The sequence below is a fragment of the Beta vulgaris genome, chromosome 8 (genome assembly GCF_026745355.1).
Source record: "Beta vulgaris subsp. vulgaris cultivar EL10 chromosome 8, EL10.2, whole genome shotgun sequence".
NCBI lineage: Eukaryota > Viridiplantae > Streptophyta > Magnoliopsida > Caryophyllales > Amaranthaceae > Beta > Beta vulgaris.
Genome location: NC_079209.1, coordinates 42,152,169 through 42,224,257, shown reverse-complemented (window position 1 = coordinate 42,224,257; position 72,089 = coordinate 42,152,169). Strand labels below are relative to the sequence as shown.

The following is a 72,089-nucleotide window of genomic DNA, read 5'->3' as shown; positions in this document are numbered from 1 at the left end:
TGTTGCGGTCAAAATTGGGCTTATAGATGCGGTTTTGGTCCCCATCAGATGAGTCCGCATCAGCTAACCAAAAAAATCTGATGCGGTTTTCCACAATGACCGCGTCAGATTGTGAGTGTGGTGGAAAAAAAAATGCGCGACCAAACCTAAAGTCCTAAACCAGAAAACCAACACTAAACCAAAAACCAAAACGAAATCTGAATAACGAAATATGTAGAGAAATCTAAATATAAAAAAATTAGTAGATAACAAAACTATAAATTAGCAGAGTGATTTACATAAATCAATAAAACAAAAATTCACAGAAAGTAACAATTACTTTACATTATAATTACAAAAAAAACAACAAAAATACAAACAAATTTCCAAAACAATTACAAAAACCAACACCAACTAAACGAAACAAAAACTAAAGGAATTAAAAATAAATCTGAATATTCAAATGTTACAAAAATCCAGAAATTAAAAGATGAAAAGACTAACTTTTTTTCTTCGAAATTCAGAAATTAAATCCTCATCTGCTTTTTCTTCGAAATCCTCATATGAGTTTTGACGGCTTCGAGCAACCGAGTCTTGCCGGATTCGAGCAATCGAAATCCTTATCTGCATTGTGTTGGTTGGTGGCTTGCGAGTTTTAACGGCGGCAAATAAACCCTAAATCGCAACGAAGAAGGCGGCGGCTGTCGTGTCTTGGTTGGTGGTTGTTGGTGGTGATTGTGGTGGTGATGTGTGTGTCGGTGAAAGGGCGACGAGAGATAGTGAGGTAGTGAGGTGAGGAGAGAGAAGACGGGTAGATGAGGAGAGAGAAGATGGGGAGGGAAGACGGGGATGTGAGGAGTGAGAAGACGGGGAGGGAAGACAGGGAGGTGAGGAGAGAGAAGATGGGGGCTGGGGAGAGAGAGGGTAATGGTGTGATTTTATATTAGGGTTAGGTTTTATTAGGAAGATGGACCAGCGATTTTTCCACATCAATTGGGCCAGCATGCAGATTTTTTAAAAAGTAAGAAATCTGATGTTGTCCACAAAACTGCATCAGGTTAAGGAAAAATCGCATTAGATTTTAAATCTGATGCGGTTTTTTTGGACCGCGTCAGATTTTGTTTGGCAAATTTTCTTCCCATTTTTTGGTTGATTTTCGGATGCGGCTTTATAAAAACCGCATCTGATACTAAGTGACATATAATGTTTTTTCCACTAGTGAATCAATTCACTGGCTATAAGAGCACCATCGAGAATTTGACGACCCTTGATGAAGGAAGATTGGGAAGCACCATTACTGATTGCAAACGCCTAGCAAGAAGTTTTACGATGATTTTGTGGGCGCACCCCACGATACTAATGCGGAAATAATCTTTAAATTCTTCTGGATTTTCAGATTTTGAGATTAAAGCAATGAACGTAGAATTGCTTCCTTTCGACAGTTTAGAAGTGGTCCAGAATTCAGTCACCATGTTATAAATATCCCCTTTGTTGATTTCCCATGATGATTTGATGAATTTCAAATTTAGATCATTGGGTCACGGCGCCTTATCACTGTCACAAGACTTAACAGTGTCATCAATTTCATCATGAGAAAATCTTGAGGTGAGATAATTGCACTGATTAGAATTCAAGTGTTTGAAATCGAGCCCCGAAAAAGTCGGACGAGATTGCAGTTGCTCTTTGAAAATACCTTTGAAATAGGAAAATGCTTCATTCAAGGATAGAGGATCGTCAATTAAGGAACCATTGATGCAAAGGGATTTAATACAGTTGCACCTTCTTCTTATTGTTGCAATAGTGTGAAAAAAATGTGTATTTTTGTCTCCTTCTTTTAGCCATTTGATTCTTGAGTTTTGCATCCAGTAAGTTTCTTTACGCCTTAACCACCTCTAGAGATCAAGTTGAAGAGATTTTCGGTCAGTTACTTCCAAATCAGAGAGATCGGCAAGATCAATTTCCTAAATTTTTTCTTCACAGGTGGAGATATGAGTATCAATGCTGCCAAAATCCGTCATATTCCAAGATTTGAGAGAAGATTTAACTTCTTTCGTTTTTTCGGATATAGGGAGGTGATTGGCTCGAGCCCATGCATCTTTGATAGCTTTCAAGCACCCGGATGAGATAACCAACAATTTTGGAACCGAAAAGGACGCGGACCCCAGTTTTTGATTGATGATCTCACTAATAACGGACAATGATCAGACACACTTCTTTTGAGGGTGGATACAGTCAAGTTGGGGAATTGAGTGACCCACTCGTTGTTGACAAAACAATCTATCGAGCTTGCTCTTGGAGGAACCGCTATGCCACGTGAACCAACCATTGGAAAGGGGAATTTCTATCAGCTGCAAATCCTGCAAAAACATTTGGAAATCATTCGAACCATTAGTAGAAAAGAACTGACTACCACGATTAATGGGAGAGAGGACTTCGTTGAAGTCTCCTATAAAGAGGCATGGGAGATTAAAGGACTCCCACAGACCTCTAAATCTCTCCACACTAAGGCTCGATCTTTGATAGTGCATGGGATGTAAATATTAAGAAGGATGAAGTTGAAATTGGTGGTGAGAAGAGCTCCCACAAGTGCAATCCAATTTTTTTCCACTCTAGTGCATGCTTTGAAGAGAGAAAGATGATTTATCCTAGAGAGAAATTAAACCCCCAGAATTTCCATTAGAGGGGCTGAGACATCAGTCAATGTCGTTGGAGTTCCAGAAGGATCTTATAAGCTTTGGATTAATGGTTTCAAGCTTAGGCTCTTGAATGAACAAAAAGAGCGGATGATGTTCATTAATCATCTTTTTAAGTCTGGTTCTCTTAATTCGGCCTCCAAGGCCTTTAATATTCCATGAGATATGATGCATAATAACACTGCTTGGTGAAGATGAGAAGGCCCATTCAGAGGGGATTGGAGCCATTCGTCCAATCATGGGCATGAAGATCCAGAATTATGGCTATTTCATTCTGGATCAAAGAAGGGGAGATAGGGAAGGACATGTTAAGAATTGATGCTGTGTGAAGGACATCATCGGGGGAAATTTTAGAGATTTCCAAAGGGGAGTGGCAGGAGGGATTTGGAGGAGGGATTGGAAGAGATTTGAGGGCTTTTTTGGATTTGCTTTTCTTTTTCATAATGCGACGAACACGTTTTTTTTCATGGGTCAGTTTTGTGAGAGGGGATATTTCTTGTTCAAAGCCAGTGGGAAAGAGTGGCCCAAGGAGGGAGGAGGAGGAACTAGAGGTAGATTTGTTGGGCTTTAGAAGAGGCCCAAACCTGTTAGCTATGGGCAAAGGAGAATGCAAAAGGGATGAGGAGTTGGGCTTGGAATGCTGGGAGTGATGGATGAAGTTTTTTTTAGGCCCGTCTTGATTTATTGAGATATTCAGAGGAGGCGAAAAAGTGTCGTCATGTGGGATTTTTTCCCCATAAGGACTGGGTGAGCTTTTAGGAGAAGCGTCACAACTTTCTTGGAAAGGGTTGTTATTAATCATCTCATTGAACAACAAGCATTGCTTTTTTATTGGAATCTATGAAAAGTCTTTCCTCAGAGGGATGTAAAAGGTTTGTTTCTTTGGGACCCAGAATGGCATCATCATTAATGTCGAGGTGATCAGTCTTGGATTTTTCTAGGCTGTCACCATCTTTTTTGATGGCAGAATTGACCTCCGTTGCTTCCGAACCTGACATATTTTTGGGAATGTTGTTTGTGATTGGCTTTGAACCTGGAATGGACAAAATTCTATCTTCTGAAATACTGATTTTAAATTGCTCCCCATCAATATCAAGCAGCATTTTGCAATTTATAGTGAAAAGACAATCAGTAATGACTAAAAGTCTAGCTCGGTCATAGCTCGAATTGTCCACTAATATCTACTCCCCCCGAAAACACATCCTATATTGTAGAAGTTTTCGTATACCCATGCACCCAAAGGGACACCATAGACACTCATCCAAGCTTCTTTCCATACAGAGGCATTGTCATTATCAACTTTTTGAAAGTCCAAGAACCAACGGTCCAACCATTTACTATCAAGCATAGTTTGTTTGTCTTCTTGCGATTCGAAGGTTATTAAATGAAGAATTCCTCCCATTGGCTTTATGAAGAGGTTAATGATACCTTCAGATAGGATATGAGTGAGGATCTGTTATGAGGATAAAGACGAAGTTTCCGTAGCAATAATACTCCGTTTTAATAACTCATCATTCTCTTGACACCTGGTCCCTTTTATGGACCCCACACAATCCCCATCCGCCTCTTCAGTTGAGATAGAATCCCTTATTTTTTCAACATCTTCGCCAAGAGCTCTACAAATCAATCTTCTTTGAACTGATGGTTAATATGCAATGAATTCAATGACAGGGTCATGTTCTTGAAACAATTTCACTGTTGGATGGTTTTGATGATCAGGATTGGGGGTAGAAGGTTTTGGGTGGTTGAGAGGGGGAGTTGGGTCAAGGGGTTCATGAGATGTACTAGAATGATTGGCTTTCGGTGGATTTGATTGGGTGAAGGCTTCTTTGTATGTTTTGTGATCACGAAGAGGCTGCATTGGTTTAGGTGTGATAAGAGGTTGTGAAGGTTTTATATGGTAGCTAGAATTTTGCAGTTGTTTCGGAAAATGAGTGTCATGTTTTGTTGCTAATACTTTCAATCTGAAGCCTTGGAAGATTCTTCCGTTCACATTAGAAATGGCATGCAAAAGAGATCTTGGGGATTCAAACCGGATGAAGTCATAGCGGTGGTTACAATTAGCTCTGATGGCTGCAGGAACGATTATGCTTGAAATTGGTCCATAGATCTTGAAAAGGTTGAATATTGTGGCTCTGTTGATTGATGATGGAAGGAAGTCAACATAGCATGTTTGAGAGGCTGAATGTTTGGGGTGATTGAGGTTTCGGTCTTTTCTTTGAACTTTGATCCATGGATTGGTATCTCTTTCTCTGGTTTCATCATCTCTCTCTCTCTCTCTCTCTCTATAATTCATTCTCTCTCTCACACTTTTTTATGATCTTCCAATGTTAAATACGTGTTGTGAAATCATGTGGGTTAAAGTTTTCCATAGGCACGTCAATAATGAGAATTGAGAAAGTTCTTGTCACTTTAAAATCGTTGGAAACTATTCTTGTGCCTTTGATAACTGAATAGAACAATTCCATCTCTAGATCTCTAAGGACATCTCTGTTTTTGGACATGCTTAGTGATTTAATTATTTAAACCTTAAATAAGATGAACCTTGTATTTTTTATAGGAGGGGGGTTGTTAGGTCTAAAGTCTACACCCATTTATCTTAGTTTTGAGGTTTTAGTGATGAAATGTGAAGAAAGAAAGTAGAATTTGAAATTCACAAATGTGAAAACAATGAGTCTGCTTAGGTTTGAAATTTGAAATAAAAGAATTGAGGATTGGAAGATAAGGAAGTTATTTCCAATTATCATTTTTACTCTCTCTCTTTTTAAGTATTTTAATTTTTTTCTACTTTGTTTGCTTAATCTATCTCAAATAAGTATATCTCTTCATCTAAAACTTCATTTCAATAGAATATTTATATATGTTTATGCAAGATCTTAGTTTTACCCTTGTTATGATTTATGAGTATTTTTATGCTACGGTTAGGTGAAAACCTAATGATTTTATGGGTCTGTAAATGAAAAGATGAATTTTGGTTTGCATGGTTGTTCATTATTGTTATGGGTGTTTAATGTATACTTTAGTTTTTGCGTTGTGCACTATGATTAGCATAATTTATAGCTTAATTAATGAAGAATCAAAAGACGAAGTTAGGAATAAGTCGATCTCTTAGTATTTGACTAACCTTTTTAATCCATGGAAAGAGGATTTAGGGACTCTTATCTAGCTAACGTATATACAATTAATAATACCCATGAGAATAGTTGTTTAATTCATTGATTAATTGATTTCTTTTTAGCTCAAGAAAGTCATTGGCGTATTATTGGTCAGCATCACTTAATTAAGCCTCCCGAATAAAATTGCCCTTATTTATTTACGCTAGTTCAAAATTGTGTTGTGGTCGTAACCCATGTCTTAAGAACCCTTTTATTAATTTAGCTCATAATAACTTCATTATCTGAATTATTTTGATTATTTGTATTTGAAAATTACTTACCGAATCTCGAGAAAATAAATACTTGACTTAAGTGAACACTCTGTGATTGGACTTTACCTCCATCTACTGGATCTGGAAGAAAGTATGAACAAGAAGCAAACATACAAGCTGTTTTGGAATCCATTTTCAAATTCATATACTTGACCCAATTAATTAGTTCTAGGTTTTTTTTTTTTATCATAGTACAAGTTTTCTGTTTTATACATTACCACCTTTTTTTTTTCAAACTTACCACCTTCAAGTTCCTAACTCACTAAAATCAGCATCTTGACTCATCTCAGGTGAAGAATACGGCCAAGTGGGGACCATCTAACTGTTTTACCTTTAGTTTCCCCCTTCTCGCCGGCACTTAGCCCCGATTTCTCATTTTCTCTTCATAAAAACAAAATTTCTAACTTCCAATTCATAGAAAAACCCAAATTTTTTCATAAGTTCTAAATGAAGTTAGGACTTACAATTTCTAAAGTACCCGACTTTAGTCACAGGACAATTGCAAATCCTAAGTTGCGAATGGTATGATTTCATAAAAACCTAAATAAAGTTAGGACTTACGATTTCTCATTTTTCACTTACGAATATCCACTAAACACATTTTCTTCCCTACTTCTCCTAACAAGTCTCTTCTATACTCCCACATACGCCCTCGTACTTTTTAAAGCACATTCAATTCAGCTCTAAGTAATACAATTTTCAAGGCTCATTCAAGTTCTTCCACACCTATTTTACCATAAGACCCAAGCAAAACGTAAATTTTTTTTGTGTTATTCTATAAAACACTATAATCCTATGCATATTATTTACTAATTTATCTGCGGCATGATGTTGATTCTTAATTATTTTATACCTTTAGACATTTTGAACGTTTTATCTTATTGCTTTTCGATGTGGTTTGACCACCCACCATGTGTATTATTATTAGTAATCAAATCGATCTGCAAATATCCAATCATATGCATAATCAAATAATCCTACATTCTTCTCCAAGTTTCACTTCTACCAATTGCACTCATACTGTGGGGACATTCAATACTTAAGATAATGAACATTTTAGGCTTTATGATCAAGAAGCTTTGTATGCCACGCATCACCATAGGGACTAACAAGGAGCATCAATTGAAAGGAACACATGGTTGAAGTCCGTCCAAATTTTACGTCTTTTTAATTTCCTTAAACTTGGGCCATGCAGATAAGAGAATTTTAAAGCAACAAGCTAAAATCATTAATATTATCATACTACTATCTATGTGATAAGATTATTCCTTGCGCGCTTTGTTAATCAATTCATCAGTAAACTAAGCGCCAAGCGAAGTTGCGAAAGAAATAAATACACATCACACAAGAGCCATAGCTATATGCTCTAGCCAAGGCAATAGGACAGATCGTTGATCAATGATTATGAAAACCGTCCAAATCATGTAGCAAAGCCATTAACATAAGCAACTTTGCAGGGTAGCTGATTATATATACCATACTTATGATAGTTAGTCATTTACGCTAGTCATGAAATAATTTAGTAGTACAATAATATAGAAATAATGTAAGCATTGTTTGGTGTAAAGCTTAAGCCCACTAATGATAATGGGACCATGAAAGCAATCAAGACCCTACCAAATTTAACCACAAGTCCACAACAATACAAGTTTGCTTGTTAACAAAATCATATATTTATATCAATTCCTAGATTCCTATAATGTGATGTTTGGGCCATGGGTATTACGGCACACAACTGTCAGCAAAGGTCCTTCGTTAGAATATATCAATGGCCAGGTCTACAGAAAAATACGGGTTGTTTTAGAAAGTTTTTTCTTATATTTTTTTTGGGCCCGTTTCGAGAACTCGTGGTAAGATGAATTTCTTCTAGGCTGCTCTTACCTAGAGTCACTCACCCAGAAGCCCAACAAGCCCCAAGTCCCTTCTCCGTCCAATAATATTGAAATTTTTTTACTTCCAGCACCAAGATTTGAACTTTGGTTTCCCATGTAGCATATAAGAAGTCATACTATTAATTGATGGCGCAATTAAGAGATAGGAAATGAAAGAACATACCCAAGGCGTAATTGATAATTTTTGTAAAACAAATGATATATCATAGTTTTTTAGGGGAGTCTTTCTAGTAAGGTTGTCTGAAATAAGCTAGTTTGTTACTTCTGTCTAGCATTTTTTGTAACAAGGGAGAGGAACGCTAGGCGAACCCCTAGGGGGAGACCTAGTTACTTCTACCTAGTTTATTTTGATTGGTTGATGTATTTACAAATTATTTTGTCTGTTAATGATACTATCTCCGTTTCGTAAAGATCTTCCTTGTTACTGTTTCTACAGATACCAAGGAAGATCCATTGTGTGGGGTGTGGGGTGGGTAAAATAGGAGAGAGAAAGGGGTTAAGATAAATAAATAAATAAAAGGGGTTAAAGTAGGAGAGAGAAATGGAGTAAAATTGAGTTAATAATGTAATGGTGGACCATATGATAGAGACATGAGAGGGTAAAAAGGGGAAAAAAATCCAAATAAGGAATAAAGTAAAATAGGAAAGATCTTTTGGAAACGCACTTAAACAGAAAGAGGGAAGATCTTTAGGAAACGGAGGCAGTATCTTTTAATGATATAATATAATTCATCTACCAATAAAAAGAGAAATTCTAATTATAATCTCAGCGAATTGTGATACTTTATGCATATACAGTATATTCTATTTCTAATATGTATACTTCCTCTGTTTCACAATAAGTGAAACATAGAGAAAGTGGGGAGTTATCAAGGAATTTAGAGAGAGAAAGTTAAGACCACAGTAGAGTAGAGTGAAGACGTATTGAAATTGTGGTCCCCTCTTACTTTTTGGGTGGTATATTTGTAATAAGAGTGAACTTTTTTTTTTTACTATTTAGAGCTGGGTTTCACTTATTGTGATTATTCTAAATAAGGAAAGTCTGTCACTTGTTATGAAACAGAAGAAGTATTCTATATAGTATAGAGTCTTGGTGTAGTGTAGATCCAAATCTCTAGCTAATACTATCTCTATTTCAAATTAATATACACACTTTACTTTGGGGGGGGGGGGGGAAATCAATAAGAAAGTGCAAAAGTATGAGAGATAAACTAAAAATATGGAGAGAAAAACTGAAAAGTGGGAGAAAGAAACTAAAAAGTAAGTTAAAATATTAAAAAGGGGATGACACGGGTGGAAAAATAGGAGAAAGTAGATGTGACATATTATCAAAAATAGAAAAAAAACATAGTGTGTTGATAAAAAAGAAACAGATCAAAATAGAAAATGTGTAGATTAATTTGAAACGAAAGTAGTAGTAAATTTTAACTAACTTGTAAGGGTAATGTTCGTCATTGTTTTTGTTTCCCCTTTTTAGTTTTTTTGAAAACAGAAAAACCTAAAACATGAAAGTAAAAAAAGTGGTTTCTCCTTTTTTATTGTTAATTTTCAAAATTATCATTATTCTAATAGGTGTAAGTAATTCTGATCCTTTATAAAATATATAAAATATGACTATAAAAAACAAAAAAAACAAAAAGTAGAATACTACAGTGTTACCGAACGTGCCATAAGAAAAAATAAAATCACATGAGATGTTATTAAATTAGTTTTAATATACGATTTTAGTTATATTAAATGTTTATAATTTTTATTAAAATATAATTAAAGATATAAATAATAAAAGGAAAAATTGACAATAGAGGTCTGAACTTTGGGATATAATTTTTAAAAGGTTTGAACTATTGATTAACCTATGTAGGTCCCAACTTTAGGGGGTCTTAACTTTTAGCCGGCCTCGGTGACTTGAAACTGACAATTTTTTAAAAAATCTCACCTAGTTCCTACTTCCCTCCCTCAATTAACCCTTTATGTGTGACGCAAGTTTTACAAGTTTTACATGTTATGACCTATTAAGCAGTTTCAAGTCACTAAGGCCCGCTAAAAGTTAATACCCCTTAAAGTTGGGACCTACACAGGTTAATCAATAGTTCAGACCTCTAAAAAATTATCACCCAAAGTTGAGACCTCTATCGTCAATTTTTCATAATAAAAAAAAAATATTATGAAAAGAAGTCTAATTAACCAATTTAATAGAAGTATTACTTTTCAGTATCTATGTATTTAATTAACAATAGTATAATTTGATGACTGACTACTCTAATATCCACACACCTACAAATATTGCCTCCCTTTTTATGGTATTTTGTAGTTTCTTGTTTCCATAAAAATAAAATTAAATTAACTAAAAACAAAGATTTTTACCCTTTTGATTCTTTTATGTTAGACAATCAATGATACAAAAAATTTAAGGGGTAAAATAGTAAAGTAAAAACAAACTAGTATGAACACATTTATTGCTCTTTGAGTTAGTCTATGTTAGACAATTAAATAGGCAAAAGTTTAAGGGGTTAAAAGGTAAAAAAATGACTATTAAATAGTGTGAACACATTTATTGCAACATAAAAGTAACGAAAAATTTAATTTTTAAATTAAATTATTTATGAAAAGATTCAAAATATGAACAAAATATTAAAATTTTCCAATGGGGATTACATGAACAACAAAAGAAAATGAAGGGAGTATTAAGGGCATGTTCTCTTCGGCATAAAACAACTGAATTGAACTGAACTGAACTGAACTGGATTGAACTCAACTCAACTGAATTGAATTGATCAGAACTGAATTGAAGTGAACTGAAATGAATATTGATATGTGAGAGTAAAAGTATTGTCCAAGGCTGAACTAACTGAACTGAATTGAATTGAACTGAATTGAATTGAGCTGAATTGAACTGAACGAACTAAACTGAAAATAAGTTGGGGAGAACAGGCCCTAAAAAGTAGTATGATACATCCACAGGAAATATTATTAGAAATTTTCAAAATGAGCAAAATTTTATTCAGTTTTAATCACTTATCACTAATCATCTTACTCATTTCTTTCCTCTACTTCAACTTCATTGTTTCTCTTACCTCCATTGCTTCTCTAACCTCCAAATTTCTTTCTCCTCTATTGTTTGTCACCTCCAAATTTCTCTTTCCTTAATTGTTTTTACCTCCAAAATTTTCTGCTACATTGTTTTTTCTAGCTCTCTCCTTCAAATTTGCAACCTTTATTGAAATTAATGAACAACAACAACAAATACTAGAACTTTGAATTTCGTCACTGGTGAAATTGTTTCTAGATTTGAGAATCAACATTAAAGTTTCTCAAAATCTTCAAGGGCGCATTAATGATTGATAATGCAAAATATGAATAAAGAATCAACGCTAGTTTTAGTTTTCTCATACATCCATTGTTTCTCTTACATCAAATTAAAGATCCTCTCTCCTCCATTATTTATCACTTTCAAATTTCTCTTTCATTTATGGTTTCGCTTTACATGGTTAATGAAATTGAATGAACTGTAAAATATGATTTGTGAAAGTCGGGCTTCATCAATGGCAAAAACAAATATTGAAGTTTCGGGGTTCATCACTGATGGACATATTTGAGATCACTAATGCAGTTTCAAAATGAGCAAACACTTATGCGCATTTGAGAAAACGAGCGATATTTGCTCATTAGGGCAAAGCATTTGCTCATTTTCTGCTCATATTTTCTCCAAAGAGCAAAAATGTTTGCATATTTGAGAAAGTTTGCTCATTTAGGTGAATGAGAAGAAACAATTAAAAATGATTAGAATTTTGCTCATTTGGAGAATTTCAAATGACCAAAAAATAAGCCCCTTTACATAAATTATTTCACTATATTCGACTTATAAGGTTATTTATTTTTTATTAATAATTGGTTATATCGTTTTCTAAAAGATTGTTCTTCTCCTTTAATTTTATTACGCTAATTTTTTATGATATAGTTTGACATGTAGATGTTCTAATTTTCTCATTATTAATAGTTGTAGCACAAAATACTATTTTTTTCTTTTTATTATAACTGTATAAAGAAGAAAGTTGGAGTACACTTTTCTCAAGGGAAAAGATAAAGGCTTATACTTTAAAATATATTTATGAGTTATTGGAAGGTTTTTGTAGGTAAAAAAACTAATATGAACCCGGTGCACACTAACTTAGTGTGCACCCGATCCATATCACGTGAGTTTATTATACGCTTTTCAGTTTTTGGCGCGTTCGGTTTTTATCTCTCCTAATATTTTCTCTCTCCTCAGATTTGTTCAGATACTGTCTTGTTTCATCTTCTCTCTCGTCATAACCTCCTCCCACTAACTTATGCATTTTTTCTCTCAATTAAAACTTCTTTGCCCTAAGTTCTTCATTTTCTCTCTCTTCAAGTTTAGTTTTGTTTAATCTCTCTCTGCCATAATTTCTTCTTTTTGAGTTCTGGTTAATCTTGAATTTAGCAATGGGAAAGAAGACGATTGGTAACCGAAATGCTCCAAAACGTAGAGGTTTGCGTTCATCGCTTGGTCTTGGTGATCGTGCAAAAGTTCCGGAGGTTACTGGAACTTCTCATACTGATGGTAATTATGTTGTTGATTTTAGTTTTTACTATAATTTCTTATACTTTTTGTAGTTTTGATGTTTTGTAGTTCAATTACTCATCGTTCAATTTTTTGTGCGATTTTTATTGTATGATAAATTTCTGTTGATTTTTGTTCGATTTTTGGAGTTCAGCTTTTTTTTAGGTTTATTTTTGAATCAATATTTTGTAATTGTGTGATTCCTGTGATGATATGATATATGTGTTTTGACATTATAGTGTATTTTCAGATGATATAGTGTATGTTAAATATGACAGTGTATATTGACACCAGATTATGTGTTTTTGATATGATATAGTGTATGTTAAAGTGATATAGTGTATGTTAAAATGATATAGTGTATGTTACAATGATATAGTGTATGTTAAAGTGATGTAGTGTATGTTACAATGATATAGTGTATGTCAAAGTGATATAGTGTATATTAAAGTGATATAGTGTATGTTAAAATGATATAGTGTATATTAAAATGATATAGTGTATGTTACAGTGATATAGTGTATGTTACAGTGATATAGTGTATGTTAAAGTTATATAGTGTATGTTAAAATGATATAGTGTATATGGATATGATATAGTGTATGTTACAGTGATAGAGTGTATAATGATATAATGTATGTTAAAATGATATAGTGTATGTTTAAGTGATATAGTGTATATTGATATGACATAGTGTATGTTATAGTGATATAGTGTATATTGATATGATATAGTGTATGTTATAGTGATATAGTGTATATTGAAATGATATAGTTTATGTTAAAGTGATATAGTGTATATTATAATGATATATAGTGTATGTTAAAATGATATAGTGTATGTTAAAGTGATATAGTGTATATTAAAATGATATAGTGTATGTTACAGTGATATAGTGTATGTTAAAGTGATATAGTGTATGTTTAAGTGATATAGTGTGTGTTAAGATGATATAGTGTATGTTACAGTGATATAATGTATGTTAAAGTGATATAGTGTATGTTACAATGATATAGTGTATGTTACAGTGATATAGTGTATGTTACAATGATATAGTGTATGTTTAAGTGATATAGTGTATGTTATAATGATATAGTGTATGTTACAGTGATATAATGTATATTAAAATGATATAGTGTATGTTACAGTGATATAGTGTATGTTAAAGTGATATAGTGTATGTTAAAGTGATATAGTGTATGTTTAAGTGATATAGTGTGTGTTAAGATGATATAGTGTATGTTACAGTGATATAGTGTATGTTAAAGTGATATAGTGTATGTTTAAGTGATATAGTGTGTGTTAGAATGATATAGTGTATGTTACAATGATATAGTGTATTTTAAAGGGATATAGTGTATGGTAAAATGATATAGTGTATGTTACAGTGATATAGTGTATATTGATATGATATAGTGTTTGTTAAAATGATATAGTGTATATTAATTTGATATAGTGTATGTTATAGTGATATAGTTTATGTTTCAGTGATATAGTGTATGTTAAAGTGATATAGTGTATGTTATAATGATATAGTGTATGTTAAAATGATATAGTGTATGTTATAATGATATAGTGTACGTTAAAATGATATAGTGTATGTTATAGTGATATATTGTATGATACAATTATTTATTGCAGAGCACATTGGACAGCAGGATAGAAGAAGTGATCCTGGTGTTAGTGAAGGAACTAATGTTGGTCAAATTGTAGTAATAAAAGAAGTACCAAAAGACATGAAGAGGGTAAGAGATTCAAGTCTGAATGAAACCTTGCAATCTCTAAAGAAGAAGAAAATATCCAGTGTTGCTCAAGAAAATACAGTAAACCCGTTCAGAACTAATTGTTGTGGTAAAAGGCTTTGTGAGTTGAATGAAGCTTTTACTTCCGAGCAGAAAAAAGCTGTTACTGAAATAGGTTTTGGTTCTTTGTTGCATTTGAAGATTATGAGGACTAACAATGCTTTGAGTGCATGGTTGGTGGATAGGTTCGATGGTGGTTCGGGGATGTTTAAGGTGGGTTATGGGAAAGAGTTCAGAGTGAACCAATATGATGTTTATGATGTCTTTCAGTTCCTGATGGTTGAAAGTCAGGATGTGCTGGATGTCTCTAGGGGACCTAATGCGGATAATCCGCATTTTGATTTAAAAGCAAGTTGGAAGGAGTATTTTAAAGTTGATCGGGAGAAAGGTCAGATTGGTTTGAGTGCTGCATATTCTGAGCTAAAGAAGTTAGTGGATGGTGGGGAGGTGTTTAAAAAGCTTTATGTTTTATTTGCCTTTTCTTCTTTTTTAGCTCCAGTTGCAAATAACATGCTTGATTTGCGACTTGTTCTAGCTGTACATGAGGTTCGGAAAATTCCTCATTACAATTGGTGTAAATATATATTTTGGGTAGATTAATGTATGCAAATGTTCTGTTCAAGAACTCAATGTGGTCTAAAGGTGGTCGGGCGCATTATAGTGGTTGTATAATATTGTTGCAGTTGATTTACTTCCATCACCTACAAATTGGTGATGGGGTGCCTCCAACTCAACTCCCTCTGTTGGCTCTTTGGGATAATGAGTCAATTTGAAGAGAGTTCGTCGTGAAGTACTGTGTGATAAGTTTGGGAGTGGTTTGCTCGATGAAACTTATCCAATAAGTGCCAAGTTTTACTTCACTGAAGATGGGCAAATTGATTTCAACCGGATGAAGCCGGTTCAAAAGAAAATTGAAGTTCAGTATGTACCACGTCCTGTATTGAGTGATGATACAGGAAGTGGTGGAAGTAGTGGTGGTGATGCAACAAACAAGGCTGCGCCCAAGAGGAAGGTGAAGGGCAAGCTTTATATTCAGTTTGAGCTTCCGCCAGGAAGTCAGACTGATGAAGAAATAATTGTTCAAGCTAGAGATGTAAGTTCAATTTTTTGATATAGTAGAGTTTTGACTGATATAGCCTGGTTATATGTGATATAGTGTATATTGGTATGATATAGTGTATGTTAATATCATATAGTGTATGTTAAAATGATATAGTGTATATTGATATGATGTAGTATATGTTAAAATGATATAGTGTGTGTTAAAATAATATAGTGTATGTTAAAATGATATAGTGTATGTTAATATGGCATAGTGTATGTTACAACGATATAGTGTATGTTACAATGATATAGTGTATGTTCAAATGATATAGTGTATGTTCAAATGATATAGCGTATGTTCAAATGATATAGTGTATGTTACAATGATATATATAGTGTATTTTAAAATGATATAGTGTATGTTGAAATGATATAGTGTATATTAAAATGATATAGTGTATATTAAAACGATATAGTGTATGTTACAATAATGTGCGTTTTGATATAGTGTTTTTGGCTATGATTTTAACAGGAGCTTCATGCTATGTGGTTGCTGTGGAAGAGGGATTTGGATGCTGTCTCTCATTGCGATATAGATTCGTTGAAGAGTTGGAAGGCCTCTCATGTGGTTGGCGATCCTCCTTCTGAAAATCCTTCCCAAGATGATCTTGACAAAATTTTGTCAAGTTCAATTTATCAAAAGTACTTTGATGAAATTATATCAATTGCAGAAGCTGTGAAGGATTTGCCAACTGGTTGCGAAGAAGTGTCTAATCCTTCTACTACTAAATTCCCTAGCTTCATAGTGACTCAAGTGACTCAGAGAACCAACGATGTGATCAACAATGTAGTCAATAGCGTTTTTAATGAGGCAGCTGAAAACATAATTATTGAGGAAAATACATGGACTGCTTTCCAGAATGTTATGTCTAGGGGTCCAGCCAAGTCAACTCTAAGGCTGGATGAATATGCAGTTGGGGGTCCATTCACTCATCATTCTAAGATGATGAAAGATTTTGACTATGTGATGCAAGTTCTTCCAATATTTTTAAGGGAGGCTGTTGATTATTGTTATGAAAATCAACATCCTTTAGATGGGAGGTAAATTATTGACTGAAATTTGTTTAATGTATTGTTTTTATTGAAAATATTCTTAAAATTTGTGTTGTTTGTTGTAGTGAAGAGATTTTTCAGCTAGATGAACACTTCTTCTCTATACCTCGGAGTGAGATTTGGACAATTGGTACTGAGACTGAGATGTTTCAATCAGTTTTAGATAATTGGTCAAGAATGTTGAATATGAATGAACTCTGTCCTCGAAAAAAGTTTTATTTTACTTCTTCTCAGAGTGTAAGAACTTTATTGTAATATATTTTTATGTTGTTTATTTCTTTATCTTTGCATGCATTATTCATCATAATATGAGTTCTTATGTTGCAGGCTGCATTATTCAGTGTGTTTGAAGATGAAAATGATGCTAAACACATTGATGATTTGATCACATGCTGGAAGTTTCAAATTGAAGATTTGAATAAAATTTCAAAATTGGATGCTAGTGTTGAATTGGTGAGACAAATTCTGTTTTTGAAATTATGATATAGTGTATGTTACAATGATATAGTGTATATTGATATGATATAGTTTATGTTAAAATGATATAGTGTATATTGATATGATATAGTGTATGTTAAAATGATATAGTTTACATTGATATGATATAGTGTATGTTAAAATGATATAGTGTATATTGATATGATATAGTGTATGTTTAAATGATATAGTGTATATTGATATGATATTGTGTATGTTTAAATGATATAGTGTATGTTCAAATAATTAGTGTATATTGATATGATATAGTGTATATTAAAAAGATATAGTGTATGTTTGTATATGATATAGTGTAGTTTATACTTGTTTTCATTTTGTAGGTTTTTTTCCCTGTTTTGGTGAAAGAAGGTAATTATTTTGTCCTGTTTGTGTTGGACACAAAGAAAAGGACTGTTTTCTATATTGATAATAAGATTTGGGATGATGATGAGGAATATAAGAAAATGATGGAGACTCTCAGTTCAATCATTGCTAATGGAGTTTCAAGTCTTTTCCAATCTTATGAAATCCCACAATCTCAAGGTGATGATATGGGTTTATGGAGAATGACAGAAGTCAAAGGAAGCTGGAAAAAAGGTGCATATGATTTGGATTGTGGTGTGTACATACTTGTCCTTATGCTACTTTTTGAAGGCTCTGAAGAGTTTGAATGCTCATATTTGAATGATGTAAGTTTAATATAATTATTTTTAAGTGAGTTATCTAATCTTTTTCTTATATATAGTTTCTTACTTATTTAATTTATTTTCAGGAGAAGATTAGGAAAGCAGCAAGAGTCTCTTTGTGTGGTTGCATGATTTTTTCTGATCTGAATAAGAAGAGAAGTCAGCTTGTGGAAAACGTGATATCATTCAGATCAAAGAGATCATAGACTATTGCTCTAATTGAAAAAAATAGAAGGAAGAAAGCTGAAGAGAGTGAGAGGATATAACAGGAGTTGAGAAAGGTAATGCAGCAGGAGAAGAAGAAGAAACAACTTGAGGATGCAAAGAAGAAAAAGCCAGCAAAGGAAAAGTTAACTGTCAAATTTGGAAAGTAAAACTATATTGATGTATTTCACTAATTTTACAAACAATGTTACTAATTTAGTACTAGGTTGGTGTTGATATAATAGGTTTCCAAACAATGTAATTATGTAGTCTTGAATGATTTTAAAAATAGTTTTAGTATTCTAACAGTAGTTTGTAGTGATATAGTGTGGTTTTCAATGATATAGTGTTATTCTACATAATATAGTGCATATTTTATATACTGTGTTATTCTATACATATCATTCTATATGATACTGTGTGTGAAAATGATATAGTGTTTGTTAAAATGATATAGTGTATGTTAGAATGATATAGTGTATGTTAAAAGGATATAATGTATGTTGAAATGCTAGTGTATGTTAAAATGATATAATGTATGTTAAAATGATATAGTGTATGTTAAAATGATATAGTGTATGTTACAATGATATAGTGTATGTTATAATTATATTATGTTAGTTGTGTTAGTGTTTTTGGCTATGATAGTTTTAAAAATTGATTAATGTCCGTTTTGATATAGTGTATGTTACAGTAATATAGTGTATATTAAAATGATATAGTTTATGTTACAGTGATATAGTGTATGTTAAAATCATATAGTGTGCTTTAAAATGATATAGTGTAAGTTAAAGTGATATAGTGTATGTTAAAGTGATATAGTGTATGTTAAAATGATATAGTGTATGTTAAAGTGATATAGTGTATGTTAAAATGATATAGTGTATGTTAAAGTGATATAGTGTATATTAAAATGATATAGTGTATATTACAGTGTACTTCATAAATATATCAAATGATTTAAAACATTGTATAGTTCTTTTGGTAAAGTATTTTAGAACAAATGTTCTTTTGGAGTTATACTTCCAAACTCCTTGTGTCTTTTTTCCCTTTTTTTGAGGCCTTCTTGTATAAATCATAGTGTCCCTTTATTCGCTTGTTGTCTTTTCCTTTTGTGACTGCTCTATCTGGATCCAAGACTGTTAGTATTGGTGGTGATTCTTGTGCGTTGTTTTCTTGACTCTCATTAGCTAGCAATGCTGCCGCTGCTTCTCGTAATGCTTTCTCATGAGCTTTAGCTTTTTCTGCTGATGCTTTTGCTTCTTCTATCTTCATTAATTCTTCAACTCTTGAATTTGTTTTCTTGAAACATTCCTCTATCACTGCTCTAGCTGGTTCTATTCTGTGGCTCTTTAATATGAGGTTATAATACCTTATGGAATTAATGTGTTAGTATATAGACAAACACATAATGTATTTCTATGTGATATAGTGTATGTTAATATCATATAGTGTATGTTGAAATGATATAGTGTATATTGATATGATATAGTGTATGTTAAAATGATATAGTGTATATTGATATGATATAGTGTATGTTAAAATGATATAGTGTATATTAAAATGATATAGTGTATACCTCCTTATCATGTGCAGCCTCCATGGTGTGAAGTTGTTTATTTCTCCTTTTTCTCTCAATTGATTATCAAATTTCTCCCAAATTTCTTTTTTTGCAAACTTGTCCACCTTGATGATATGTATTTCTCTGGAATTTTTTGGACAGAATGTAAGTGTAGAACTCTTATGGCATGAAAGCACAACCAACCTGATTCTTGAAAATTTCTGCATCCACACTCAATTGTCATCTCTGGGTAATTGAATGAGACTTGTTGATCGAGAAGAACCATCAATGCCATTGAGGAAAACTCTGTATGTCAGAGTGTTCCCTTGTGTACCAACTAGTTCAATTGCACTTGCCATTGCATGTTTGAATTTATCCTCAAAATCTCTGAAAAGAGTATGTGTGTACACTAAAGCAGCATGTTTTAATAGTGGACTCATGCAGAGATCTGATTTTGGTATTCCTTTTGTACAGTCAAAATCATCCCTTTCTTCCTGTCTTCTCCACCTTATTACTGTCTGTTGGAATATTGAAAAGAAGTCACTTAAGCTAGTGGTTTTGCTTGCCTTAAACCCAATAGCATGGTTTGCGCTTTCACTTCTCTGTGAAGATAGTATTCCAGCAGAGAAGAAGTCTTTGCTAAATGTTGTACACCATTTTTCTTTCAAACTATACAATCTGTTGAACCAGCGATCATCTTCTAGTTTGTATTTTGTTGTCATTGTGCTCCAAGTTTGTTCAAATTCTGTTGTTGTAATGCAACCACTGAGACACTTGTGAAAAATGTTCTTGAATTCCTTATCAGCTTTCATCAATCCAAATTGTTGATTTGCATTTTGACTCAAATGCCATAAACATAGCCTGTGTCTTGAGGTTGGGAAAGCCTGTCAATGAGTTTATTTAGTTAGTTTTTCAAGTAATTATATTGCTCTTTCAATAGTACATAACAGAAGTTGTGCAAATGTCACATAAACATGAGTACCTTTTTTATTGCTCCTGCAATTGCAGCATCTTGGTCGCTGAATATAGTTATTGGACATTTACCTTTCATTGACTTCTTGAATGTTTCAAAAAGCCATTCAAATGATGGTATTGTCTCATCTGCAAGAAATGCACATGCAAACATTGTGTTTTTCCAATGGTTATTAATTCCTACAAATGGGCCAAATAAGATTATACTTGTTTGTCCTATATGTAGTATCAAAAACCATAACATCTCCAAAGATTGTATAGTCCTCAAGCATCATAGAGTCTCTCCAAAACAAGCAGCAAACCTTTCCTTCATCATTCAATCTTACTCTAAAGAAGAAGTTACTATCTGTTTGCATCTGCTCATAAAGGTTATCAAAACTTTTTGTGAATCCTTTCCCTCAATTGGTTTTATTTTGAGTTTATAACAGCAGTTGAAGTGGTCCTTCATGGAATGACCCAATACATCTTCACCACCTGCTTCTGTACTCATATATCTGAATGAATCTATCGGCCTCAGTCACACTCTTGCATAGCTTGTATGGTTTGTTTCTTTGGATCACTCATCTGACGCTCAGATCTATGAAGGTAATTTAATGGTTCTCTAGTAAGTGGATGATTGTGTTTTATAACATGCTGCACAATTTCATAATGTCCTTCATGTTCATCCTTGCTCTAATCAGCGCAGGACATTCAGTTCTTGTGATCATAACTCTTCGTGTCCTTTGTTTCTTTGATTTGTGTCTTGTATATTATATCTGTATTATTCTTACCTGTTTTTCTTTGATTTTGGTATTTCTTTTCCCTTGAGCAGAGCAGACATAGTACTTTTGATGCACAACTGATGTCCCTTCTTTTTTTCTGTTTTTGGATTTTCTAACACTGAATCCTACTATAGAGCATGCTGACAATATAGCTCATGTATATCATCCAATGTTGATCTTACTTGAACGTAAAACTCCTCCAATTTCATGTTTATTCAGTGATTGGCCAATTGAACCTGTTATAAAAGAATGAAGATATTTTTGTCACTTTTATTATAGTGTATGTTAAAGTGATATAGTGTATGTTACATTGATATGGTGTATGTTAAAATAATGTATGTAAATGATATAGTGTATGTTAAAATGATATAGTGTATGTTCAAATTATATAGTAAATGTTCAAATCATATAGTGTATGTTAAAATGATATAGTGTATGTTAAAATGATATAGTGTATGTTAAAATCATATAGTATATATTAAAATGATGCTGTTACCTTCAACACTTGGTGTATTATTGAGATATGTTATCAGTGAATCTTGATGCTCATTTTCGATTAAATTGTGATGATGTTCGTCGTCGAGTGCTTCAATGTTGTTCGTCGTCATCGAGTGATATAGGTTGTCTATATTATATGGTTCAATACTCTGATTGAGATCTATTTGACCAATTAAACCTGAATCTTCCATGAAATTTTCGCAATTGTTCAATTCAATAGGAAATTGTTGAAGAATCAATTTAGTTTGTAGAAATAATTTCAATGGAGAGAAACAATAATTTGCAGAAATTTAATAGCGATATAATCTATGGTTTTTGGAAATATTAAAGAGAGAGAAAGTGGCGGATTTTGGAAGTATTGAAGAGAGAGAAAATCGCGCATTTTTGGTAATTAAAAGTTAGTAATGTTTAACGGGTCACGTGCCTGGGCCTGGTCCACACTATTTTTAGTGTGAACCGGGTCCACGCAAGTCGGATTGTTTTGTAGGAAGATGCAAGATAAGGACATGAGCAACCACCCTACTCCCAATTCACACTACAAGAAATGTTATCAAAGAGGGCAATTTATTTGAATAAAATAGGGCAACTAGTTGATTGCCTTATTTAATAGTATCAAGGAAGACAAAAATATTTCCCCCTTTTTGATATTAACTAAAAGAAGACAATTATATTGTTTTGCCCTCTTTGCTATCACTTAAGAAAACAATTTCAAAATTGCCCTGTTTGATACCAACTAAGAAGACAATTTTTCAATTTCGCCTTCTTTGATATTAACCTAAAACAATAATTTAAAGTTTCGCTCTTTTTAATATTAACCTAAAACAACAATTTAAAGTTTTGCCCTCTTAAATACCTAAAACAACAATTTTAACTCTTTTGCCCTCTTTAATAATGAAGGAAAAAAAAAACAAAAAAGGATTAAAATGACATACTGTTCTATTCGATTCAATTTCCCGCAAACAAACAGTGTTCTTTCGAAAAGAGTGTTCTACAAAATCTTCAATCTCACTAACATGTTCTACAAAATCTGGTGATTTTGGGCAGTAATCTTCGATCATAATCTTCAATGGAACATTGAAAGGACCAGTTCTCCTACCAATTCATCGTTTTAGGGATTGGACGTTTCTCGCCTTCGAATTCAGTTTTTCAAGCCTTCGAATTGACGTTTCTCGCAGATTTTCTTAGCAATTTCCTAATTCGATCGCATCTTCAGGTAAATCATTCAATTTCGCTTTTTAAATTAGATGTATGGATGATTGTTTCAGCATTTTTGTCAATTAGGGTTGCTTAACTTTTTCCACAAAATCAGACGAATTGAATTTAATTAGGTCTAGTGATTTGATAATGATTTTTATGAATTGAGTTCCTTGATTAAGCAATTGAGATGTACAACAATCTTCTACAAACATAGTGTATCGTACTGCAGACGTCTAAGTGATTTGAATTGAGTTCCTTGATAAAGCGATAATTTGATATACTAAGTGATTTGATAATTAGGTCTAGTGATTTGTTCCCTGCAATTTGTTAGAAGCTTTGTTCACCTTTTAGATGCCATAGGAAAGAAATCATAAATATTCATCTTCAAAGAGCAAATGTCTGAACCTCCCTAGACCCTGCAATTTCTTTTTCTTCACTATACATATATTTAAAGACTCAATGACTCAACACTCACAAGTTGCTGGCAGATCTTCATAAAATATTGTCCTATTTTTGGCTTTAACTCAGCTGTTAAATTGCACTTATATGATTGTATCATTCTGTGCAGATGTTGTGTTAAAAGAAGTGTATACCATAATAGGAAAGGTGAACCATACTTCATTTTGCTGGCAACATAAAGCCTGCAAGTCAGTGTTATTATGCAGCTGGAATTCTATCTGATCTGATTGTTAGAATGTTAGTGTGTGTTGGTCATCACAGAAGGTCTTTTAGGTTCAATTTTAATGCAATTTCATCTTGTATGTGGCTAGATGCAAAGGAATGTAGAAAAAATCTCACAACAATTATTAATTAGAGAACTTTCCAGTCCCGTGTAAGTTGAGTTGCCTAATAAGGACAATGCTGACAGTGGCAGGCGATGCGAAACAAATAAAGGCGATATTAGTTAATTTTCATTTTAGCAACTTATAGAAATTTCTAGTTCAGATAGATATTTGTTTAAAGGAGTAATAAGATGATTATAATTTGTGTTAGATTCAATTTGATTAATCCATGTATAGCTTAGATCCAAGTTTCTTTTTATTCAGTTTGGTTCTTTAGAATCTGGAGAAATTCAAGATTATGGGGTGGACTGTTAACTTGTTTACTGGCTTAGTGGCTTAACACATATTACTTACAAACTAGTGCTAATTATGCTCTATTTTAATAGGTTGATGAGCCATGATTCTCAATCAGAACCTAGATTTGTCATTAAAAGTTCTGTACAACTTCTACTTATGCCTGGTTTTTTATTTTCGTTAACCGAAGTTGTAAACAGAAGACAAGAATATTGATTAGGAGTTAGGACTAAAAGCAGCCCAATGGACCGCTTTGTAGCCCATACTTCTATAGGCTTGGGCCACTAAGTAGAAGCACAATAACAGTCACATGAACTAGAAAATGTCATATTACAGTAAGCCCGTAGACTAGTTTTACCATAGAACGATCCATTATGTGAGTCAGTGATTTACAACAATATCCTAGATATAGATTAACAAAATTAGCAAAAGATAATAAGATGTGAGTTGTTACAAAAAGATATTAACAGAATAAATGTAACTAATTATCATAAACTAAGGAGATGTATCTTTATCCTTATCACTAAACATCCCTTATTCTTAGAATCAGGTAATATCAAAGCTCAAAGATTTATGTTCCCACCCCCTCTTGGTGATGAAAGTTGACGATGCGAAACAATAAAGGCGATATTAGCTAATTTTCATTTTAGCAACTTATAGAAATTTCTAGTTCAGATAGATATTTGTTTAAAGGAGTAATAAGATGAATAGCTATGCATGAGTTTGGATCATATGTTCTTTCATGTTTAGACTATTTGTTAACTGTTTCTTTTTATATTTCTCTTTTTTACGCTGTATGTTTTTAATATTTTTGTTTGTTAAGTTATTTCAGTTATTTTTCGGGAATTATCATGGATAATGATAGAAGTTGGATGCACATCCAAGGGTTTAATGGAAGGAAACAAGGAGATTACAAGAAAGGTGTTAAAGAGTTTTTGGACTTTGCATTTAGGGACACCGCTCCTAATTCTGGGGTAAAGTTAAGGTGTCCTTGCTTGAATTGTCGAAATTATTTTGATCAAGATCGAGATACTATGCGGGCTCATATTTTTCGAGTCGGAATAGATCCTGATTACAATCCATGGATTTTTCGTGGAGAGGAACAATCCTTTGAAGTCACGGATGAAGAGATGTTCGAAGAGGAAGGTGATGACTTTGAGGATGAAGATCCCCTTGTGTCTGATGACTTAGCTTCTTTGGTGCGTGAGGCCACAAATGTAGTTATAGAACCTCAAGTTTCAGATGATAGGGATAGGGGTGATGATGAACTCCCTGACATGTTTCACAAATTGATGAAAGATGCACAAGAAGAGCTTTATCCAGGGTGTAAGACATTCTCAAGATTAGAGTTCATTGTAACTCTTTTGCAACTTAAGGTGAGTGGTCGTTGGAGTGATAAGTCATTTAATGGGCTGCTTAATGCATTGCACAAGGCCTTTAATTATGATGTGAGCTTCCCTAAGAGTTCATATGAAGCAAAAAAGTACACAAAAGATCTTGGATTGAACTATGTGAAGATTCATGCTTGTGTGAACCATTGTATTCTTTATAGAAAAGACTATGCTAACATTAATGCATGTCCTATTTGTGGGGAGTCTCGATGGAAAGAAAGCAGTGGTGAGTTAGATGATAGCGTCTCTTTAACAGAATCTCAAGGGATCTCACAACTTAAGCCTAGAATTCCTCGCTTGGTTCTTCGCCATTTTCCTTTGGTGCCAAGGCTTCAAAGGCTTTTTATGTCATCAAGAATTGCAAAACACATGAGATGGTATAACGAGAGGCGCGTTGATGAGGACATACTAAGGCACCCGGCTGATTCAATGGCATGGAAGCACCTTAATGATCTATATCCCGAGTTTAAGGCTGATGCACGTAACGTAAGATTAGGTCTATCATGCGATGGTTTCAATCCTAGTGCACATTTGGGGACCAAACATAGTATATGGCCCTTTTTTTGGTGCCATACAATCTCCCGCCTTGGATGTGCATGGCAAGCCCGTACATCATGTTATCACTCTTGATCCCTGGTCCGAAGTCCCCTGGAAATGATATTGATGTGTTCTTGGAACCATTGGTCGAAGAACTTGAAGACTTGTGGGAAGTTGGGGTGGAAACTTATGATTCATATAGTTGCCAGAAGTTTAATATGAAGGCGGTGTTATTGTGGACAATGAGTGATTTTCCGGCTTACGGGAATCTGTCCGGTTGTAGTACTTGTGGTAAACTTGCTTGTCCATCATGTCATAAGGATACTTGGCACAAGCGACTTAAGAAGAGTAATAAGGAATGCTTCTTAGGTGATCGCAGATTCTTGGATGCTGATCACAGATGGAGAAATGATAAGAAATCTTTTGGTGGCGAGAGGGAAAGACGACCACCTCCTGTTCCTTTATCAGGGGATGAAATTTTGGAGGCATTTGAGGGAGTGCCAAATGTGATTTTTGGGAAGAAGCGAAAGAGGAACCAGAGATACTTGTTTAACCAATGGAAGAAGCTAAGTGTCTTTTATAGACTTCCTTATTGGAGTAAGCTTTTGATTCGTCACAACTTAGATGTGATGCATATTGAGAAAAACATATGTGACAGTATAATAGGAACTGTCCTTGATATTCCTGGTAAAAATAATAAGGATCACTTGAATGCTCGAAGGGTTTTTGAAGATGATGAAAATGCATGAGAAATTGCTTCCTGAAAAGGTGGATCGTGGTAAATATATCGTCCCTAGAGCACCTTATCAGTTGACACCACAAGAGAGGTGACGAGTATTAGAGTTCTTATCCAAGGTCAAAGTACCCGATGGTTATTCTTCAAACATAGCTCGATGTGCAAGTTTAAATGATGGCAAAATTTCAAATATGAAGAGCCATGATTGTCATGTATTTATGCAAGACTTGCTTATACCTGCTTTCCAAGGCATCTTGCCTAAGGAGGTTCTAGAACCTTTAGCGGAGCTTAGCTTATTTTTTAAGCAGTTATGTTCCAAAACTTTAAGAATTGATGTTTTGGAAAAGATGGAAAAGAGCATTGCGGTTACTCTTTGCAAGCTTGAAAAGCTATTTGTTCCTTCCTTTTTTGATATAATGGTCCACCTCCCAATCCACTTACCTCGTGAAGCCATGCTTGGAGGTCCAGTACAATGTCGTTGACAAATATCGATTTGAAAGGTAATATTAACTTTAAAAAGTGTTCCTTATAGCGACATGTAGTGCCTAACCATGGTTCTTTGTAGGGAAATGCATACAATGAAACCAACTGTCCAAAACAAAGCTCACCCGGAAGCCTCTATTGCCGAGGCTCGCATTGTCGATGAATGCTTTGCCTTTTGCTCTAGATATATAAGTGGAATTGAGACAAAGTTCAACTGTATGGGTAGGAATGACCAGGATAAGAACCAATCTTCAGAGTTTATGCTATCAATATTCCAAAATAAGGGAAATGCAATGGGCAAAAGAACTTTCAAGCAGTTGAGTTTTGTGGATTGGAAGCAAGCCCAATTATATGCTCTTATGAATTGTCCAGAAGTGCAACCGTTTATAAGGTAAGATATCAATCTTCTATTTGTTGTTCATTTTCTCAGTTAATATACCTAAAATAATCTAATGCTTATATGATGGCAGAGAGTATGACATCATACATGAGCCTAAACAAAGTTTAGTTGAGTGGTTCCAATCTCGGGTTAGTGCTAGAGTTAAGGTCAATAATACTCCTACTATAAGTTTGATAAATAGGCTTATTAATTTCATTTTTCTTTATCTTTTGGTTTTCGTGATCGCATAGATATGGAAGCTTCATGTGGAGAAGGATCCAAGAGTAACCACCGAGTTATTGTCATTTTCACGAGGACCAAGTAAGAGTGCTGGAAGCTTTCAAGGTTACTATGTGAATGGGTATCGCTTTCACACTAAAAAGCGTCAACGTAGGAGAAAGACGCAAAATAGTGGAGTTGTAGTTAAAGGAGATGAAGCGAGTGACCAAAGAGATTTTTATGGAGTTTTGAAAGAAGTTTTAGAGCTTGAATACGATGCTCCAAATGGTGGGGAAAAACAACCTATTGTGGTGTTATTTAGATGTGTGTGGTTTGATGTTTATAGTGATGGTCGTGCGATCAAAATAGATAAGTTTGGCACTACTAGTGTCAACATCAGGAGATTTTTAGGGACTAATGAGCCATTTGCTTTGGCATCTCAAGTAGGACAAGTTTATTATGTTAAGGCACATAATGAACCGGATTGGAGAATTGCAATTAAAACTATCCCTCGAAATTTCTATAATTTTCCCATTGTTGAGGATGATATTGGTGATTATGAGCATGATGATAATGGAATGGATGTCGAAATGCCTAACATGGTTGTGGATGATGGAGAGGATGATGAACTCTTACCGAGATTAGATGTCCCCCCCGGAAATAGTGAGTGATGATGACGATGACAATGATGATGATGATAATGATGAGGAGGAGGAGGAGGAAGAGGAAAGCGAGCAAGATGAAGAAAGCGTTCAAGAAGATGGTGACGAAGAAGAAGATATAATTACTAGTGTATATGATTTAGACTCATGTAGTGATTGATATGTAAAGTTCCTGTTACAGTTTCTCATGTAGTGATTGATATTTGTGTTTTCAGTGAACCAATATTTGCTATTATCATATTTGTTTATGTTTATTTGTAATTTATAAATGTTTTTGAGTTTATTTCTTTGTTTCTTTAAGACTCTTGTTGAAGGCAGATGGATTCAGAGGCTGAAGTATCTTTATCTTAACCATCGCTACAGAGGAAAAGAAAAGGTAATGATTGTGAGGCATTTTAGTGTTTTCATATTAGTGTTATATTCTTAATTATTTTTGTTTTCCTCTTTACAGGTCCTTTTCGTGGTCCCAGTAGAGCATTGAAGTACAAGAAGTTGCGACAAGTTCAGCCTCGAAAGATTAGTGTTGATATTCCATCATCCTTAGGAGCCGCTGTGGGTGAGCATGCATTACTGTTCATAGGAGAATGCTCTGATTGGGTGAAGGAAATGTGTCCGCTTAATGTTGAGAAGTGGTCTGACATGCCTGAAGACGTTATAGATCGCTTATATGGAAAAATTAAGGTATACTTGCTTGAAAAATATTCATCGAAGCTTCAAAGTGTTAATATAGGCATTGAGATTTTATCCTACTTTTGTTGTTCTAAATTATGGGATTATGATGAGTTTAGAGAGTTGCAGGGAAATGAGGCAAGAAAAGGGTATGTTTTTCTGGAAATTCACATGTAACAGCAAAAGAAAAATCTCTCTGGGATCTGTTATCTGTATGTTCTGTCTGCTGGCTTTCTCAAAGAAAGGCAGCTATTATATGCTTACTGCATGCCATCTGAATCAGACTGACTGTCCCTCACATTATTATTTTATCAAAAGTCTTTGTGAAGATGACCTCGGGAATTGTTTTTATTTTATTTTATTTTATTAGTTAATGAATGTGCTTACTATCATTTCCTTACTGGTATTTGCTACATACATGTAAGCACTGTATGAATACATGTCATTATATGTTTATTGTTTTTATAATATACTTGAGTACTTTAAAGTAGTTTCTTCTTTTGGAAGTTTTAGGTTACTTGTAATGGTAATTTATTTGTGGAGGGTTTTCTTTTGTCTCTTTGATCATCATCACATGGACTCTTAAGAACTCGGGCACTTTTATGATACGAGTATTATAGATCAGTTCATTTCTAACAGGGTACATATTTTCCATCTTTCAGCATATTTTTGACAGGTAATAGAACATTTTGCTATGTGTTATCTTGTAACACTACAATTTTGCTATGTGTTTGTTTAGTATTAAAATGAGAAGGAAACTAATCTTATAGATTGTTTTACAAACTGTCAGTTATGTACTGGTGACTGGAGCTCACAGCTGGAGTAGATTGTAGCAGTGGCATGTGTGCACATATATTTATGTGTGCTATTGTTGTGTATAGGCAAAATTTGCGTTGGGTGAAGGTGCACACATTACCGATGCTTTAAAGACACAATGTTCAAGCCTCTATAGGCATTGGAGAGAGAGATTGAAGAGTGATCATTTTTCAAAATGCAAATCTCTAAAGGAGGCGGAACATGCTTGCCCACAACGTATTGATCTTAACCAATGGAAGTGGCTGGTTTATAACTACTGGAGCACTCGCAAACAGATGGTAAGCCTCATGAAGTGCAAATTATGAATATTTGATATATTAACAAGGTGGAAATTTAATTGTCTTATGATATTTAGGAAAGAAGTGAAAAGAATCGTGCAAATGCACTTTCAAAGAAGATACAATCAGCTTGCGGGGCTAAATCCACAGCTAGGATTATATACGAGTTGGTATGTTAAACCCATTTTTTCAGCTTGAAATGGTTATAGTCTTAATCTTTTTAAGCTGGGGTGGAGCCACATTTTATAGTGCTGAAATGAGCTAACATTGTTTCATCTTTCATGTACTTTTCATTACTTAGGAGGTTGAGGCAGAGAAAGAGTCTAGTGCTGAGGCCGAGAATGGGGATGACTCTGAAGCAAATACATCTACTTCTACTACCGTAACACAAACAGAAGCTGATAATGACCCAATGTATTTGAAATTGTGGAGAAAAACAAAACAGTAAGTTATTTCAGCATAATTATTCATGTCCTATTGAGCAAATGATATGTCAATTCTATTATATCAAGTAGATATATACCCAAGTATTCACATTTCTACAAAGAATGACGGTGGGATTGACGCAATTATGCCAGGGGAAATCAAAGAGTCAGAACAGGGATATAGTAAATGTACAAAGTAGTCAATTTAAGATTCAAGGGCATTGCTTTGGCATATTACATCTCCCTCCAACAAGTATGAGTTCTATAGTGAACTTAAATAAACAATGTAAGCTTCTCAATGGAAAATAATTAAAGGTCAAAAGAGAAAAGAGCACTACAAACAATTCCTAATCTGTGCAAGTTAATTGCAGTAATTTACAGCAACAAGATGCCAAACTACTACAAATTTTATATTACATTTCGTAAGCATTAGACCATTAGTAATACCATGGCCCTTGGGCTGCTTGCAACCTAAACATCCACCAGACAAGAGGTTGGTTTGATTCATTGAATTCTAATTTGTCTTTAATCATCATCTATAAATATCAGAATAGTTTTGACGGTATACCCAAGAGTTAAATCGTCTTCTTCTCATGTGTTTTTCGTTGTGTCAGAGGCTCATCTTTATGGCTTCAGCATATCTGATATTTTTCTTTAGCTTTTACTAATCTGGTAATTGGTAAACAACTAATGCATCATGCTTGGCTTTGGTGGAAATTGATGTAGTAAGATTTTTCAGTTTAGCGAAGTTAGCAGATATTTGATTAGGAGAGGAAGTGGCTTAAGAAAAGTCTCTGGACTCTGGCAGTGTGCACTGTGCAGTTGGTTTTTTAAAACTACTTAGTTACTGTGCACTGTGCAGTTGGTTTTTTGAGTTCCCTAGACGTATCAAATCAAGTTTTCAACTTCAGGGAAGTAAAGGGGTTATGCATGGGAAGGGAAGTATGATTGATAAAAGAATTTCTGTCATAAATTGGTGAATTGCAGATTGCTAATATAAATACATATTTGCATGTATGTATTTTTGGTGGTTTAAAACTTGTTAAATAGTGAATTCAGTTTGAGTTAGCACTTAGAGGCCAGTTTTCTCGTGCTCTATTGTCTCTTGAGGATGTTATGCAGTTTTAGAAGAATAGGCTGCAGTTGTTTCTTTGACAGTTGCAGATTCTTATAAACAAAAATATGACTAATATAAATGACTTGTCCTGTAATGTTTCTTTGATGGATTACCGAAGGCATAAAGATGGTAGTTTTGATGAAGAGGGTGAAGCAAAGTTCAACGAATTTAAAACGTTACACGAGAAAGAAATTCAAGAGAATGGCATTGATAATATTTCCATAGACGAGGCTTACATGAAGGTGCTTGGCCATTGTTCGGGGTATGCTCGGGGCCTTGGTAAAGGACATCCGGTGGTGGACAAGGGTGGGAAGAAAGGCAAAGCAGAATTGGAGGCTGAGATTCAACAACTAAGAGGTAATAACAATGCAATGCAAGCTGAAATAGATTTCCTAAAAGCTGAAAGTCAGAGAAAGGAAAAGGAGGCTAAAGAAAGAGAGGAAAGACTGGAAAAGAAGATTGAGGTCATTATGACTTCACTTGGGCTTTGATCAGGTAATGTCTCCAATTCATGAACTCTATTCTTTTTGTTGCTTTTGCAAGATGCTTTTGAAGTCTGCAATATAAGAGACTTAGAAGTAGATAAGTAAAGTAAACCTACCGAAAATAAAGCCATCCAAACTCTTATTAGGTATGTATTCATAGAGCAACATTTTCTCTTCCCCATGTACACAGATCCTAGAATTCTAACAAGATTTCTGTGTTGTAATGTGGCAATAAGCATAATCTCAATCAACATCGCTATTAATAGTTCAACTTCATAAGTCGCATAAAGGTCACTCATCTACCATGAAAATAGCAGAAGTCTGCAGAGCTGAATTGTCAGGAGGTTTATTGCACACCCTGAAAAGGTGCACCACTTCTGGACAATAGTTAAGGAAGTCAAATCTTAGGAGCGCCAACAGGTCTGTAGAGCTTGCCCAGGTCAACAGTGCTACTTACATATTCTAGAATGAAGAACAGAGAGAAAGCCAGTGGGGGACACCCATAACAGAAGTAGTTAGAAGATGTCGGAGGAAATGAGGCAAAAGGAATCTAGTTTGTTACTGGGTAGAGTAAGCAACCAGGCTCTATTAATAAATCTAGGGAGAGTAAATGGAGATCATCAAATCAACATTAGCGAAACCAATTCTATTCCTGAAGGAGTACAGATGGTGGAAGGATGTTCTAAGAGAAAGGACAGAAGAATAGGAAAGAAGGTAACAGAAGTGGAGCAAAAACAACTATAGTAATAGTAGTAGTAGTTGCATAGTAATAGTACTAGTAACAGTCATATAATCATTATTATTATTAAATCTTGCTAAATTCTACAGTAAGGCATCCTAAACAGGGAGAGTGGAAACAGCTCAGACTCGAAATGTACAATCCATCATAACTCGAAATGTACAGTAATAGCAGATGCAACAAAATTGTAATAAGAGCTTTTAGGCTTTAGCTGTACCGAATATGGACTTGGACTTGAACTTGAACTTGTTGTTGTATTATGGACTATTGAGAACTGCATATATATTGATATGCTGTATGAAATTGTTTATTGTCAGGATCAGGTGGCAGAGTTGAAGTTACTACAGTTTTATAGAGCAGATGAAGAGATCTTGTTTTATGTGGTATCTAATTTGTACATTGAACATTTTAGTTGAGAGTGTAAAGATTTAGCCGCTGCAGAGCTTAGTTGGTGCAGAAAATGTCAAATAGTGATATGGTAGTGTAGATACATCATACTGTGTTCTTATTATTGAGACATGTGGTATTTCAGAAATTGCAAGGTGCATTACGTGATATCTGGTGTTAACGTTACGCGCTTCCCTACACTTTTAGCAATTGCAAATTTTCCCAACTTCTATCATGTTAATGGATGACTAGCAGGGCTTGACAAAGTAAAAAGAGGGCAATTCTTATTTTTGCCCTGCTTGATAAAGTACAAAGAAGGTAATATCTAATCTTTGCCCCGCTTGATGAAGTACAAACAGGGCAATATCTTATTTTTGCCCTGTTTGTTGTAGACCAAATAAGACAATTGTGTTTGTCTTCCTTGTTTTTGAGCAAAGAGGGCAAAAGTATTGCCCTTTCTGATGATCATAGAGGGCAACTTTATTTGCCTTAGTTGATGAATCAAAGAGGGCAAAATTTTTTGCCCTTTTATTATTGTATCAAAGAGGGCAAAAATATGAGATTTTCCCTTTAAACCTAATACAACGGGGCTACAAGGGCAACGGAAGGGCAATTTTAAAATTACCCTCGTAACCTATGAAGGCAAATTTTGTATCAAAGAAGGCAATTTTAATTGCCCTCCTTGAAGCTATTTGTTGTAGTGTCAGTTACTTCTTTCCAGCGTCCATCATTATCACATTGTTCCCTCATGAAAAGGGTCTTCTCAAATTATATTAAGGTTACTAAACGCAACTGCACTTAATCAAACGCGATTCTAAAAATATTTATCATATTTTCTAAAAAATACCTTTTCTTTAGAAATATATTCTCTCCTCCTTCTACATCTCTACAAAATAATAAAACTATGAGATTTATCTTTTTCTGGACTAAAGTATGATGAATATTTGAAAAAAAACTGTATTGGAACTTCAATAGATCAATAATTATCTAGACAAATGTGACCTCAATTTGGATAAAAATGTTTCGCTATGTTTCCGAGAACTTTCCAAATTTCATGCAATATACGTGAAAATTGATACCCTCCTTCTTGCAATATATATGTAATATCAGATACTATTTTAGCGCAGTCATATGAAACAGCAAAGGCTATTTCATGCAAGTTGTATGAAGCAGAAAGGTATTTCGACCACCAGCAGGAAATAGCACCAAGTGAATTATGAATGAAACTTGCTTTCTAGAATCTAGATCGTCCGGCAAACTTGTGTCTTAGAAAATGCATCAATTAATCCTCCAACAATTATGAATCATCCCATGATCTCATAAACACAAAAAGAAAAAAAATACTAATGAAACTTGATGTGAAGAAAAATTAATGTCAGTTAATCCTCCAACATTCTCGCCGATCATGATTCATGAATCATCACATGCATCAATTAAATCATAGTAAAGAACAGCTTCATAAGGCTTTCCGAAGACATTTTGTTTTTCAATTTACTTAATGCAAAATTAAGGCCCAATATTCATTATTGTTGATTTCAATATCTAGGAGTGGTTCCAATTGCTTGGTATTTACAACTGTACTATCGCAATTGATTTTAATAGTTAAAAAATTCAATTTTTATTACGTTGGGTGTTATACCTTTGAAATTGAATTGCTTCCATAGGTGGTATCAATCATATCTTAGTTTGTTTTCAATTACTAGGTTCAATTGATGTGGGTGGTTTCAGGGAGAAGGAAAAGGCTATAGGAAAGAGGGAAATAGGAATATAAAATGTTAAGGGTAATTTAGGTATCCTAGGAGGGTACATTTAGTAATTTAAGGTTGTATTTAGCAATTATATTAATGTATCTTTATATAAATTTAAAGATTAGATTACTTTCTTTAATTAGTTAATTAGTTATTAGTCCTGGAAAATTTCTCAACTTATCAAATAAGATAAAGACGTAATTCTATTTATTGAGTTGGCAATGAACATTTTATCCCAAGTACAAGGTATAATATGGTGGTCGGATAATGATTTGTGCACTGAGTAGTCAAGATTTTGACACCTCTTATATACATTCTCCTTATTTTTTTTAAAGTAGTAGTTGAAGATGTTGGAGTTAAGGCTTGAAAAGCCTTAGCTTCTTTTATTCTATTGTCCCACATTGCTTGTGGGAGGGAATGCCTCCTTGTTTTCATATTCTCTCCCTCTTTCCTATTATTGAATTGGTACTTGAGATGCTTTTGTGGTTGGATGTCATGTTTGGTTTGGGCTTGCTATCACACGCGCGCCGCCTGGCCGGACCGGGCTTGGGCCTTGGGCTTTGGGCTTTGGGGAATAAACTTAACTTAACTAACTTTTTGGACCCGGGCTAAGCGCGTGTGTGACCGTTGGAGATTTGTAATGTTTTGACCGTTATAGGATTGATGGCAACCCCTTAATATCCTCCCATTTATTGCCTTCCGTGTTTTGGTCTGATTCTCTCCTATAAAATCAGTGCTTCTAATCAGTTTAAGATACACAAAAAAAAACATTCTCTTCCCTTCCTTCTTCTCTCTCTTTCCTGGATTTCGTGCTTTTCTCCAAAGTCTATTCTGCTAGTGGTGTCAGTTTAGGCTGCTGTGTAAACCTTAGAGAGCTTTCCGGCCAGATCGATTACCATCGTTGTTGGGCCGTAATTGCTTTCAAGTCAGTGGTCTCCTACCACGGCACAGCCTTGAAATCTTTGTTCTTTTGCCATTGCATTCTGTCAGTTTCTAACAATTTGAAAGCAACTAATTTACTTCGCAATGGCTGAAAGTTCAACAAAATCCATGGCTCATCTGTCCAAACTTGAGTCCCTTGACGGAAATAATTATAAATGCTGGGCTCAAAAACTGCTCATGTTCTTTGAACAGTTGGACATCGATTATGTTCTGTTTAAGGATTGTCCAGTTGTTATTACTGCTTCAGGTGATTCATCTTCTTCTCCTTCTACTACTGTTATTAAGCAGAATGAGGACCAAATATCAAAATATGAAAAAGATAATAAAACTTTCGTTTCCATCTCCTTAATCTGATGACAAATGATCTGTTTGATTTATTCATGGTGTATAAGTCATCTAAACGGATTTGGGAGGCCGTTGAGAAAAAAAAAGGGGCTGATGATGCTGGTAAACAAAAATATGTTGTCGAAAAGTGGCTGGATTTCCAGATGGTTGATGACAAACCTGTCATGGACCAAGTTCATGTCTACGAAAATCTATGTGCTAATGTTATAAATGAAGACATGAAAATTTGTGAAGTTTTTCAGGCTAATGTATTGCTGGAAAAATTTCCTTCTTCCTGGAGGGAGTTCCATAACAATCTTAATATGAAAGAGTTCTTGTCTCTTCAGGAACTAATCAGTCATATGATGATTGAAGAGGCAAACGGGATCAAGGATAATCAGAACTCGGTTCTTGTCAATGTTACCAAAGCTAATCTGGTGGAATCTGCTGTTGCTCCTTTAGGTTCTGATAAGTTTAAAGGTAAAAGTAAGAAGGTTATCAATAAAGGTAAGAATCAAGGGAAATTCAACAAACCGAATAGTAAGATTCAGAAGAGGATTGTCCTTTGCTATGTATGCGGCAAGCCTAATCATAAGGCTTATCAATATCCTCAATGCCAAGGGTCTGTCTAAAAGGAAACACCTCAGGCTAACCTTGTTGTATCTGATGATGTTGTTGCTGTTGTGGTCATTGAAGCAAACCTGATGGAGAATAGTTCTGATTGGATTCTGGACACCGGAGCTTCAAGACATTTCTGTTCAAAGAAGAAGCTTCTCCATGATTTCTTGGATGCAACGGAAGGTGAGTGCGTCTACATAGGCAATGCAACAACTGCTGGAGTGCTTGGACAAGGAAAGGTCACTCTAAAACTTACCTCTGGAAAAACCCTCTCCCTTTCAAATGTCTTGTATGTACCTACTATGCGTCGCAACTTAGTGTTTGGTGCCTTGTTAAACAAATCTGGTTTGAAAATTATTTTTGAGGCTGACAAGGTTGTAATGACTCGTGGTGGGGAATTTGTGGGGAAAGGGTATTTAAGTGGGGGTTTTTTATTTTAATGTTGCTTCTTCTGTGTTCTGCTATTAATAAAACTGTTTGTGGTTCTGCTTAATTGCGAGTCTTTAAATTTATGGTATGGTAGATTAGGACATGTGAATGTTGCTTCTATTAAGAGACTAAGGACCTTAGCTTTAATTCCTAATCTGTCCTCAACAGAATTCTCTAAGTGTCCAGTTTGTGTTGAAGTAAAAATTACTAAGAAACCTTGCAAAATCGTAACTCAAAGGACCACCCAACTTCTAGAATTGGCTCATACGACTTAGCTGTTTCAGAACACTAGAAGTAGAGGAGGAAAATTCTGGTACATTTCCTTTGTTGATGATTACTTGAGGTTCACTAAGTTGTACCTTCTTAAGGCAAAAGTGAGGCAGGGAAGCTTTTATAAAGTAAGGCCGAGGTAGAAAACCAACTTCATAGGAAAATCAAGAGGGTAAGGTCTAATAGGGGTAGAAAGTATGAGAAATTCTCTTTGAATGACCATTGTGAGAAATTGGGTATCATTCATGAACTTAGTGCTCCTTATGTACCTCAACAAAATGGTATAGCTGAACGGAAAAATAGGTCCTTGAAAAACATGATGAATGCTATGCTTGTAAGTTCTGGGTTGCCTGATGAAATGTGGGGGGAAGCGTTCTTTCAGCTTGTCATGTTAACCGTGTACCTCACAAAAGTTAGATAAGACCCCTTATGAGCTATGGAAGGGTTATCCTCCGAACTTGAGTTTCTAGAGTGTGGGGGTGTCTAGCAAAGTTGGGCTTCCTGACTATAAAAGTCAAACATTGGACCAAGACTTTTGATGATGTGTTTATTGGTTATGCTCATGCTGCTTATAGATTCATGTCTTTAGTGATAGGTCTATTTGTGATACAGAGATGCTGAGTTTTTTGAACATGTTTTTCCTTTGAAAAAGGTGATTGCATCTGTGCCTTCTTGCTCTTCTCCAGCTGTTGATTTATCTACTTGTTCTACGCATGATGTTGTTCTACCTACTAGTGATACTCCTGCTGATTTGACTTTGAGTAGTAGTTCAGTTGACATGCATGCTAGTAGTTCTTCTGTTGTAGATGAGCCTAGAGAAGTAACAGACCTAAAGTAGCAAAAGACTTTGGTTCTGACTTTGTTACTACTTTTCTGTCTGAAAGTTCTTGTGTTGACTTGTTGAGTGATGAACAAGTTTATGCTTTCATGATAGAAGAGGATCCAAAGACCTTTGAGAGGCAATGAGATTGTGATGCTAGTTTTTGGAAAGAGGCCATTAAGAGCGAGTTAGATTCCATAGTGTCTAACTCTACTTGGGAGTTAACTGACTTACCTAAGGGATCAAAGACCATAGATAGTAAATGGATCTTTAAAAAGAAGTTGAGACCTGATGGAACTATTGAGAGGTTTAAAGCTAGGCTTGTCATTAAGGGCATCACTCAGAGGAAAGGATAGGATTACTTTGACACTTACTCTCCTGTGACTAAGATAGCCACCATTAGGACTCTACTAGCTCTTACTGCTATTCATGACTTAGTTATATATCAGATGGATGTTAAAACTGCTTTCCTGAATGGTGAGGTAGAGGAGGAGATTTACATGTCTCAACCTGAGGGTTTCGTGGTGCTAGGTCAAGAAGATAATTGTGTAAGTTGAGGAAGTCCTTATATGATCTCAAACAAGCCCAAACAATGGTATGAAAAATTTGATAGTACTATATTGTTCAAATGGCTTCATTGTAAACAACTTTGATTCCAGTGTGTATTCAAAATTGATATGATCAGATTGTGTTATTATATGTCTTTATGTAGATGACATGCTAATTTTTGGTAACAACTTAAAGGTGGTTAATGATACCAAACTTTTCTTGTCTTCAAAGTTTGAGATGAAAGATTTGGGAGAAGCTAATGTGATATTAGGAGTAAGACTTAAGAAAATCTCCGGTCACATTTTCCTTAGTCAGTCTCATTATATGGAAAAGGTGTTTAAAAAGTTTAATTCCTTTGATATTGTTCCAGTGAGTTCTCCTTATGATTCTAGTATTCATTTGACCAAGAATTTAGGTGAAAGTGTCTCTCAAGGTGAATATGCGAAAATCATAGGTAGTTTGATGTCCCTCATAAACTGTACTCGACCTGACATAGCTTTTGCAGTGAGTAGACTCAGTAGATATACCCATAACCCTAGTAATGAACACTGGAGTGTCTTCATGTCTTCTCAGATACCTAAAAGGAACTGTTGATTTTTGTTCTGCATTACTCTAATTTTCTGCTGTTCTTGAAGGATTTTGTGATGCAAATTGGGTATCTGGTAATGATGAAATTAATTCAACTAGTGGCTATGTGTTTACCCTTGGTGGTGGTGCTATATCGTGGAAGTCTTCGAAGCAGACTTGTATAGCACGTTCCACCATGGAGTCTGAGTTCATTGCCCTTGAGTTGGCAAGGCAAGAAGCTGAATGGTTGAGAAATCTGTTGTCTGATGTTCCGTTATGAGGAGGACAGGGTGCGCCTGCCTCTCTTCATTGTGATTCTCAAGCAGCCATTGGTGTTGCTAAGAACAGTGTCTACAATGGTAAGAAGAGACACATACGGATCAGACATGAAGTCGTCAAACAACTCCTGAAAATGGGGTAATTTCTTTGGACTATGTGAGGTCTGAAAGAAATCTTAAAGACCCCTTTAAGGGTTGTAATTGCTTTAAGTCAGTGGTCTCCTACCACGGCACAACCTTGAAATCTTTGTTCTTTTGCCGTTGCGTTCTGTCATTTTCTAACAGAAGAAATTCCAAATAATTGTCATATGACATGGTACATGACATTGTGTAAGCAATGGAGAGGGGGGGGGGTTTGTGTGTGTGTGTGAAATGAGGCAATACCTTGAGGCTTTGTTGTGAATATTTTAGCAAAAACATGCATGCAAAAATATCATAGCTTAATTCAATAGATTACTTTCTTTTATTTTGAGGCAATTCTCTTTGGTAGCCTCAGGGACGGAGCAAACATAATGCGAGTCCTATACACTTTCTTAAAATTTGGCCTTTCATATGTAGTTCATAAAAGATATAAGATTCTCAATCTTAAAAAATTACTTATATACTGAAAATAATATCTAATTACATCATATTAAGATAATCTAAACATATCTACTTAAAAGGTGTTGCTCAGTTCAAGTTTAAGAGTAAATATTATTGGGGAAATTGCAAAAAAAAATGTGGAAGGATGAATAGAAATTAATGAGAGAGAGTTGGAAAAAAGAGTATGATGATAGTTAATGGGGAAATTGGGAATAGGAATCTAGAGTTGAAAAAAAAAGTAAATGAATTTTGCTTCTATCTAGAATTGAACTCGCGTCCTTATTTTCGTTCCCTTACCACTCTATCATTGACCCAAAGCTTTTATCATTCTTTCAAACATTTGATATAAATATATTTTTGGGCCCCTGTATATGGGGGTCCTATTCCGTTCCCTATACTGCATAGGACAAGAACCGCCCATGGTTAGCATCCAACTTTTAATTTTTCTCTTTGGTAACTTTTTGTTTGTTTTTTTGTTTTGTTTTTGGTAGCCCCAACTATTCTATATGCTAATTCCATAGGCTTATTTAATCTTTTTCATTAAATGTCCATTAGATAAGTAACCTATATTAGTTACTATTTGGCCACGCGTTTCAATACGATCTTAAACTGGCGATTTTGACCTTCAATACGACCATTTTTTAAGAAACGAGCACCATTAAGCACCTTTTATGTGCATGAATTTCGAAAAGTGGGTCAAAATGACTAGCAATACGTTAATTTGTTGAACATGACTTTTAAGACGATATTAAAATGACAATTTTGACCTTCAAAACGAATTTTTTTGAAAACCGAACGCCATAAGGCACCCATTATCAGCACGAACTCCTACAAGCTGATCAAAATGAGTACTAATACGATATATTCTAAGCATGACTTTTGCTGAGATCTTAAACGCGTGATTTTGACAATCAAAACAACCTTTTTTTTTTTTGGAAAAAATTAATGCCACCGAGCCCCCTTTAAGATTTTGAATCTTGAAAAGTCGGTCAAATAAAATGACTACCAATATGGTAATTTTTTGAATTCGAATTTTGAGCCAATATTAAACTAGTGATTTTGACCTTCAAAATGATTTTTTTAATAAAGGACGCCACTAATATGACTGTTTAAGAAAATGTTGGTTTGAAGGTCCAAATTACCCGTTTGATATATTGTATCGAGATTCATGTTATGAAAGTTACCGTTTTGGTAGTCGTGTTGACGGGCTTGTCAAATTTGTGCACATGAAGGGCGTTTGGTGGCGCCCGTTTTTTTCAAGAAAAGTCATTTTCAAAGTCAAAATCATCTATTTAAGATCTCCTCGAACCTTGTGCCTAAAAATTAAATTAGGTTACACAACTAACGAATATTTAACGAAAAGACTAATTAATTAAGCCTACAAAAGCAATATATACAATAACTATAGGCAACTAAAGAGAAAAAAAAAATCAAGAAAAGCTACCATATGGAAAAGTTAAAAGTTGGGGGCTACTAAAGGGAATTTTCCTTTATTTTGTAATATAAAAACTTGATAAATTCCCCCTCAAAAAAAAAAAAAAAAAAAACTTGATAAATTCAATAATATATTAGTAGTAAATTAGTATCATTGACAGGTTGATTAGCTCATTGGTAAGAGTTTAATATTTTGCTACCCAAGGTTGTGAGTTCAAATCCTATTACAAATTTATAAGAATTTTTCTTAAAATGTATGTGGCTTTTCATAATCTATAATTTTTCTTTCGAACTAAAGAAGTAAGTCTTCGGTTTCAAAAATATACAACACTTCGTCTTGTACACTTCACGAGGCACAACTTGAACAATAAGTATCTTAAATACTCTCTCTCTTTCTTTTTAATCTACACACTTTTATTTTTGGTACATTTCTTTTTAATCTATATAATGTTGTTTTTTATTTCTATTCTTGGTAACATGTCCTATCTACTTTATTCTTTTTTTCCACCTACGTCATCCACTTTTTAAAATTTAACCCACTTTATAGTTTCTCTCCGTTACTTTTAAGGTTTTTCTCTCTACCTTTTCAATTTCTCTCTCATAATTTTGTACTTCATACCTTGGTTCTCCCTAATAGTGAAGTGAGTAAACTAAAAGGAAATAAAAGGAGTATATATTAGTTAAAATTTGAAAAAGGAAAATATTTTATAATTATACATTGACAGTAGTCCAACAAATACAACACTTTACTTAAACACATAATCACCAATCATATAGTAGTAAATATTATGGCCTTGGTTAATGGATAAATGGGTGTCAAAGTAAGAATATTGCAAGAAAATATTTATTGTCACATTTGGGCTATGTTCTTTTCGTCTCGTCTGGTCTGATTTGATCTGATCTGTTCTGATCTGAACTTTTTTGTTCGATTATTCTTATTATTAACGTCTAAGAATTTATTATTATTATTATTATTATTATTATTATTATTATTATTATTATTATTATTATTATTATTATTATTATATTATTATTATTATTATTATTATTATTATTATTATTATTATTATTATTATTATTATTATTATTATTTTTATTATTATTATTATATTATTATTATTATTGTTATTATTATTATTATTATATTATTATTATTATTATTATTATTATTATTATTATTATTATTATTATTATTATTATTAAGCGATTGCAGACTTTTTGTCAATATCATTATAATTTAGAACTCCAGCACTTATAATTTACAAATCAAGCACATATATAATAAATGAGTCGTGCCATGTCATGTTGACCCATTTACTTAAAACGTGTCACAAACTTTGACCCGAATCCATTTATTTCGTGTTAAGTTCTGGTCGTATTGCCATATCATGTCATTTTGTTACATAACAATAATAATAATAATAATGATAATAATAATAATAATAATAATAATAATAATAATAATAATAATAATAATAATTCAAAAAAGAATTAAGGATAAGACCTAAATTATTCTGAACTAATCTGATATGAACTTTTCTGATTTGATGTGAACTTTTATGATTTGATCTAATAAAATTCGAAATAAGCACTAAAATACATAAATTAGTTGAAAACAACATAGCTTCGAAACCCTCAACCATCCGGTACCGCTGAATGCACCAGTAGAACTTGACCTCCAAAATTACAATCTTTCTTAGCCATTGAAGTTAAGTGAAAGCTGAAGGTGACCTGTAGTTGAAAACCACCAATCAGAAAGTCGTTTCTACATCATTACCGTTATCTCTAATGGTCACTTTATCAAAATTTTGGTGAATTGCCAAAGAGAGAAACCTTTTTCGTGATAATGTTTCAAAGCACTAACTTTACTGACAAGCAAAATGCATCCATTTTCCACTAACCTAATAATATTAGTTATTACCTATTACCTCCTTTCTTCCAATAATTATGAATATGACAATGCTAGATCAGGTCGCGTGCAATACAAAGATGTAACTAAATTTATCTACTTCCTGGGTTTCATAATTATTGCAAAATATCCAATTGACACATTATCAAAGAAACACCCGTGAAAAAAGAGAGATAGAGATACATCTCGAGTTAAGTACATAGGAGGGTACTCAACTTTGATGAAAGTTCCAATTAAGGTACTGAACTTTCAAAAGTTCCAGTTAAGGTACTGAAATTGGACGGCCGTTAGTCTAAGGGACTAAACTTTGCTTGTTGCCGTTAACAGACCCTAAATTAAAAGTAAAATGTGACATGGCAATAAATACATGGTGACGTGGCACTAAAATACAAAATGACAGTTAATTAAGTACCCTTTAATTCAAAAAAGCCAGCGAAATTCTTCAACGGTAACAAATGAACATATGTATTTAAAACTGAACCATATTAACAGATATATTAACATTCAAAAAATCATCTCTCTCAAGAAATCAGGAGCAGCAAAAAATAAGAACTTCCACAACACGAAAAATTTCTGATATTGGTGTTCTTCCATCAGCAGCAAAAAAAAATCAACTTCATCACCTTCCATTAATCAGGTACAAAGCAACTGCATTAATGAAAATTAAACCTAATGTTAATTTTTTGCCCTTTTTTACCAATATTTATTTTAATTCATAGTATTTTGTTCACCTAGGCAGCATAATGTCAAGAAATAGCTATGGTGGTTCCATGCCCCCGATTCCCAAAAGATGTCATTGTGGGTTTGTTGTAACCAAAATCAGAGCCTGGACAAGGGACAACCCTGGTAGAAGGTTTGTAGCATGCCTTGACTACGATGCTGAGACTGATACAAGGGGGTGCAAGTTATTCAAATGGTGTGATGTTGAAGAGCCTATAGAGTGGCAAAAAAATGTGATTTTGGGGTTAATGGAGGAGAAGCAGGAGCTTAGAAGGGAAGTGAAGTTGCTGAGGCACAATTTGAAGACAGCAAATGAGAAGGCAAGGAAGAGTGAATCAAAATATATCATGTTGAAAATGAAGAAGGGTGGATTTATGTGTGTTAGGGCTTGGATTTGTGTACTCCTTGTTGTTCTTGTTTGTTTATGGTACAATATATAACTATGTAAGGGGTTTATTTAGGACTCTAATTACTATATCAAGGCATGTAGTAGCATATTATTAATTAAATATAAGTTACCTTTCAACTATTTTCTCCTTTGCATCCTTCTAGCCATTGCTAGGTCCTGAATATATATAAAAAACTAATTCAGAATACATGTGCAGATTATAAGTTAAGAAAATGTTAGCTAATTCAATCAAATCACATACCTGTAAGGCTTGGCTAGTTATTGTTTGTGAAGCTTGTGAACCCCTGGTTGTGACTGGCTAAATGAGTATTCTTGGCTGAATGAATATATGGTCTGCTCCCCCTCATAATCTGAATAACATGCTACTCTTCTTTGTGGGATTGTGTGATTGAGGGGTTGAGTAGGTGGCTGCTGTGGTGGCTGCTGTTGCTGTGGTGGCTGCTGTGGTGGCTGCTGTGGTTGGAGAGTAGCAACTCTTTGGTAGCCACTTGGGTAGGTGTATACACCTACACCTCTATGGTGCATGGGAGGTACATTCTGTGCACGGCTACTAGTTGACTCACTTGCACCCATGCGCACAGACTCTGTAGGTACATTCTTGCAACCTCTCTTGTTATGCCCTTGAACACCACATAGGCTGCATGTCATTACTGAGCCTGTTTTTTTCAATTTCCCTGAACTTGTAACTTCTCCAGCTGCCTTCCTTCCTTCACTTGGCGCCTATTGTGCACTTTCTTGAGTTTTGGTGCATTTACCAAAGTTTCTGAACTAGGCCACTCTTCTGCTCCATTTATAGGCTCCAACAAGTAGTCATATGCCTTCAAATACACTGATTTGGTGAAGAATGTGTTAACATAATGTTCTGGTTGATCAACTTTGTTCCAAATTGCAACCACTGCATGTTTGCATGGAATCCCACTTATTTGCCATGCATTACAGCTGCAGTTCTAGCTTCAAATTCACAACATATTTTGTTTGTGTTGCCCCTTCCCTCACCCCATAAGAGAACCCCCCATCCCAGAATGCATTCCATCCCCTAGCACCAATCTTGTGCTTCTCAACTTGCTGTTGTATTCTTGGACACAACAGCATCTCTTTCTTCCCTATTTGATCCCTCTTCTTGTGTAGCCTCTCCATTATCCCCTCCCTGATGTCTTCCAACATAGTAATTATAGGTTTATGCCTTGAGTTCAATATGTAGGCATTGAAAACCTCACTCATGTTGTTATCCACACTATCACAACAAGATAGAGGAGTGTAGAAGGCTCTACACCATTTCTTGTAGTTCCTATTTAGGAGATCATCAGCAGCTGCATTAGATATTATCCTCATCTGCTCTAAGTTAAGGAAAAATTCATTTTCTGTGGTGCTCTTAGCCATGATCCAGAACTGCTTCCTATACTCTAAGCCACCACCAAACACCCCTCTGAAGTTACAATAAACATGCCTTGCACATACCCTACTCTCAGCTTGGGGAAACACATCTGACACAGCCTTCAATAAACCTTTCTGCTGATCAGACATGAAAGTGTAACCAGCACCTTCATTTGATAATAAATCCTCCCCTAAAAATGTCAAAAACCATGTCCAACTAGAAGTTGATTCAACCTCTACTACTGCCCATGCAATTGGGAACATTTGGTTGTTCCCATCTCTCCCAACAGCAACTAAAAGTTGTCCACCATAGGGTCCTTTTAAGAAACATCCATCAAGAGATATAAAAGGCCTACATCCAGCTATGAACCCCTTTTTCAGTGCCTCAAAACAAATGTACATTCTTTCAAAAATATTTCCATCCATCTTAATTATCACTGTATTACCTGGGTTACTTTTTTTTATCTCTGCAGCATACCTTGGCAGCAAGGTATATTGCTCCATATACTCCCCTACAATCAAACTTTGCCCCCTCCTCCGAGCTCTGTAAGCTACACCTCTGCTGACCCTAATCCCCCACTCTAGCCAGACTGTCTCTATTATATCTTGTAGCCTCAGATAAGGATTTATTTTGAACTTGCTCTTGTAATTTTGAGCAATCCAAGTAGCTGTCATGTTTCTGTTTTTAGGGGCTCTTCCACAAGTGTGCTTGGGCACCAATGTTTTCACCATAAAGTTTCTCTTAAACTTCTCCAATTGAAGCCCAAATTCTCCAAGGACATCCTTTTTCCTTGTTCATGCATCTAGCACCTACCCTGTTGGGGTCATTCCTAGTGAATGGTAGTTCTCTCCCAATCTCAATTGAGTAGTCAATTAATGCTTTTCTGAAAGTCTTTGCATTCTCAAACTGTTGTCCTACAAAAAACTTACACTCAACTCCAACATCCCCTCCATCTACCCCTTTGCTGCAACTGGCTGTTATTTTTTTTGAAGGTGCAGCTTCTAAGTACCCATACTCCTCATCTTCATCTTCACTATGACTGTCAAGATCAGTATCACCTTCAAAGTCACCATCAAACAGATTTTCTCCTAATCCCTTAGTTGCAGATACTCTTTTTAACATCTCTATTTCTTCATCATAAGACTGTTGTTTTTTCTTTTCATCACTGACTTTGGTCCTGGCACTAACTAATTCATCATCATCCTCATCTGTGCCTTCTGTATCATAGTCTATATCTACATGGGGTTCGGGTCTAGTATGGTCAGTATTTTGAGGAGGGACCAATGCCTCATCTCCATCACATAACAATTGCACAAAGGACCCTTCACCACCTAAGGACCCTTCACCACAATGATTGACCCAACTCCACTCCATCCATTACCCACCCCAAATGGCCTAACTATTGCATGTTCTGTGTACACATGTACAAGCTTGTATTGTAAAAGTAGTGCTAAAAATGGATCAAATAATTGCTTAGCATAGCCCAAGAATCTAATACCAGTACTAAAGTCTTTCCTAGGATCAACAAAATGCAGCTTAATGATGTTATTATAACCCAAGTTGTCTATGATTTGTTTTACATATGAAGATCAACATTATCAGGTAAGTTTTCAAACACACTTACTTGACCACCTTCGTATCTAATGTCACCATGTACAAACCACTCTCCACCATGGTGCACACTTATGCAAGGTTTTATTTCCATAAAATCTGTCATACAAAAATTTATATACTAAAGTAAGTGCAAGGAATGGAAGAACACCAATGATATTGTAGGATCCATAAAACCATTCATATATATTTATTATACTAACAGTACAAAAATTGGCAAGCTCCAACCAATTACAAACATATTAAAGTTTTTTTGGAGCTTGCATTCATAAACAACAAAACAAATCTGTCATAGCAGTGACAACCACCCTAAATAAAGCCAGTGGCTGTCACATTCTACCCCTCCTACTGCTATGACAGAGGCAAAACAAACTTAACCCAACCCAAAAAAAAAAAACACCAACATCCTTCATCTTCAATCCTCTTTGAACAACCATGGAAACCCATCAAAGTACTGAGTCATGTCCTTGTTGATCCAAGCATGGAGGTCCCTCCCATTGTTGTAGATAATATCATCTATTATCCACTTCTCAATGTGCCTACGATCATTAAGCCAGAAATAATGACTACTCCCATAAGTTCTGAGTCTCCACCAAAGCCTCCATTTCTTACAAGTCAGCTCAAGCTTGTACTGATCCTCCCACCTTACCCTAGAGAAAATGTGGGTCACTAGGATATCTTGATTCGAACAAAGAGGGTGTGCATGGGTAAAAGCTTCCATACCTAGTCATTAACAGAAACATAAAAAATTAATAAAATTTCACTTAACCCTAATCTGTATAAATTATACTTTAAGTTTAACAACTAAACTTCATAAACAATTACATCACACAATCTGCAAAACCCAAATCCCAATTACAAAAAAAAATTATTTTACTAAACATCAAACCCTAAGCGTCATCAACATGCAACAAACAAATCCAACAAAAACAACTTAAACTAGTTCCAAAAATCGCCTTTTTAAACAAGAAAACAACCAAAAATACCTTTTTGCTCCAGTTACACACACAACCAAAAAGGTAACCAAAAAGTACTAAAAAGGAAAACAAAAGAAATAAATGAAGTTCTGTAAAAAAAAAAAGGAGTAAATGAAGTTCTGTACAAAAAAGGAGTAAATGAAGAAGAATATACCTTCTTCTGAAGTCTCTGTAATTCTTGGGAATTTTGGAGGTTTTGGTGTTGGCCACATACTATGATTATAAATGGCGTAAATGAAGAGGACAAAGAGTTGCAGTGATTTAAATAAGGAGAGTGAAAGAAGGAAAGTAAATATGAACAGTGAGAGAAGGAAAGTAAATAAAGACAAAGAATACAGAGAGTTGAGATAAATACCCGCGAAATAAACCGCCTCATTAAAAGTAATCATTAGGTGGCATTTCGTGTTGCACACGCGCCTAGAAAATGTACCAAACGGTGCATTTGACAGAAATTCACCCAAAAGTAACGGCCATCCAATTTCAGTACCTTAACTGGAACTTTTGAAAGTTCAGTACCTTAACTGGAACTTTTAGTAAAGTTGAGTACCCTCCTATGTACTTAACTCATACATCTCTATTATATAAGGGAAGAGAGGAGCAATGATGTCCTCTTTTGAAATGTCTATTTTGCCTCCCTTCCCTTTCTAAATTACAAAAGGAATATCAAATCAAAATCAGCACTCAAAGAAAACTACCGAAAATTAATTTACAACACTCACAAATCACTTAAAAGAAGAAACTTTACAAATAACTCATACAATTGAGAAAATCACGCAAATCACTCAAATAATCGGGAAACTTTATTAAAACTTAAAATTAACATACAAACTAAAACTAATATCCTAGAACATCAATATATACAAAAACATTTACAAAAATTTACTTACAAATCACTATTCTCAAGAACCATTCACAATTAATGGCGGGTCATGATAAAAATAGAGGTGTATTTGTAGTGAAATCAGAATTTAGAAGTTAGACAAGGAAAAAAATTATTTACTTTTTTATAGTATTTAGAATTTAGAAGTTAGTACTTTATTTAATTCAAAAATCAACTAAAAAATTATAATATTAGAAATCATAAATAAATTCAATAAAATTCCTATTTTGTTCATAGAATTTAACTTTGAAAAGTAAAAAAAAGACAAAAATAATGGTGAGAGACTTAAGTGACAGAAACTAAACCAATCAAATTTTGCAACTAAAAACAGTTATACTTCATATGTATACTGTTCAAATTTTGACTCTTATGCCGAAGAAAATCGAGTTTCTGTTTCGAAAAAAATTCAAGCACGCATCGCGTGCAAAAATTCTAGTAAATAAAAAGTGAGGGCCATGTGGTAAATGATAAGAGAGATAAAGAGAAAATATTACCGAATAGAGAAGCATTACAATTAATATGAAACTTTTAAATAAGGAAAACGTTGCAATTAAAAAGGAACGGAGGAAGTATAAGTTCATCGTCAATATGAACAAAAAAAAAATTACACTTGAGCTTGTCCAATTTTTTTTTAATAAGGTGAAAGGGCTCTTCTTAAATAGGGAAATTAGGGAATTTTTATATGTAAAAAAAAAAGCCCCGATGAGAGAGAAAAAAGTAGAGAGAGAAAGAGAAAAGAAAGGAGAAAAAAGCACCAATTCCAAGTATCAAAACCCTAGCCATGAAAAAAATTCCCAATTCAATTTTGAGAAATCTTCAATCATCAAGCATGATAACTTACTCTTAGTTACTGTTTCTAGCCTTCTGTTATCATTTTTCATTGCAATTAACAAAATCCTTTGCTCAAAAAAACCAGTAAGCAGTAAAAAAGAAAACCTCCAGAAGAGGTTGTTTTCTTCGGGAAAAAAAAAAATTCTGGCTATGAGAGGTATTCCCATCTCCTCTTGTTAGTGCTCTTAATAGCTTCTTTGTCATTCATGGGATTCAGAGTTCAATCAATTGATTGGATTAAAGGATTCATCTTCCTTCCATTCAAATTCAAAGTTCGATTCATGGCTAGAGTTTTTCGGGGCAATCTGTGTTGGGTTCCTCTTTTAATTCTTGGTGTGGGTCTTTATTTGGTGCTGTTGGTGCTCGGTTTCTTGATTTCGGCTGAAGGGTTGGTGTCCAAAGCTTCGTCCAAGCCTTCTGCTAGGCGGGTTTTGTCTGCGGCGATGTGCTGCAGGTGGCTCTGCCACTGTGTAGCAGCTGCTATGGGTGTGGGTTCTAGAGTAGTTGTTGAAGTCTTCAAATCCTCATTTTCAAGATGGAGATGCTGTGAGCATCTCCTTTTGTCTGCTCGTAATGGTCGATTCATAAGGTTGTCAATATCAAGCCATTTCCCCTATTGTGTTCAATTCCCTCAGTTAGATTCATGTAAGATGAATCATAAGGTATGGTTTTTACCTTTTTTAGGAAAAAAGTTAGTAGTTAATTCTGCTGTTTTAGTTTTTGTTGAGATGTTTATCATCTTTCCAGTTAATATGAAGTTTTATCTTCTTTGTTTGTTTTTTAGAATTTCACGTTATAATGTTTTATTCATAATCTTGCAAGCTAAGAAGATTTTACCATTGCTTCAAATGACTACTCTTAGTGTCTTCGTGTGGATTCTTATACTGTTTGTATATTTTTTTTCATATGTCGTTTAAAGTCAAATTCCATAACCATGGGTGATATTGATCTCAACTCTTCTCAGCTTGTTCTGGTTACTCTCGAATTTGGAGTGACCACTCCTTTATTGTCTAAAGTAACGAAATTTAAGCTAGACAGTAAAAATTATTGGATTGGATTTCTTTGGTTGGTTCTTAAAAGATTTTTCTTTTATAAAAACTCCGATTTAGGCTACAGAAGCTATTGGATCGGAATTTTTCACTCCATTCTAGGCCCCAGAAGCTATTGGAATGGAGGTAAATGTTTTTGTCATCAAGTGCCAATAGAAGGCCTTGGCTGTTTTGGGCCTCAGAACGTTGTTAAAGAAATATTCGCTATCTGTTTGGAGCCTATTATTCATTTTTTGATGAATAAATTCAGTTTGTCTGCTAGTCATGGTGTAATGCTATCAGTTAGAATCTTGAGGAGGTTTTTCAATGTCAAAAAGCCTGCAAATCAGAATTATTTAGCATGTTATGATTGTTTTGAGAAAGTCATTGTTAGTAGGACTAGCACGGGGCAGAATTTAGTTAAGTCTAGCCCTTCTAATGTCTATGTTTTATGATTATTAGTAGTTAGAATATAAGAGGTTCGAGGAGGCCTTTCGCTATGGAAGAAGTGAAAGTTTTTTGCCAATATAATAAAGTTAATATTATAATGTTATGTGAGACTAAAGTGCCAACTCCTCCTTCTGAGGGATGTGTAAGGTACTGTGGATTTTCTCATTCTGACTTCCTTCCATCTATGGGGTTAGCGGGGGGTATGTGGATCATGTGGAAGAATGATCATTGTAACCCTTTTGTTCTATCATCCATTAGTAAGGCTTCTCGGTTTTGGGCTTGCAAAATTCAGCTATTAGCCATTAACTTTAGCTTTATTGCCATCTTTATATATGCTCCTCCTAATTATAATTTGAAGTATGAGTTTTGGGATGAATTAATCAATTTTATAAGAACGCTCGAAAGACCTTTCATAATATTAGGGGACTTTAATGAGTTAAGTTCCCATTTAGATAAATTAGGTGGGGCTGAATTTAGATTTTCCAGATTAGCTATTATGAATTATTTCTACGCTGCCATCGAATGCATAGAACTCCCTTTTGAGGGTAACCCATATACTTGGCAAAAATCAAGTGGTCCAAATAATATTTTGGAAAGATTAGGTAAGGGGGTTGCGAGTATAAATTGGCTAAGTGCCTTCCCAAATGCAAAAATTATGCATCATCTTTTCACTTCTTCTGATCACTGTCCTATATCATTGGCCATCAAAACCTATAGTAATGTAAAAGCTCCTACTTTTAAATTTGATAAAGTCTGGACATTCCGAAAGGATTTTGATGTTTTAATAAAGAAAACTTGGTGTCAAAGGTTTCAAGGTTCGAATATGTATTGCTTAACAAGGAAGTGCAAACTATTAAAGGAAAAGGCTAAAAATTGGGTCACTACCAGATTTGGCAATATAGCTAGACAATTAAGTGCCGTTGAAGGAAAGCTAGTTCGCATTCAAAATCGATTATTAGAGCAAAATGATTGCCCACAATTAATTAGACAACAAAATTTGTTTTTGGCTAAGCAAACAAAATTGCTAGAATTTCAAGACTCGTATTGGAAGATCAAGGCTAAAGCAAATAATTTAAAATTTGGGGATGCAAATACAAAGTATGATCATGCGTGTGCTTCGATTAGACGAAATCGTAATTTAATCAAAGCTATTAAGGATCCGTCTGATCGTTTAGTTACTCAACCAAAATTAGTAGAAGAATGTATTACTATTGCGTTTAAGAAAAGATTTTCTAAGAATATGGATTGTTGTTTTAACTACGACTCTGAGCTTTCTTTATTAGAGTGTATAATTTCTGAAAATGATAATATAGACTTATGCGCTGAAGTGTCGATAGAAGAAGTCAAATCTGCTCTGTTTGACTTAGCACCGGATAAATCCCCGGGTCCAGATGGTTTTACTCCCTTCTTCTTTCAGAAGTATTGGACTCTTGTGGGGAACTCACTGTATAGGGCTATTAAAGCCTTTTTTCACTCAGGAAAAATTTTAAAAGAAATTAATCATACTTTTATCACTCTAATTCCTAAAATTGAAGCTCCTTCTAACCCAAATCATTTTCGACCTATAAGTCTTTGCTCAACTATTTATAAAATTATTTCAAAAATTATGGCAAATAGATTGAAAGTAGTGTTGGGTCGGATTATTCATCCTTTACAAGGAGCTTTTGTCCCTGAAAGACAAATTGAAGATAATATTTTATTAGCTCATGAAGTGTTCCACTCCTTTAAGAAAAAAAAAGGAAGAGAAGGGTGGTTAGCTATTAAATTAGATATGGAAAAAGCTTATGATAGACTAGAGTGGAGCTTTATTTTTGCAACTTTTGAAAGATTGGGCTTTTGTGAGAAATGGATTAATTGGCTCCGCCAATGCATTACAACAGTGTCCTTTTCAGTATTAGTAAATGGTATTCCTGGAGATATGTTCTTCCCTTCTAGAGGGCTTCGTCAAGGTGATCCTCTTTCTCCGTATATTTTCATTCTATGTGCAGAAATCTTAGCTCGCCAATTGTTTCAAGCTAGTTCTATAGATTCTAGATTGATAGGAGTCACTCTTGGTCATTCTAGAGTTAGTATTCCTTTCTTAACTTTTGCGGATGACACAATGATATTTGCAAAAGCTAAAGTTGAAAGTTGTCATGCTATAAAATCTATACTTAACAAGTACTGCTCAATGTCAGGCCAACTTGTCAATTTCCATAAATCTGCCTTTCAATGTACTTCTAATACCCCAACAGAATTATTAAGTGTGTTTCAGAATATTCTCCAGATGGAGAATTCTCTATCACTAGCTAACTATTTGGGTTGCCCAATCATTAGTAGCAAGGTCGCAAATGCAACTTTTAGTTCAATTCAAGAAAAAGTCTCCTCTCAACTTTCAAAGTGGAGAGCCAATTCTCTTTCGCAAGCGGGTAGAACGATTTTAATTCAGTCTAATCTAGCTTCTAAAGCTAGCTTTCAAATGCAAAGTTTTACCCTCCCTCCTTACATCCTTTCTTCTCTAGATAAAAACTATTGGAACTTTCTTTGGAATAAAGATCTGAATTCTAAAGCTCCCAATTTGATAGGTTGGGATAAGATTTGTACTCTTAAAAAATTTGGAGGATTGGGGTTGAGAAAAGCTAAAATTAATAACTTATCTCTTCAATTTAAACTTCTTTGGAAAATTATTAGGATGCCTAATAACCTATGGGTCAAACTTGTTAAGCAAAAATATTTAAAACAAGACACCTTATTCACTTATAAAACTAAAGCTAATGTATCATGGCAGTGGCGTAAACTTATGACGCTTCGTTCGCCTTTCAAACAAGGTCTTAGATGGATGGTGGGAAATGGGGAGGTAATTTCGTTTTGGAATGATAATTGGGTGTTTAATTACCCTATTAAAACTAAGTTCTCCCCTGTTATTGGGTCAGAGGAGTTGATGGTTAGCTTCTTCATTACAGATGCTGCTCAATGGAATAAAGATCTTCTGTTAAATTATGTTCCGATTAATGTAGTGGAGGACATCCTAAAAATTTTCCTTCCTTATAATAGAATGGCAGATAGAATATTTTGGGGTCTTACTGCAGATGGAGAATATTCGGTTAAATCAGGTGCTGCTCTGCTTCAAGGGTATGGATTAGATCCCCCCAATCAGGTTAGTTTTGCTTGGATTTGGGATTTGTCCATTCCACCCAAGATTAAATTCTTTTTGTGGAAAATTTGTCAGAAGGGTCTCCCTACAAAAAAGAGGTTAGAAATGAGCCATGTTTTCCTTCCTTTAGAATGTGTATTTTGTAACTTTCACTCTGAAGATGACCATCACTTATTCCTTGATTGTCCTTTTTTGCATGATGTTTTAGAAGTAGTTAATGGCAATGGGGTTTTTTCTCCTCTTCCTACTAATAGTAATGATCTCTCTTTTACTGAGTACTTTGTTAATCTTAAGTCTTGTTTGTCTCTTAAGAGCCTCAATTTCTATGCTGTTGTTTGGTGGTTTATTTGGTATGCTAGAAATTGTATCACTTTTCGTCAGGAAAGTTTCACTACAAGAATGAATGGCAATTGCGACCAACTTTAACGATCGTGCGGAAATCCGGTCGTAAAAAGGTACCAATTACGTCGAGTTTTGAAAACTGTCGTAGATATTAAGGTTATTTTGCGACGAGTCTTAAATGTGGTGGTAAACGTTAAATCCTGGTCGTAAAAAGTATGAAATTGTGCGAAAAAACTTGAGCGGGAGCTTTCCCGGTTTCATAATTCTTTTACGTCCATATAATTAGTAACTACAACGGAAGCAACGGTTGCAAAAGACTATTAAGGTCAAAAAATATCATTAGTTTATTAATCCCCAAAAATTAAAAAAACCCTACGACACTGTTACATTGCGGTTCTTCTGAGCTTCTTCACTCGCGAACTCCTCTGTTCGTCCCAATTCCTCCAATTGGTGATCGTTTGTTCAGATTATCTGGTAAGTTTCTCCATCCTTCATGCTATAAAGCCAAAATCAGATGTTCTCTTTTGTTTTTGTTCGCCTGAATTGACGGTCTTCATGTTTTTATTGTTCTCGAATTGGATTCCTCCCTTGGCGAGAAGAACGAGCGTTTCTTGGACTGGATTCAGGGCATCAGTTTCAGGGGAATTAGGTATTATTCTTCCAGTTTCAAGGCATAATTTTGATTTAAATATTTTCATAATCTTGGCTGGTATTATGTTCGTTTAAGATTTTATTAGAATTTGGCTGGTATTATGTACGTTTGGTTTTATTAGAATTTCATTAAACGAGCATAATGTTAATCATAATTTTAAATCTTAAACTGGAAGAACGTACAATTGTCGAATTTGGCTGGTTTTATGTTCGTTTGGTTTGATTTTATTAGAATTTGAGTATGATTAATATAACGCAAGATGATAATCTGTTAAATCATTTACTCTTCGTCGGTTACTGATTTTGATGAATCTGTTAAATCATCAAGAGTAATCAGCAGCTTCTGTTAAATGATTACCTTTTAACAGATTATCAAGATTCTTCTGTGATCATTTCCAAGCTTATGTTTTACTCTTCTTCTGGTACTGATTCACGCCAGCCTTTGTTAGAGCCTTCTTAGTTTCTGCGATTATTTTACTTTCTCCAAGAGCAATGCGTATAGCAACATCATTTTAATTTCTATTACAAGATTCTTTAATGATGGAACCTAAGCTATTAAATTGTGGGAGTGAAATGGGATCTGTGATAGCTAATAATCATGATCATAGGACTAGGGGAATTTAGTTGTAGAATTAGGATCAATTTCATGGTTCTGATTGTGGATTCTTAAAGATTAAGCTGAAAAATCTGTCTCTAGTTAGTTGTAAAATGTAAACTAATAATTTGGTAAACCGAGATTGTCCTGCTCATTGTCCAGCTCGTAGAGTGATGCACTATTCTGAATTTTATATGACATATATAGGTAAGTGCAGGGATATTTTAAAAGGGAAGGTGTTTACAAAAGCTACTAAATTATATTTCCATTTGTGTTGTGTCTCTTTTCTAGTTGGCAATATTTAATATCTTATATACCAAGCTATACTAGTAATGAGAGGCAATACTTATGTCCTTGTTGTCTTTTACTTTCCTTTCTACTTTAACTTGGTCATGCAGGTACAAAAGTGCATAAAGAAATAACCCACCTGATATAAGTATATTCTTAGGGTTTCTAGGTTCTAACTGACATTTTATTCGAGGTTAATTATTTGCTAACACTTGGATTTGGATTTTGTCGTAGGTAGTATACCAACAATTGGGGTTTGTGTCGTGATCTTTCGTGTTGTCTCCTCTTTTGCGTGTTTGATAACAATCTTGCACACTACACATAGTCCTGACATATTGGGAAGGTAAATTATTAGATTCTTTTTAATATTCATGCTTCGTTTATAATTTTAAACCATAGATATTCTCCATTTATGAAATTAGATACTTTATTATCTTATTATAAAAAAACGTTACATGTGTTTGTTCAGAATACAATGGCACCTTGTAAGGAGTGGATGAAACTTTCCCGAAATGATCGTTTGAATGTTGCATATGAAATAGGTGTTGAAAACTTTTTAAAATATGCATTTGAAAAGTCGGGAGAAATAGAAAAGATTAAATGTCCTTGTGTAAAATGCTCGAATGCATCATTTCAATCTCTAAATATGGTCAAAGATCACTTATTAACTTATGGAATCATCGAGGGTTATACATTTTGGTATCACCATGGGGAAAGAGTTGGGGAGGATACCTTTGAATCACAATCTAGTGAAGAAGTAGGAGATGATGAGTTACTAGATGCTGATAACGAAAATGAGATGGATACAATACTTAGGGATTTTTTTCCAAATTGTAGTGGTTTTGCTGAAAATGACTCCTCTAGTGAATTATGGGTTGAAGATCCGAATGATGACGCTAAGAAATTCTTTAGATTGTTTGATGATATGCAAAAGCCATTATTTCAAGGTGCTAAGTCCTCAAGATTGTCAACAATTGTTAACTTGCTTCATATTAAAACTCTTGGGAGGTGGAGTAATGACTCATTTACTATGTTATTGCAATACTTGAAAGATCATTTGTTACCAAAAGACTCAACTCTTCCTACTTCCTATTATGATGCAAAGAAGACCACTAAAGATTTAGGGCTTTCATATAAAAAGATTGATGCTTGTGTTAACGATTGTATGTTGTTTTGGAAAGATGATGAACAATTAGAATATTGCAAAATTTGCAATGCTTCTAGGTGAAAGCAAGGTAAGAATAGTGGGGAAATTAGAATGAAGGAAAATGGTAAAAGAATACCTGAAAAGGTCCTCCGATATTTTCCGCTTAAGCCAAGACTTCAACGTTTGTTCATGTGCTCTAAGACAGCTCATCATATGAGATGGCATCATGAAAGGTCTGTCAAAGATGGGGTTATTGAGCACCCCGCAGATGGGAAAGCATGGCAACATTTTGATGAGAAATATGCACCTTTTTCTTCTGAATCTCGTAATGTTAGGTTAGGGCTTATAAGTGATGGATTTAATCCCTTTTCTAATGTTGCAAAACCGTATAGTATTTGGCATGTGATGCTAGTTCCATACAATTTGCCTCCTTCGATGTGTATGAAACCTTCTACTATGCTATTATCAATGCTTATACCTGGTCCAAAGGGTCCTGGCGATGCTATTGATGTATATTTGCAGCCTTTGATAGAAGAGCTAAAAGAGTTGTGGGAAGTTGGTGTTGAAACTTATGATGCATCAAAAAAAGAAAATTTCAAAATGCGTGCGGCTTTGCTGTCAACTATCAATGATTTTCCTGCTTATGGAATGTTATCTGGATGGAGTACTAAGGGGAAAAGAGCATGTCCTTGTTGTCATAAAGAAACTTCTTATATGTGGTTACCTAACTGTTTTAAGCATGACTATATGCGTCATCGACGTTTTCTTCCTATTAATCACCCATGGCGAAGGAAGAAAGATGTGTTTGGAAAGAAAGAAAAAGGAGAGATACTTAAGCCATTATCAGGGGAGGAAGTTCTTGAACAAGTCAGAGATCTTGAAGGTATATGTTTGTCCAAAGATCCCACTAAGAAGACGAAAGTGTCACATAAGATCAGAGGCAATAATTGGAATAAGAAAAGTATTTTCTTTGAATTGCCTTATTGGAAAACACTTTTATTACGACATAATTTAGATGTAATGCACATTGAAAAGAACATATGTGATATTATTCTGGAAACCATCATGAACATTAAAGGACAAACTAAAGACAGCTAATTCTCGTTTTGATATGGAGGGATTAGGTATAATGCCAAAGCTACATCCTATTTCAAAGGGTGACAAAACTGAATTACCCCCCGCATCATACACACTATCTAAGAGTCAAAAAGAGATACTATGTCGTTTTCTAAAAGAGTTGAAAGTTCCCGATGGGTATTCTTCTAATATTTCTCGATGTGTAAATGTACAAGATTGTAAGATTTCAGGATTGAAGAGTCATGATTGCCACGTCCTGCTACAAAGCATACTTCCTCTTGTGATTCGCGGCCTTTTGGTGAAAGATGTATCTGAGCCTTTAGTTGAGCTATGTCAGTTTTTTGGTGTGCTCTGTGCTAGATCTGTGCAAGTTGAACATCTAGAGAAAATCAAAGCCCAAATTCCTTTAACGCTTTCTAAGTTGGAAGCATGGATGCCTCCTTCTTGTTTTGATGTCATGCTTCATTTAAGTGTCCACCTAGCTGATGAGGTAATTATTGGCGGTCCTGTCCATTTTCGTTGGATGTATCTTGGGGAACGATATCTCCATAAACTCAAGTTATATGTGCGTAATAAAGCACGTCCAGAGGGCTCAATAGCGGAGGGTTATATTGTTGATGAGTGTATGACTCTATGCTCAAGGTACTTAGATGACGTTGAAACAAAATTTAATCGTCTTGAGCGTAACTGTGATGGTGATGATGATACCGCCAGGAAACTATCTATATTTTCTCACCCTGGAAGGCCCTTAGGGGGCGGAAAAGCCAACAATTTGGACGTGTATGAAAGAGAGCAGGCTCACATCTATGCTTTAAAGAATTGCAGTGAAGTTGACCCATTCTATAAGTGAGTAGTTAGAACATTTGTTTGATGTTTCAGATGTTTTTATTTATTTATTTATTTATAGCTAATTTACTGTCCAACATAGAGAATATGCTGAAATGATAGCACATGAAGGAGTTGAACTTTCCCAACATCAACGAGATGTGAACTTTGTGAATTGGTTTAGAAAAAAAAGTTTGTTTTCATTTCCGGACAAGATTTATCTTTGACTTTGATAATTTGAGATTGCATTTTGATCATATGTGTATTTTCCAGGTTGAAAAGTTGGACGAACAAAAAGCATGTCCTTATGGGGAAGAATTTCTATCTTTAGCACGCGGTCCTATATACAGCTCTAGGTCTTTTAGTGGTTATGTCACTAAGGGATTTAGGTTTCATACATTACACCGTGATAGAAACTTGAGAACACAAAATAGTGGAGTAGTGGTGTTGGGTGATACTGGTGAGGAAAAAAAGGCCTTAGACTTTTATGGGGCATTGACAGAAGTAATTAAACTAGAGTATTTGGGGCGTAATTACGTTGTATTTTTCCGGTATGATTGGTATGATGTGCTTGGTTCTAAGAAAGGAATTAATGTGGACAAATTTGGGTATGTTAGTGTTGATACACAACGGATTCTCAAAACAGATGAACCCTTTGTGCTAGCTAGCCAAGTGTCACAAGTGTTCTATGCAACAGATATTGTAAAAAAAGGTAACTGACGTGTTGCAGTTAAGACAAAACCTCAAGTTACATATGAGTTGGCAGTGGAGAAAGACAACGATTCTCAAAGCATGGAAATCTTAGATGATGCCGAGGATGCGTATCAAGAACGTGAATCTTTTGGCTTTGTTGCATCTGCATCGGCATACACGCATAACGAGATGAATGATGAAAACAGGGTTGACATGGACCTGAGATTGTTGAGATCGTTGATGCTGTGGTAGTGAAGAAACGAAAGAGAAAAACTTAGAGATCCTTAAAATATTCTGCTTTTAAGATGGATTATTATTAGATTGCAATATTTCTTTATTTTTCTTTTCGGAACAAAATAATATCTAAATAGTGTTTCGGAAGGTTATGCTGCTTAGAAATAGTTGACAAGAGCTAATGTTGAAATAATTTATTAGTTCTTGCCTATATATTGGTGCTTACAGTACTACTTGCTAAAATAAAATGGCACAACTTTGAGATTTTTAGTATTCATCATCTGGTAAATCAATGGAATTTCATAAGTACTTGCACTTGCATTTATAATTTGATATTTGCATCGTAATAATATGTATCTAAGTGTTATTGGCCATATTCATTAGGCTCGTGTACCGTCTAGGGGAATTGCACACTCAATTTATGTTGCTGGTAGCCTGGTAAGTGATTTAACGTGTTTGATGTGGCTTATTATTTCAGCGTCACGACTGAGGTAGAGGTTTCATAATGTTTCTAACAAGTTCAACACTTAATCAGGCCTCTCTTAGCTTCTCTAACGGCTTATTCTTCTGATCCGAGTTCCACGCTGTCATTGACCAAGAGTTCCATCCCTCTGGTTTCAGTCATCCAGGTTAGATTTTCCGCCCTTCTCTCCTGGTGGTTGTCCATGTTTCAATTGCACAAGTACTCAATGTTTCATTCTATGGGTTTAGTATTATTCGAAAACAATACTAATATGAGATTTATAATTGGATTTTTTATTGTGATCAACTATTATGAAGGGCCTTCAACTGAACTTATATTATATTCTTTATTTGGAAAGAGGGTGAGGGTCATGAGTAATATTTTTTCACAATTATTGATTATTTTTGGGATTTTGGTTAAGTTTGGTGCTTTGAGGTACACTTGACTGTAAAATGAGGATTTTTGGGGCTGTGGGAAAGGGGTGTGTGTGTGCAGGGGTTGTAAGAGGGGGTGGGTGTGCAGGGCTCTAAGAGGGGGTGGGTGTGCAGGGCTAGTAGGGGGGTGTGCAGGGTTGTAGAAGAGTGTGTGGCTGTAGGAGGGGGGTGTACAGGGCTGTAGGAGGGGGGTGTGCAGGGGTTGTAGAGGGGGTGTGTGTGTATGCAGGGCTGTAGGAGGGGGGGTGCAGGGTTGTAGAAGAGTGTGTGGCTGTAGGAGGGGGGTATACAGGGCTGTATGAGGGGAGGTGTGCAGGGGCTGTAGAGGGAGTGTGTATGCAGGGCTGTAGGAGGGGGTGGGTGTGCAGGGCTGTAGGAGGGGGGTGTGCAGGGTTGTAGGAGAGTGTGTGGCTGTAGGAGGGGGGTGTGCAGGGGCTATGTTAACTAAGTTGTTAACTAAGCATCATTACTCTTTACATGTATATAGAAACTAGACCATAAAAGAAGAAACCAAAAAAAAGAACTTGTTCGAATAATAATGGAATTAAGATAAGAAGAGAGAGGTGAGTATAATTTCCTGATGAGGCACTTAATTAGTGTTTTGTTAGAAATTAAATTAACCTCTTATTTTAAGTAAGAGATGAATTACAACACCCTTATTGAATGTATATAATTTAAGTAAGAGATGAATTACTCGTAATGAATTACTGCAACAATGAAATATTTTACTTCTCAAAAATAATATCAGATATTGCTGTAGAGGGGGTGTGTGCGCAGGGCTATAGGAGGGGTGTGTGTGTGCAGGGATGTAGGAGAGGGTGTGCAGGGCTGTAGGAGAGTGTGTGACTGTAGGAGGGGGGTGTGCAGGGCTGTAGGAGAGTGTGCATATTCATTATCTTGAAGTAACTTTGAAGAATTGAGACAAACACAAAACTAAAAAAAATATGAGATTCAAACCCATGTCCTGACACAGTTAGAATTTTCTCAAGCCACAAGAGTAAAATATATCAAAGTTTCTCCGTGCCTGTACAAATTCATTAGTAGAATTTTCTCTGGCATTTTTAGAAAATATTCAGACACAGTTATATCTCAAGTCACTGAATTAAGCATTCTCCTTCAAACAGCCAAAAAGACAATACATCAGAGATTAAAGAACACTCATGTTACGAAAGCAATATTCTCATATCATACGTAGATACCTCCTATAAAGAACACTCATGCTAGATCTGATGTGTTAGATAATAAAAGGAATTATGTACTCAGGTCCATCAGACCACGGGTTTCTTGGCTGTTGCACTCCATGCCTGCAAAAGGAACAGCTATCATGTCCTTTTACTTCTCTTGTCCTGCTATCATAGTAATTATAAATAAACTAATAGAAACAGATTAATATAAAAACTATCTTACCAGTGAATTGTGATGTTATATTTGCTTATGTTGATAACTTTGACTATAACTATGTCTCCTTTGCGTGCATAGATCGTTGGTCCTGGAAATTGTCCATTTACTGTCAGAATAGACTTTGTTCCGCAGAATCTAGTGTAGGTTGCTTCTTTCACCTATATCTAAAATGCAAGAATCATAGAGTTTTTAATTTTGTTTTGCTGATTGTTTATTGGGAAATTCTATATGGTGACCCTCAACTTTTTTTAATTCTATTTGGTAGACAATTTTTATCTTTCCTCTATTTGGTAACCCTCTATTCTATTTTTTTTGTTTTCTTTGACCTTACTGCATTTTAAAATTATTTTTTAATTAAAAATTTGATTTTACAATTACAAAAAACTGATTTTGAAATTTTTTTAAAAAAAAAACCTGTCTCCCCCCCAACCTGCCTAACCACCCCCACCCCTGAAACCCCCATCCCCGAACCCCCCACCTCCGACCACCCCATCTCCGACCCCCAAAGCCACCACCGAACCCCTCAACCCTTCGAACCCCGACGACCCCACCTCATCACCACCTTCATCAATCACCATCTACAAATCACTCATCATCATCAACACCTTCATCATCAATCATACCTTCAACACCTTCATCATCATCAACGCCTTCATCAATCACGATTTGGGGGGCAAGGGTGGTGTGCCGTGAGAGGGTTCGATTGAGGGGGGAGGTTCGAATTGGGGTACAGAGGTGGTTGGGCAAGCCCGCAAGGGAGTGCGGCAGTGGTTCGAATGGAGGAGGGGGTTTCGTTGGCTGGGTTAGGTGCTATGGGTGGGGGTGGTTGGGCAAGCCCTCAATGGAGTGCGGCAGTGGTTCGAATGGAGGAGGGGGTTTCGGTGGCTGGGTTGGGTGCTACGGGTGGGGGTGGTTTCGGTAGGCTGGGTGGGTGGTGTCGGTGGGCCGGTGGGTGGTTTCCGATGTGGCTGGCAGTGAAGGGGGAAGTGGGTGATGGTGGCTAGGGGAGGAGAGGGGGTGGTAGGATGGGTGGTTATGGTGGGGGGAGGGTTTGAGTTTTTCTTTTTCATTTTAAAATTAGTTTTTTGTAATTAAAAATCAATTTTTATTTAAAAAAGGTCAAAAAAAATACAAAAAATAAAATAGAGGGTTACAAATAGAGGAAAGATAAAAATTGTCTACCAAATAGAATTTAAAAAAATTAAGGGTCACCATATAGAATTTCCCTTGTTTATTCTATAGGAACTGCATTTTATTACTTATTATTGTAGCAGACATGTACATACAGAAATCGAAAAAGAGTAACTGCAGAACAGTGAACTTTGAGTTTCAGAAAACTAACCAAAATCATTGCTAAATAGTTTTTCCAGATTACAACTACAATGACTACACCAAAAGTTTCATATTTACATAGTTTTCCAGATTACAACTACGCCACTAACCAAAAGTAATACATGGACAGGTTAAGTTTTCGTGAAAGTCATAATGACATAGGTGGGAAGAAGAACATATTTCTGGCACCTGGAATACTTGGTAAAAACCGTGGCAAAGGACTAAAAGCTACATTATTTCGAGTGTGAATGCAAAACTCCCTTCTTCGTCCACTGTAGGTGAAACAATTACTTCCCCTTGGGTCACAAACCATGTACATGCTACTTCCTTACCTTCAAATTTAAATGTAACTAATGCAAGCCAAATGAACCAACGGCCTACTAATGAGGAAAATTAAAAGGAGCCTACTTCTTTTCCTTCAACTTTATCTCTTGATGAGGAGATAGACCATGATGATTTCTTACAAAGATCCATCAATAATGATGCAATTAGTAAGTTTCTTGATCAAAGTTCTTCACAAGATGCCTCGAGGATCCAGGAGGAAGGTATGAAATTAACTTTGAACATCAAATTGTTATAATTCAAGCTTTAATTCTTTATATCCCATTAATGATTTTTTGTTGCTTTATGGAAGTATCCACCCTACGGTTAGGAAGAGAAATAGGATACCGGATGCAAAGCCAAGGGGTGTTAACAAGTGCAAGAAAGTGGGAAATCTTAAAGAAGGTGAGAAATTAGAGGTGAATTTTTATAACAGTGGTCCAGTTGGAGATAATCATAAGGAAATGACAAGGCACATGGGCAAAATTGTTCGAAATCGCTTAATTTGTCTAGTTAGAGTGCATTCATGGAACGAGATAAATGATAGTGCAAAGGAGCATATGTGGCAATTAGTTGTGGTAATGCTAACTTTGACCTTTATATCGCATATACCGTAATTGCATACACAACTTTGTTTTCATTAATTTGTGTTCCAAATTTGTTCTTTTGCAGAACAAATTTGCAGGAAATGGCTTTGAGTTGGACCGTACAATAACCCTCTGCCATTTGAAAAGATTGTGGCAAAATTGGAGAGGGATCTTGATGCAGAATTCAATAATCAAAAAAGGTGGTGCGGAAAATGCATTAAAAGAAACGCCAAATGATCTAACAAAGGAGGATTGGGAGTGGTTGGTGAAAGAGCATTTTACAAGTTCTAATTTCAAAGTATGTCATTTTCTTAATGTTTAGCATTTTAGTATGTCATTTTTGTAATGATTCACAACTCTTTTCCTTAATAAAGGTTTAATTACTAACATATACTTTGTGGTTGTAGAAAGTTAGTTCTAGAAATTCCGGAAACAGAGGACATTTAACAATGCCTCATCGCACTGGTAGCATGCCATTCAGACAAGTAATTTGGGATGATATGGTAAGATTTTTAATTTATAGTCTTTTCTTAATATAATGCTCCTTTGATGGTTTGATTATTTTATATGAAGGGAGGTAAAGAAGGGAAGGAACCGCCGCCAATATCAGTTGTTTTTAAGAGGACAAGGAAAAGGAAATCTGGAAATTTAGATGAAGACGAGGATGGCAAATATGTATGTAATATTTTCACAAATGTTCTAAAATGTTCAAAATAATGTTTATGTGAGCTTACAATAAATTTTCTTTTTGTGTTTTATTATTTTAGAATGAGATAGTTGACGTTGAGAAAGAGAATCCATCTCTATCACACTTTGAAGTTGTCGAAAAATGCTTTGGGGAACAAGATCGTGGTAGCGTTGTCTGCTTTGATTTTGGTGTAACACCTAAAGATGTAAGAGGGTCTTTACCTAGTAGAGCTGAACTTATGGCACGTATCCAAGAGAAGGAACGAAAATGTTGATCTTAACAAAAAAATAGATGAAATAAAGGGGACTACGGCAAAAAGATGAATGATATGGCCTCACAATTAAGCATGTTAATGGAAGCTCATATTCAACGAACTAGTGGTCAGGACCAAGCTATGCATAACGTTTCAGGTTACTACGCTTTCTAACCTTTGAATTTAAATGTTTCTGATTTGCTTCAACATATGGTTTGTGAAATATTACTGAGTGATACAAAATGTTTGCATCATTTCAAAGAAGGGTGTTGCTCTTGTGGGGATTATTGGTATTGTAAATAAGAGTAACTTGGCGACCCATTTGATTTGTGGATTAGCTGACAATCTGAATATATGTTAGTGAACTCGATGCTATTTGGCTGGACAAATATTTCCACAATGTGAAGTATTTGAGGCTATGGCAGTAAGTAATATTTGAATGGTCTTTACATTTAATTTGTATCTTTTTTTTTCCTAAAAGTTGGTTGATAATTTAGAGTAAGTAATATATACATTCAGTGGATTTTGGGGTTTATGGCAGTAGTGTTTGGTAAGAAATTGGTATTTTGTTGACATTTTGTAGTTACCTGACTTACCTATTTCTATCTAGACTTTGACCTGATTATTTGAATGGTCCCTCTTCTGCAATGTCGTAAGTATTTAGTACCTTGATTCTTGTTTTTTTTAAAGTGGCTCTTCCTTTAAATATCTAGACTAATTTTTTTTCTCATTGTTAGTTACTTAGTTATACTTCTACTTTGTCTGTTGTGCGTTAAAAATTTATATATTGTATAATTTGTTACCTTTTATTTTAGGGGCTTAGTAGCGAGGCGACTCATGATTGGACAAAACTAATAGTAGCAATGACACGTGAAGGAGATCCTTACGTGAAGCTTGAGTTGGAATGATATGGACTAACATTGCGGGTTATGACATTTTCTACAATGTGGAAGAACTACAATAGTTATGATTTTTTTAGCTTGTGAAACTTTTGACAGATTCTCTAGATTTTTTTATCGTATTGAACCGTTAGCTAAGATTGTAGATACTTTTGTTATTAGTACTTGTGTTTGGACATCTATGTACTTATGAATTATGTTTTATCACGATATTCAGAGTGAGTGGTATATGGTTTACAGGTAAATATAGTGAATGCAAAGCAAGAATGGTCGCAAAATGTAATAATTTGGTCCGGGAAAAAACGAAACAAATACGTTCATAAAAAGGTGCTATAAAAATCATTTAATAAAAGAACGACGACAAGAATTATGGTTGTAAAATGTGTTGTAAGAAATGCATGAAAAAGAATTGCGACAAGAAATATGGTCGTTAGTGGTGTAATGAAATAATTCCAAGAGTATAATTGCGACCGGAAATTAGTCGTAGTTAGGTCAACAATGACTTCCAAAAAAGAAATTTACGACGAGAAAATCTGGTCGTAAAAAGAATAATTCGAATTTTCAGAAACTCAATTGCGACAGGTAATCTCGTCGTAGATACAAACGTTTTGCGATGAGTTTTTTACCTCGTCGTAAAATATCAATGACGACAGCCCATTCAAACTGGTCGTAATATTTTTTGCGACGGAGCCTTTTGCGACCGCGGACGACGGTACGGAAATCTCGTCGTAAAAGGCTTTTGCGACGAGAAACTGTTCATTAGCAACCGTATTTCCCGTGGTTGATGAGGGTTATTCTTGTAGTGTTTTTCGCCAGACAAACTAGGGGCTATGATTAAAGCTTATCTGCATAATCTAGATTGTTCTTTTTCTAATCTTTCCCATTTGGGTTATAGTCATCAAGGTACTAAAGAAGCTAAAAAACATAGGCCAAATATTATTTGGTCCCCCCCTCCTCTTGATTTTGTTAAACTTAATTTTGATGGTTCTAAGTTACAGAATGGTAGTACAGCTTATGGTTTTGTTATTAGGGATGCTATGGGGAATCTTTTGCTTAGTGATGCTAATGCCATTGCTGATAATAATTCCATTTTAGTTGCTGAGGCCTGGGGGCTTAGAGAAGGTGTTAGGGGTGCTCTCCGTCTAGGGGCTAATAATATTACTATTGAGTGTGACAATCTCTCGGTTATTCAAGCTATCAAAAGAATTTGGAAAATTCCTTGGTCTATTCATGCTCTTATTAATGATACAACGAATGATTTGAGAAATTTTGATAAGTATAATGTTCAGCATGTTTTTAGAGAGGCTAATTTTGCAGCCGACTGGATGGCACATCATGGCCATTCCGTTTCTAATCTCTGTTATTGGTTTGAATCTCCTGATATTGCGTTTTCCAAGATCATCCGTAAGGATGCTTTAGGGTGGCCTGTTATTTGGAATCCTCCCTAGTTTCTTTCTTTCTGGCTAAAAATAATAATAATAATAATAATAAAATAGGGAAATTAGGGAAATCTTCTAAATAAGTGGCCAATCAGAATCGAACTCAAATCTCCCACTTGAAATTTAGCAATTGTGCCATGCTACTTCTTAATGAATAAATAGTTAAAGATAAAAATTGAAAACATACTTGGTATCTGTGCTGGTCCTAAGCCTAGGCAGGAAGTGCGACTGCCTAGGGTGATGACCTAGAGCCTAGGAACATAAGGGACCCAAATTAGAATGTTATTATCTTCAAAAGAAATTAAAAAAAAAAACTTCAAAGCTGAGTGCGCATATTCTCCGGGATTTCCATTTCTCAAACTCTGAAATTATTTTCCAATAATTGCTTCTTTGATCAACAAATCATCATTCAATTTTGCTACTTTCCAAAAATTTTCGTTGACAACTTTTTGACTTCCTAACTCTTGAGTTTTCATATCTTTAATTACCAAATTTTCAATTTTCAGCTTTCCAAAGTTTAAACAATCAAATCAAATAATCTTTTAGATTTCTTGAAAAATCTAGCAAATGAAGAACAATTAGTTACTAGGTTCGGCTATGTCCCGGGTAAAGAAATAATTTACACTTATTAATATTATACTATAAAATAATAAGACTAAATATTACTTGGTCTGGTGGTTAAGATTTTAATATATGACCTTGAGGTCACCAATCAAACCTTGTACTAAGCGCCACGTGAAACCGTTTCCTACTTCCTCGTTTAAAAACGTATTTTAATATATTAGTATAGATTGCAAGACAAAAGGTCCATTCTCCAACTATACATCAACAATTAACATCATTATAATTTGGGTTCTCTTGTTTTTTTGCTTTTAAGCAAGGGCCCTGCTGTATTTGAAATTGTCAAATTATCAAACAAAAAATAGAAAGGAGTGCACTGTGCAAGTGAGGATGTAATTTTTTTTTTCATTTCTTTTCTTCATATTTATTTTTTGCTTTGTAGAATCTTATTTACATTTAATTACAGGAAGGAATATTTGAACACAATTGTAGGACTTTATTCTAGTAAGTTCTCTTTTCTTATGTTCAATCTCTGTAAAATTTCATTTTTTTATAAATGGAATGAAGTTGGATGTGGTATTTTTAGTGAATTCTTATGCGGCTTTTATACATGTGAAGTTCGTTGGTTATTTTTTTCTTAATTTGGATAATCTCATTGAAGATTCTTCGTGATTTCTATTTGGGTTTTGTGTGTTTGAAGAATGTGGCTTCTTCTTAATTTTTGTTGAGTTTAAGACTTTTTTTTTTTTATGTTTTTAGTGATTTATATATGGGCTTTATCTGATTGAATATGGATTTCTATTATGTTGGGGAAGTTTGTTGGAGAAAATGTATCTTGATTGTATGATATGGGTCCTTTGTTGGTGTAAACAGAATGAAAATGTAATGGTTTTATGAGACATGATTGTTGGAAAATTTAGAAACTCGTAAGATAGATTTTATAATTATTATTCTGCGTTCTATTTTTTTTAGAAAAAATTGTGCCTTTGAATTTTTTTTACCCAATTTAGAAACGCGTAAGATAGATTTTATAGGGGCCTATTTTTCGACATCATCACGGGGCCTCAATATTGTTTGGGCTAAGGCTGATTACAATCTCCCCAACTAAGAATCCCCAAGTAATCAGGAACCCGTTTTCTCAATCCTTTTTCTTGTTCGAACTCATTCTCAAACTAGTTCAATATTAAAATTACCCTCTCCATGGCATATTGATTAGTTATACCGACCTCGAGCTTCAATTTATGAGCTTGTGGTGCAAGTAATTCCACCAATTCCTTCACTTCGCTGCAGATTTCTAGTGAATTGAAGTACATCAATAGATGTAGCAACTGAACCAATCAAAACCTGGAATTGATTAGCTACGAATCAAGATTTCATCAATACATAGGGCCTATGTTTTATCTTATAAGTTTGATTTTCCAATGTACAAATTAAAATGAGACGAATCAAACAAGACTCGCATGCCTATGTTCACTAGTGGAAAAAAGCAGTAGGGCTGCGCTGAAAATGGCATGTAGGGCTGCGCTTTTTGAGGGCAGCCCTTTCCATAGCAGCCCTTCACTTTTCAAGTAGGGCTGCGCAAGTACTTGAAGGGCTGCGCTAGTTGACAAAAAGCGCAGCCCTTCAAGTAAGAAGGGCTGCGCTAGTTCTAAAAAGCGCAGCCCTTTTATGAAAGAAGGGCTGCGCTTTTTAGAACTAGCGCAACCCTTCTTTCATAAAAGGGCAGCCCTTCTATGAAAGAAGGGTTGCGCTTTTTGAACTAGCGCAACCCTTCTAACATAGAAGGGTTGCGCTAGGTCAAACTAGCGCAGCCCTTCTCCAATTTTTTTTTTTTTTTATTATATATAATTCTGCACCTGCATGCTGTTCCAGACCTGCACACACAGCCCCACCCCCAGCCCCCACCCCTAGCCCCCACCCACCAGCCCACCCACTGCCCACCCACTGCCACCCCCCTACCAGCCCACCCCACTGCCTCTGCCCAGCCCCCACCCACTGCCCACACCAGCCCACCCTGCACCCATCCACAGCCCACCCCACCCACCCAAAACCTCCCTTGGACAAAAAAAAAAAGCGCAAATTAAAATACGATAATATATAACAAGTGGAGAAAGGTAATAATTAACTTCATGTATATTTAATAATGTAAAAAGTGTACATAGGATTGATAGAAACTTTTACATTCGGGCTAAATCTCATCCTATGCAATCATCGGTAATGTGGGACGCCAACTTATCCCGAACTTCATCAATTTCTTCTTTGGTGAAGTTCCTCAAACGTGGTGTGGAATTCGCATAAACCTTGCAAAACAACCAAGGAATAAACACACATATAAGAATTCATCATTTTACCGTAGTTAGTACTTCTAAAAATGACATATACCTTCCCGAAATTCAATCAAAATCAAATGCAAGCCTAAAAGTCTACACACTAGTTATAATATATCTCATATAATCATGTTCAAAGAGAATTTGGGGTTAAATCATCCATAAGTACATTTTGGGAGCGAAAAGGCCAAAATAGGCGGAAATGGCCTTTTCGTTCCCAAAATGCAACCAACAACAAATGCAACCTAAGAATCCACATACTAGTTATATTATGCCTCATATAATCATGTTCAAAGAGAATTTGGGGTTAAATCACTTCATAAGTACATTTTGGGACGAAAAGGCCAAAATAGGCCAAAATAGG

At 34.9% G+C, this 72,089-nt stretch overlaps 5 protein-coding genes across 5 annotated transcripts; 3 read left to right on the top strand and 2 right to left on the bottom strand.

Moving 5' to 3' along the window:
- Positions 1–19,690: 19,690 nt before the first annotated feature.
- LOC125492762 (protein FAR1-RELATED SEQUENCE 5-like) lies at positions 19,691–21,798 on the bottom strand. The gene is made up of 3 exons (XM_048635476.2): positions 21,687–21,798; positions 20,440–20,558; positions 19,691–20,341 (listed from the first exon to the last, which is right to left on the bottom strand). The coding sequence occupies exons 1-3, from the start codon at positions 21,796–21,798 to the stop codon at positions 19,691–19,693; spliced, it is 882 nt and encodes a 293-aa protein (XP_048491433.2).
- A 3,014-nt stretch (positions 21,799–24,812) lies between these two features.
- On the top strand, positions 24,813–26,638 carry LOC125492764 (uncharacterized). Its single transcript, XM_048635478.1, has 2 exons — positions 24,813–25,838; positions 25,997–26,638. The coding sequence occupies exons 1-2, from the start codon at positions 24,813–24,815 to the stop codon at positions 26,636–26,638; spliced, it is 1,668 nt and encodes a 555-aa protein (XP_048491435.1).
- A 657-nt stretch (positions 26,639–27,295) lies between these two features.
- Positions 27,296–28,700, top strand: LOC104889304 (uncharacterized). The gene is made up of 3 exons (XM_048635479.2): positions 27,296–27,499; positions 27,579–27,636; positions 27,739–28,700. Exons 1-3 carry the CDS (start codon positions 27,327–27,329, stop codon positions 28,375–28,377), a joined length of 870 nt encoding a protein of 289 aa, XP_048491436.2. The 5' UTR covers positions 27,296–27,326; the 3' UTR covers positions 28,378–28,700.
- On the top strand, positions 28,410–30,579 carry LOC104889305 (uncharacterized). Its single transcript, XM_048635128.2, has 6 exons — positions 28,410–28,469; positions 28,670–28,766; positions 28,820–29,049; positions 29,919–30,131; positions 30,209–30,301; positions 30,433–30,579. The coding sequence occupies exons 1-6, from the start codon at positions 28,410–28,412 to the stop codon at positions 30,577–30,579; spliced, it is 840 nt and encodes a 279-aa protein (XP_048491085.2).
- Positions 30,580–48,111: 17,532 nt separating this feature from the next.
- On the bottom strand, positions 48,112–49,226 carry LOC125492765 (uncharacterized). Its single transcript, XM_048635480.2, has 2 exons — positions 49,001–49,226; positions 48,112–48,592 (listed from the first exon to the last, which is right to left on the bottom strand). Exons 1-2 carry the CDS (start codon positions 49,056–49,058, stop codon positions 48,285–48,287), a joined length of 366 nt encoding a protein of 121 aa, XP_048491437.2. The 5' UTR covers positions 49,059–49,226; the 3' UTR covers positions 48,112–48,284.
- Positions 49,227–72,089: the final 22,863 nt, after the last annotated feature.

Excerpts from the sequence above, each read along its gene's own strand:
- LOC125492762 (XM_048635476.2), bottom strand. The coding sequence starts at position 21,798 with ATGACGACGAACAACATTGAAGCACTCGACGACGAACATCATCACAAT. Across the intron at positions 20,559-21,686 it reads TAATACACCAAGTGTTGAAG|ATGAGACAATACCATCATTT; the intron begins GTAACAGCATCA and ends CATTTCTTGCAG. Across the intron at positions 20,342-20,439 it reads TTGCAGGAGCAATAAAAAAG|GCTTTCCCAACCTCAAGACA; the intron begins GTACTCATGTTT and ends ACTCATTGACAG.
- LOC104889305 (XM_048635128.2), top strand. The coding sequence starts at position 28,410 with ATGAGGAGGAGGAGGAGGAAGAGGAAAGCGAGCAAGATGAAGAAAGCG. Across the intron at positions 28,470-28,669 it reads AGAAAGCGTTCAAGAAGATG|ACTCTTGTTGAAGGCAGATG; the intron begins GTGACGAAGAAG and ends TGTTTCTTTAAG. Across the intron at positions 30,132-30,208 it reads GGAGCACTCGCAAACAGATG|GAAAGAAGTGAAAAGAATCG; the intron begins GTAAGCCTCATG and ends TATGATATTTAG.
- LOC104889304 (XM_048635479.2), top strand. The coding sequence starts at position 27,327 with ATGGGTAGGAATGACCAGGATAAGAACCAATCTTCAGAGTTTATGCTA. Across the intron at positions 27,500-27,578 it reads GAAGTGCAACCGTTTATAAG|AGAGTATGACATCATACATG; the intron begins GTAAGATATCAA and ends ATATGATGGCAG. Across the intron at positions 27,637-27,738 it reads TTGAGTGGTTCCAATCTCGG|ATATGGAAGCTTCATGTGGA; the intron begins GTTAGTGCTAGA and ends GTGATCGCATAG.
- LOC125492765 (XM_048635480.2), bottom strand. The coding sequence starts at position 49,058 with ATGTGGCCAACACCAAAACCTCCAAAATTCCCAAGAATTACAGAGACT. Across the intron at positions 48,593-49,000 it reads TACAGAGACTTCAGAAGAAG|GTATGGAAGCTTTTACCCAT; the intron begins GTATATTCTTCT and ends GTTAATGACTAG.
- LOC125492764 (XM_048635478.1), top strand. The coding sequence starts at position 24,813 with ATGGATAATGATAGAAGTTGGATGCACATCCAAGGGTTTAATGGAAGG. Across the intron at positions 25,839-25,996 it reads TTAAGGCTGATGCACGTAAC|TCCCCTGGAAATGATATTGA; the intron begins GTAAGATTAGGT and ends CCTGGTCCGAAG.